Source organism: Silene latifolia, chromosome 2 (genome assembly GCF_048544455.1).
Source record: "Silene latifolia isolate original U9 population chromosome 2, ASM4854445v1, whole genome shotgun sequence".
Lineage (NCBI taxonomy): Eukaryota > Viridiplantae > Streptophyta > Magnoliopsida > Caryophyllales > Caryophyllaceae > Silene > Silene latifolia.
Genome location: NC_133527.1, coordinates 102968968 through 103041056, shown reverse-complemented (window position 1 = coordinate 103041056; position 72089 = coordinate 102968968). Strand labels below are relative to the sequence as shown.

At 38.6% G+C, this 72089-nt stretch overlaps 1 protein-coding gene and 2 non-coding genes across 3 annotated transcripts; 2 read left to right on the top strand and 1 right to left on the bottom strand.

Annotated features, from left to right (window-relative positions):
* Positions 1–28637: 28637 nt before the first annotated feature.
* Positions 28638–28744, top strand: LOC141645568 (small nucleolar RNA R71). Its single transcript, XR_012545048.1, has one exon. It is a non-coding gene; the product is annotated as a small nucleolar RNA R71 (small nucleolar RNA).
* Positions 28745–45847: 17103 nt separating this feature from the next.
* On the top strand, positions 45848–45954 carry LOC141645089 (small nucleolar RNA R71). The gene has a single exon (XR_012544682.1). It is a non-coding gene; the product is annotated as a small nucleolar RNA R71 (small nucleolar RNA).
* An 8976-nt stretch (positions 45955–54930) lies between these two features.
* LOC141641146 (uncharacterized) lies at positions 54931–66570 on the bottom strand. Its single transcript, XM_074449819.1, has 4 exons — positions 66547–66570; positions 66132–66435; positions 65930–66045; positions 54931–55314 (listed from the first exon to the last, which is right to left on the bottom strand). The coding sequence occupies exons 1-4, from the start codon at positions 66568–66570 to the stop codon at positions 54931–54933; spliced, it is 828 nt and encodes a 275-aa protein (XP_074305920.1).
* Between the last annotated feature and the right edge of the window lie 5519 nt (positions 66571–72089).

Here is a 72089-nt window from a genome sequence, read left to right as displayed (position 1 = left end):
TCCTACATTTAGCCTGCCCTTGTCAAGCTAGTAGTTTATGTTTTTGGGATTGTTACTACGTTTTTGGTGGCAAATGCTCTTTTGAGATGATGATTGGAAAATGAAAAGAAAAGGAAAAAAATAAAAAAATAAAAAGAAAAAGAAAAGAGAGTGTTGTACTGTATAGGCAGTCGATCGACTGGCATCATCGGTCAATCGACTGCAGCCCGAGAAAAGAAAGAGAAAAAAAAATCATTTCGCACGATTCAAGTCTTTATCAAATGGCGATTTTTGCTCTCATGTTTCACTTATATATTATGGGGAGTTGATTTATTACGGAGATTGTGAGTTTTGTGCTTGCTATAGCACCGGTCAATTGAAGTTTGAGCAAGAAGTGGATATTGTCATATGGTTTTGTTACGGTACTAGCTTGATCACCTGTACCCCCACATTCCATAAATGTTTTGCCTTTCCTGCCCATTACCTCACATATCCCATATATACCTCGGCATGTGTCATGGTCACTTGTTCGGTTGGAATGCACATGTACGGTTGTAGAGATTACTTTCATGTTATATTGCAGGCATGTTCTTATAGGTCGTAGTTAGGTGAGAGTCACTACAATATTACTTCTTTCCATCTTATACATTATTCACCTTGTGCTTATTTGAGTGATTTGAGCGACCCGTGAGAGTCCAATTTGATAAGTCTCTATAGTCAACGGTTCAGCAGTTTTTAACGACTCTATAACTCGTTTGCATGATTCACATCTCTAATTGATTGTTGGTTGTGCATTAAATCGGTTTAGGCTATTCAATTGCATTTCGCTCTGAGATTGAACTCGTTCCTTTAGATCAAGTCTAGTTCTTGCTTGGGGACAAGCAAGGATTTGGTTTGGGGAAGTTTGATGCGTGTCTTTTATATGATGTTTTACACCTCATTTTACACGCATTTCAGAGCTCATTTATGTGGTTTAAGGCTACTATTTTCCCCATTTCGTCTACTTTCGTATTTTTATGTAATATTGCAGATTTATGCGGAAATGAGTAGATATTGAGCTAAATCTGTCCCCGAGTATCCTGCATTGCAATTGACGTGAAGTGTTTACTCGAGAAATGAACCTGGTGCGCATTTCGAGGCCCGAAAGGCAAGTCCACGAGAAATTAGAAGCGGATTATCAGTTAAAGCAGTCGATCGACTGGTCCCCTCGGTCAATCGACCATGCCACGACATGCAGGAGCTACTGTACACAGCAGCTCAGTCGATCGACCGGTCATTGTAGTCGATCGACCAGACCGTACTTCAGACGTGAATTAAAAGATCGAGGAACTTGAAGCCCACGATACATTAGGTTTTGGAATAAGAACTACGTTGTATTCTATATAACGTAAGCCAGGTTTTCAGAATAAGGATCGAATTTTTATTAAAGTTTAGCATACAGTTTCTTAGGAAATAATTAGGGTTCGGAATATTGTTTCGTGTTGGATTTTCGTTCATGCTATTAATCTTTCCGTTACAATTCCTCTGCAATTTCGGTATTCCCCTACTCTTATTTCAGTTCATCTTTATTGTGTTGATAGTATAGGAATTGATAGTTAGTTTCCTGAAGCCATAATTATCGTTTTATGCTAATCTTTTATTCCGTTAATTCAAGCATGAAATCCGTAGTTTTAATCCTTAACATTATTGTTGTTTCCACTATAGTCATGAGTAGCTAAATTATTCATGCTAGGATGTAGGGGATCTGTAGGATTAGGCGGCATTAGAATAGTGGCCTGAAATCGCGTGTCAGTCGATCGACTGCCATACTTGGTCGATCGACTGACCACGCGAGGTGTTACCTTTGTTTTAATTGTTTCAATTAATATATTTGACGAATCGAGTGCACGCGACTAGTTGAATGTTTAAGATTTGACTGACCCATTAGATCGAAAGATAGGGAAGGTTGATTGACCATCAATTAAAATGACTAAGCTTTGCTGAGATCGAAAGATAGGTAAAGTTTAGGTTTTTAGTCACTTTTCAGGACGAAAGTCAGTATTAGTGATATTAAGGGCTTGTAGCGAGATCGAAATATGCTACTTGTTAAGAGTGGACCGAGAGGACCTCTTGTTTTCCCGCCTCATGTGTTTGATTTAGATCTACTTAGTGTGCTGCCGCCGAAACTATAGTGAACCGAATATCCTAGTACCCCTTCTTTTATCTGTTTTATCCGTCTATTTAGTTTATTGCCTTTTGCAATAGACCAATCCAACCCCCACATTCGTTACCTTAGACTAGAATTAGACAATTATTAATTATATTCGCCTCCTTGTGGTTCGACCCTGTTACCACTAGCCTAGGTTAGTTTTAATAGGAGATATAAATATTATTTTTGGTACTCACAACGACGGGTATCACCTAGCTTGACACAACTTGGAGGTGATTAATTGGTATCCTTCTAGGCTTAGTAGTTTGAAGAAATTGCATCTATGAAGGAGTGTGTACCCTTGAATTGCTTCCCTTGTAGATAATCTCCGCCACTTAGATGAGGAAAGTGGCTATTCTTTTGTAGATGCATCCATTACTTGATTTTGTGTGCTTTAATGATTGGATGTGTCGCCATTTTGGCAAGACCCACCTTGCCTTGCGAGAAGGCATCCTACCTCATGGTTGTCTTGTTGTGAGTTGAAGGGGCGGAGTGAGACCCGCTAATTGTCTCACATCGGTTATATTAGTTGGATAACTTAAAATAAAGGTATAGTTTTTGTCACCTCTTTACTCGGGACGAGTAAAGGTTCGGTTTGGGGATATTTGATGTGAACATTATTTGCGCACATTTAGTCCCCTACTTGAACCTATTTTTCAAATTATTATAGCATCTCATAGCCATTTTTCCCGTCAAATGCTTCCTATTTTGCTTTCCTATTGCTTTGTGTTTGATTTGTGGAAAAGGAGACAATTAGGCGGAAAATTTCCGTCTCTTGAGCCTATTCGTAAGGACATTGACGATCTTGGTTGAGCGGGTATTGAAGGAAGGGCAAGAACCAAAGACTAAAGAATCTGAGCGTCCAAGAAGCCAAGACGCCCGGCCAAGAAGCCTGAAATCCGAGCGTCCAAGCCTTTCAGCCGTCCGTCCCTCCATGCAGCAATCCGAGCGGATTTACCTCCTTGACGAGCGATCGTGGCGTCCTCATCAAAGATGCCCATCTCTTCGAAATACTAGCGATTCCCTGCTTAGAACTTAGAATTGTTAATTACTAGTTTAGCCTTAGTTAACCTAATGAAGTACAACTATAAATACCCCATTTTGATGATAATCAAAGGGGGGCTTCCACATTAGAAATTCTCCTTAGATTAGATTAGGAGTAGATTAGAATGGATTACTCTTTAATCTTTCCACAAATTACACATTAATCTTTCCTTTAATTATTGTTCAAGTTTATTACTTTTGGGTAATTGAAGATTATTGGGTTATTATTGGAGGATTGACAACCCTTCATCAATCAATCAAGTTTCTTCTATTATTCTTTGCTTTATTATTTGGATCATCTTAAGTTGGTATAATTCTTTTACCCTTTACTCTTTATTGTTTATTTCCTCACTCTCTTATCATGTTTACACTTGTTGTGATGATTGACACCATTAATGACATGTTTACCATGATAATAAGTGAGTAGTCTCTTAACTAGGATTAGTAGGTAATTAGGGGAAACCAACATGGGATTGATCATGCTTAATTTAATATGTTTTCATAATTAAATTGCTTGCTTGTTGTGATATCAACTCTATGCACATGTTATGTTTGATGAAATGCTAAGACTATGAATCCTTGCATTTACAACCATCTCTTATATATTCAATTAGATTTGTAAGATATAAACCAACTCGAGTCTTGTTAGACCATGCATAGAAGTTGAATAGGAGGAAATTAAGTCGACTTGTAGGTGTTGTGCAATCTAATCGATTCGGCTCCGGGACCCAACTCTTCTTATGAACCGTAAGACATAAACCAACTCGGCTCCTCCACAACATTAATTGTTGTAACTTTGTAAACATGTTTGTATGATCAACACCATGAATCCCCTATGACCCCATGATATCCTAGTACTTTTAATCATTTGTTTACATCCTCCCTTTTATTGCTTGTTTTACTTTATTGCTTGCATTAGTCTAGAACAAAACTACAAACCCAAAACAAATTGTGACACTAGCACAAATTGAGGTAGATGGACTTAGAACCCAAAGCACACCGTCCCATGGATCGACCTCGACTTACCACTAACTAGTTGTTTGTTGTGTATTATAAATGTGTTTGATTGGGTGTACAACGACACGCTCACGTCAACCACAAAATAATAATAACATAGGAAATTGATATGTACAACCGTTTAAGCCTAACGAATTTCCTTTGACAGCTCCGAAAATTATCCACAAAATAATTCTGCCCTCCAGCTACGGGCGGAATATAAAAGCTCAAATTAATCGTAGGTGGAAAATAAAGGAGCTCAGGAGCATTTAAAAACAATCTAAGGTACCGTTTTAGCTTAACAAATTTCTGATGAAAAATATGGTGAAAAATTATTAACTTATTCGTCCAACCGGGAGGGGGTCGAGCATCAAAATAAAAAGCAGGAGTCATATGAGATAGTGTACTATCAATACCAATAATAATGAAATTATCAATAACTACCTCTGGTCGGCTGCTCTTAACGTCGGAATCATTGACAAAAGAATACATTACCTCTTCCGTGCTAGAAACGTTCACTGACTCAGCTGTCTTCTTATTCCCCTCCTTGGGGGTTCTATACCGTAAATCGCAGCCTCTAAAGCATCCAACTCGGCTTTGAAAAGGGGAGATTCACCGTAACCATTGTCTACTTCAAAATCGTCATCCAAAATGGACCAAAGTGACATATCATTGCTCTCCGTGGCCATTATGGTTGATTGAGAAAAGATGGAACTCGATCGAAAGCTTTCCTCTTGAATATCACTCGATCGAACACAGAGATATGCTCGATCGAGGTCTTCCTCATAATAGCTGTTCGATCGAGATGTAGTTTCTGTTCGATCGAACACTTCCTCAGATAATCCACTCGATCGAACGTTGTGGCTAATTCGATCGAGTGTTTGTTGTTGTGAAGCGCAGAAATCTTCATAGCTTGATTCGTTTTCAGATAGACCTTCGTACTCGAAGTCATACAAACCTTCAGTATCGATAGGCAACTCGGGTCCTTCATGGGAAAGACCACTCTCTGCATGCCTAAAGTTCGTCCCAACGGCTAACTAAGCTATTTGAGACTCAAGCTCATTGATTTGAGCTTCATTAAATCTATCATGTTCTTGAAATTGAAGTACAAGTGCCTTCACCAAAGATTTCAGTTCATCAATCTCTTCTTTCTATTTGTCAAGAGGGGGAACTTGTTGTTGCGGTGGCAAAATAAATGGAGGCTTTTGATAGCCTCGTTGTTGAAACGGATGTGGCGGCATATATGCAAAGGGTTAACTAGCTTGTCTACGCTGTCTAAACGCGTAAACTTCGTCGTTCCCTGCCAAGCAAATAACAGTATTGTGCCCAGCAACACTGCATCTCTCACAATGCACCACCTGTTGCGCCAGAGGATGGAACATAGGTGGAAGATCAAAGGTACTCAAGCCTTCCCTTTATGATCTTTTACCTAGAACTGTCTAGGTAGGACCTGTAGGGCCTACAACAACACTAGAGAAAAAGATGAGAACTGCCTCAAGGAATAATCCCTTGAGGCTAAAGACAGACAAAAAGAAACAAGTAAATAAAATAGTTGCCTCCCCGGCAACGGCGCCAAAATTTGATACCGCCGTTGAGTACCAAAAATAAATACCTAAAACAACTAACAGAAGCTAGTGGAAGTAGGGTCGATCTCCACTGGGAGGCGGTCACTATCTACTCGTTATTCGGTCTGTCTAAAGTCACAAGATGGGGCTTTAAGTATTTGAACTAAACTAATAAAAGCAAAGGTCGAGAGAAAATAAAGAGAGAGAGAGATATATGCCAGGATGTCGGGTTATCATGATAAATGCACAAGTCAGCTAAAGGTCGGTTCGTCGATCTAATGTGAGAAGGGTAAAGGAAAGGTCCTTCCGGTCCGCTATCCGCCCTAAAATACAACTAACTTAGATTTCGCCCTCACTAGTATAGTCTATTCCCCATAATAGGTCTATTCATTCAAATCTTCCGATCTAGGTCTGAACTTAACCCAATTAACTAGTTCAGTTGCATGCATTCAACCAAATGATTATAATTAAATTGTTAATGCAACAATTCTCACAATAAATCTACTAACCAACTATCGCATCATCGCTACACTACCATGACTCCCATAATCCTAGCATTCAATAAATTAGCTATGCATAGTGAGAACAAGAGCGAAAGATAAAGTAGAAATAAACATAATAAAGAGATAAGCAAGAGAGAAAAAGGATCAAAGAGAAAGAGAGAGTTACAGAGAATGAGATCCGGAAAATTAGAGAGACAAAGTAACGTCTGAACAATGCTTAGTGAATGCTCTCCAAACCTAATCACGTCTCTCCTATTTATAGGAGAGACAATTATTAAACCTAACATATTAAAATCACGCGTCAAAACAACTAGACATTCGATCGAACAATTTCATATCACTCGATCGAACAAATCCAAGCTAAAACCTCTTGATCGAGGACTTTAGGTACTCGATCGAACATTATCAAAAAGGCACCATTCGATCGAGTAGAAAAAGGACTTGATCGAACAAGATAGTACTCGATCGAGTACTTTCCAGCGCACAATTCCTGCTTCGCGCACTGAACTTCAAACGGCCGCCATTTCTTCGTTACTTGGGCAAACAAAGCGTTTCCAATAGCATTGGAAAGTTAACAGGACAAGCTTTCATCTCCAGTTAGAATCACTTAATAATCAGTTGTATAAATCGAGATATGGCTCTCCAAAGTTAATACTAGTAATTTGAAGCTCTTCCTTTGCTCGCCTAGCTTCCTTACTTCTATGCGCATCACAATTAGTAGTTTCCAAGCTCCGACTCAACTCATCTGATAAGTGCATGAATAGGGACATGTTTTAGGCTTGATTATGCTCCTTTCCGGTTCATACCTGCAAATAATATAAGAGAAACCAAATTAGATAATTCGGGGGACATTTGTAGCTAAACACTACTAAATATGCATAGAGATGCGTGCAAATGAAGTACAAAATGCCTATATAAAGTGCACGCATCAACTGGACCCCTCGCAAAGACAGGAATTCATCAACCTCTTACCTGAGTAAAAGGACGTATTCGCATGGTCCTACAAAGACATGCCTGGGATCAACAGAGAGATTGTAGAGCACAGGATACCCATTAAACCCGGAGCTAAACCCGTGAAACAAAAGTTGCGCCGTATGCGCCCTGAATGGGCCTTGAAAATCAAGGAAGAGGTAGACAAACAATTCAAAGCCGGATTCATCAAAGTTTACGAATACTCTGACTGGGTGCCCAACATAGTCCCCGTACCCAAGAAAGATGGGAGAATTCGGATTTGCGTCGACTTCAGAGACCTGAACAAGGCAAGTCCAAAAGACGACTTCCCTCTACCACATGTTGACATCTTGATAGATAACACCGCCGAGCATGCCCTATTATCGTTCATGGACGGGTATGCTGAGTACAACCAAATTAAGATGGCTATGGAAAACATGCACAAAACTGCATTCACTACGCAGTGGCGAACATATTGCTACACTGTCATGCCCTTCGGTCTAATACACGCTGGAACAACTTACGAAAGAACCGCCACCATTATCCTATGTGACATGATGCACAAGGAAATGGAAGTATATGTCGATGAAATGATCGTGAAATCAAAAGAGTGAGACAGCCACATCATCGCCATTCGAAAATACAACATGAGACTAAATCCTCAGAAGTGTATGTTCAACGTCACTCCCTGATGAAGACATTCTTTGTGCCGACACTGACGCATGAAACCTATACTTCGACGTTGCATCAAACCTGAGAGGCTTCGGGGTAGGAGTCCTTCTAATATCACCAGAAGGAGAACATGTTCCGATCTCAGTCAAGCTAGACTTCGCCGTCACCAACAACGCCACCGAATACGAAGCATGCCCCATCGACCTATAAGCAGCCATAACACTTGGCATCGAAAGGGTCCATGGCGATTCCTCACTCATCATCAATCAGGTGTCCGGATCATGGAAAATCTGAAGCGACAGCTTAGCACCCTACCAAGCAAAAATCAATTAAGAGGCCGAATTCTTCGACCAAATCGACTACTTCCATTTGCCACGGGAGAAAAATCAATTTGTCGATGCCCTAGCAAAACTTGTCGGGCTCGTCAACATACCCGACAACATGACATCGTTGCCCTTATGTGTCTAGAAATGGAGTAAACTAACTCACATCTGCACCATCAACAACGATGACGAAAGCCATGTTGAACCTTGGTGCCAAGCCATCCTCAACTACAAAACCAAATACGAATTCCCTCCCAACTCTGATACAAGAGGACAAAGAGCCATCCGTTTACTTCCATCACAATTCGTGATAAACCAAGAACAACTATACAAAAGAACACCCCAGGGGATCCTTATCCTTTACATTAATCACCACAAAGCCAAAAAAGTTATGGGAGAGGTCCACGATGGAGAAAGCGGCCCTCACATGAGCACAATGATGCTAACTCAAAAAATCATGCGGTTAGGCTACTATTGGACCACCATGGAAGCCGATTGCAGAAACTACGTCGAACATTACCACAATTGCCAAATCTTCGGCAACATAAAACACATACCACCATCCCTCTTATACACCATGACATCACCCTGGCCTTTCTCGATCTGGGGCATCGACATCATCGGAAAAGTCAACCCGATAGGCACCAAAGGACATTGATTCGTCCTCGTCGCAATCGACTACTTCACCAAATGGGTGGAAGCACACTCCTATGCAGTCTTGACCGCCAAACAAATGGCCAAGTTCATTCAAGACAACATCATCTGCAGTAGGTACCCCATGAAATCATTAGAGACCTAGGCTCCCATTTCCGGGCGAAAACGCAAGCCTTGCTGGACAAGTACAAAATCAAACGGCATCGGTAATCCCTAAACCAATGGAGCGGTAGAGGCATCAAACAAAACTCTTGTCACCATCATCAAAAAGATGCAAGACAATTACCGCGATTGGCCGAGCAAACTCCCATTCTCACTCTGGTGATACAGAACCACAATTCGAACTCCAACGGGAGCAACACCCTTCTACCTAGCATACAAGATGGAGGCAGTACAACCAGTAGAGTTGGAGGTCCCATCTCTACGCATCCTACTAGAAAGCCAAGTCCCTGAGGCGGAATAGACTCGTTGAAGGTTCGAACAACTCACGCTTCTAGACAAACGACGACTCAACGCCTTGCCCAATGTCCAGCTATACCAACGACGTATACAGCGGGTATTCAACAAAAACGTTAAACCCAGAAACATCAAAGAAGGCGACTTGGTCCTCAAGTCAGTTCGAGCACCATTACCTGTTGATCCGAGGGGGAAATTCAAACCCAATTGGGTCAGGCCATACCTGGTTAAGAAAATACATTCGGAGGGGCAGTGAGACTGAGTGACCTAGACGGGGAGGATTTTACAAACCCGACCAACCTAGACCAACTCAAGAAATACTACCCTTGAACCTTAGCAACCAACAAACCCTTCCCTAGTTTCACAACTAGTGACCACAATCTCCCTTTCAAGTCAATTCCTAAAAGCGTTCTGATTTGAAATTGCATGTTTTATCGAGTCTAAGTTACGGCACCTTGCCATGTTTCAAACAGTCTTTGAACTATCAAAGGCAACATACATTTGCACTCAAACTAAACACCTAAACTACGAGCATGGTTTGATTTCACCTCTTCAGGTGGATACGTAGGCAATCCTTTCTTACACAAGAGGGATACAACCACAACACCCCAAACAAATTAACAAAATATGTGAACTACGAGCATGGTTTGATTTCACCTCTTCAGGTGAATACGTAGGCAATCCTTTCTTACACAAGAAGGATACAACCATCCTCACACAACAAAAACAATCACCTATACAAATTCTAAAAAAAGGAGGAAACATTCCCTTTTCCATAAAAAAGAATAAAAGAAAGAAGCCTTTCTCCCTTCCCAAAAAAATCCCCTTTCGCAGGTGCAATGTTTAGGATAATTCAAACCGATTTACCTTTACAAGATGGTTGGAAGAAACAACAAGCGTTCACAACTTCTTTTAACACAAGAAATCCTCTTATTTAATTAATAATGAGAAGGATTACAAACTTGACAACAAATAAAGCTAAGCAAGTCCATAACTTGCCGAAACTAGAGTGTCGACCAAGACATCTTACATAGTAATACTAGCAAAAAAAAAACACACAAGACATAGCTAATATAACATAATGAAAACACACAAACACTATTACAACATAATAGTAAAACGGGTAATGGAGGTCTTCACTCTTCCATTCTACCCTTATCTTTTCCCTCGGGGTACATGTTCCCCTTGTTCTTCTTGTTAGCCCGCCTAGCATGGGCTTCCTCTTCAGAACGGATTCTCAACGAATCCACAACGGCAATGGCATCCGGTCTCTTTCAAGTCCCCATGCTCGGCCCAAGCCGAGCCCACACATGGCCCACCATCTCTTTCGGGACCAAGGTCCTGTTCTTCGGTGGCCTCACCATATCCGGGCTAACGTCATCGGCAAAGTCGTCAAAGAAGGCGGGGTTTGCCTTGCCAACCTCCCTATACTTCAAGTCGACAACTTCGTCTTTGCGGAATTTGGACCTTTCTTCCGAGGTTTGAGCTCTCGGCCACTTGACATAAGCGGAAGTCACCCATGTCATCGAAGAGGGGTTTGGTACCTCCCAAGTTGGCCGGGTGGCCCACCACCTCTCCAAAATCTCCACAAGCTCGGAGTTTCAAAAAACACTCTCTTGGACGAGAGTATCTTGAGCGGGCACCTTTTGTTGGCGACCCATTTGCCTCATAAGCCTTTCGGGATAAATGAAGGAAGCAACCTTCAAGCCCATGACCATCAAAGAACAAGAAAAAGCGGCCGGAGCGAGCAACCCCGTGAAGAACCTCAAGTGCTACCACGGTACCACCCAACTGATATGAGGACCACCCTCCTCCACCAATTTCGAGATCCAATAGGCCTCGGTGGACGCAAAACTATCCGAATACAACTTCTTTCTCATAGTAAGGTGATGGAAGAGTAAGAAGAAATATCAACCGGAGACTCTACATACCTTAGCCTCTCCATGAGCCATACTTGGAGGATCCTTGGGGATTTAAACGAAGGAGCTTCTCCACAAGAACCCTTCTTGTCCAAAGCTTGGATTATCTTGCCAAGTAGCAACCACGATGGATCCCACCCATGCTTCATTTTCTCAACCACATGCACAAGGGTCATACTACCATACCATCTTGACCCCTCCTTCTTCAAGGCATCGACAAGGAGGTAAGCATGCACTAGGCAAAAGGCAAGAGCCCTTCTCTTAGCCACCTCCGAGTCATTAACATCCAACCGGTTTGAGAAGATGTTGATTAGAGCCAACATGTCAACACCATGAGGACCAAGGAGGAATTTCACTTGGCTCGTCGACAAGCCCAACATAGAACGAAACTTCTCCTTGTAACACAACCGAGTCAGAGGATGCACCAGAGTACAACCCGGCCACCCTCCAATGGCACCCACTTCCTCGACAAGAGGGCAAATTTCACCTTTCGGGAAAACGAAAACATGATGTTTCGAATCCCAAAAATGAGAGCATGCTTCAAGGAACTAGGATTACACCGTAACTTGACGAAGCACCAACAATTGACCAACTCCCATTACAATGAGTTGATACTTCTCGAGAGGTGAGAAATCCCGACACCAATGTCGCACCCTATTTTCGAAAGTATCCATGAATTATTTTGTGGAAGAAGAAGAAGAAAGGTTTTCGTAGAGATGTTTTTCGTACTTCGGATGATGAAACAATGAAGCACAAGCGTCCTTATTTATACAAAACAATCAGCGCCTTTTTTACGAAAAAAGGGGAAGCCACCTTGTATCACCCAGGGGTTCGCGCCTCTTTGGACTGATTCTAAGAATCTGCACCTTCACTTGTCCCTGTCAAGTTGTGCTTCTTTCTAACGCATTGATTTTCTCGCCTTAAGGCTCGCGCCTCTTCAGGCCTACCCGAAATTTTTTGTGTTTTCTCACACTCACATTTCCTTGAATTAACGTTTTACGAAATCCGACATGGTTTCCATGACGCAGCTTTAAACATACGGGTTTTCTCTTCTTTTTTTAGGGGGGAAGGGCTAGTCGCCTCAATCCTCGACGGATCGTTTCCATGTCAGTCAAAAATTCCGATATTATTTCGATTTTTTCCTCAAAAATCAAAATTGATAACATGACATCAATTTTTCTCAAAATACTCTTGTAAATCCGAGTTTCTATCTCGCAAAAAATCAAATTTAAGATACTTGCAAAATCTCTTTTGAAATTCATCCATGACGGCTTGAGTTTTAATTTTCGAGTTACAAATCAATTTTGGCAAAATTCGATGCAATTTAATTCAAACACGAATTAAGTTCTCGAAATTTCAAAACAATTTTATTTGAAAAATCCAAACGTGATGACTTGTAACGGAATTTTCAAAATTTCTTTTCAATCTCAATTTTAAACTTCGAGTCATCATGGTTATTTTTTTGTTTTCAACAAATACTTTTGCGTGTTTACGTGTATGCATATGTGCTACCCGTTGCCTGTTTTCTGCACTAACGATGCAGGAACAAAAGCCGAAGCAAATTAGACCTTGAATTAATAACAACTAAAGAAGGATTAACAAAGTACCTTAATTAAAGAGCAATAGATCCAAAGCAAAATTAATGTAAACTAATTTAAGAGTATTCTAAGAGAGTTTTTAGAGAACCTATGCGTAACTAGGTAAAATAAGACGTTCATAAACATAGGGTACGAATTGGGGATTTATAGTGAAACATAACCGACTTAAGGAAATTGCGGAAAAGTTGCCAGCTCGATAAGTACTCGATCGAGCCTATGTGCACTCGATCGAGTAAACTACTTCCTCGATCGAGCCTGTGTGGGATTGATCGAGTATCCTCTGTTTCAGCTCTTCGTGTTGTCTTCTTTATTTCTCTTCCATTATTCTTCTAGATTCCCATGCCATGCTTCATGTATTCCTTCATGCCCACTCTGCGGTGCTCATTTCATTCCTTTGCTCCTCAAATGCATTATTCCTACACTAAACATCGAATAGTGGAAGTAACAACATTCTAACATAAAAGGCTTGTATTTAATATAAATTAGCACGAAAACCGTATCAAAAGTAATTAAGGGGAGGCATAAATATGCATATAATTATGACTCATCAAACTCCCCCAAATCATCTCTTTGCTTGTCCTCAAGCAAAGCATCACACAATACATAGGGCAATCATATAAATGGCAAACAAATAACTCAGAGCTAATGTTGATGCATATACAAATCTCAAGCTATCCATATCTGTAACAACGTAATAACCAAGGTGTGCCAGTAAAATAAATTCAAAGGCACGGGTAATAGAAAACGCAGCTCAAGTCTCAAATTATCGTACTATAGACAATTGTCAAATACCTTTCAATCTTGCAAGACAAATTAGTCGGATTCTCGCGGATTCACTCATGCACTCATAAGTATGTAAGGGTGAGTTATATGTGAAGATAGAAAGATGTAGAAACACTAACTCAACTTATGAAACATGCGTGCAATCTAATGTGATAGAGATTTCCCCAACTAGTATGCATCCAAAATGTAGACAAAAGTACATGTATCAAGGATAATAAGGGTAGCAAATGAAGGGATAGAAATGGTTTGTGCCAAAGCACGTTATGGATATGTGGAGCTAAGACGGTAGTCGCAGCGCTAAACCAAAACCAATTCTAGACAAAAGTAAGCATGAATACAACACATGGGAGCGAATGAAGTACTCTCCAAATATGCATTAGACTCTAACGACCATCCTTTTGATCCTTGACAAAACCACATGAAGCAATTAATTTCTTTTTTTTCTCAATTATCTTTTTTTTCCATCTTTTTTCAATTTTTCTTTCTTTTTTTTTTTTTCTTTTCTTCATATTTTTTTCTTTTTCCAATACAAGGATACAACACAATTGCTAAAAAGTACTTTGCTATACCCACATGACAAAATAAGTCCCAACCCAACCATAATAGCAAAGTATACATGATAAACAAGCAACTGCGACTGTCCCGATAAGGTAGGCAAATTTTTGGATTGTAGCTCATAGGATGTAATTTAAAGTTGGCTACAAGGGTTCAAACGGGCTAGACAAAAGGTAATATAAGGCCTATTTGAACGGTAAGAACCACCTATCCACATGTACTTAGCCAATTGAAAGCAATAAAAGTATCAATAAATCAATGTCACACTTATGTAGTTTGATATTACACATTCCATAAGGAGAAACCACACTCAAGACTAAATAACAATGAGACCAGTTTATTGATGTTCCTAGCCTAGGAAGCTTTATAGACCACAGAATTTAAGTTGTTTACCAACATAATTGTGTCAAATCTAATTAGTATAAGCCAAGTCAATACGGTTAAGACATGAATTATGAGCTTTGTTTTCATGAATAACGGGTCAGAACGAAGTACTTGGACAACTTTTTGAGATTCAAATGCAAAAACAATGCAATTTAACATCATTGTTATTAAAAATTTTACGAAGACTCGACCTAAAATAAAGTAAAAACATGTTTTTGTATTTTGAAATTTTTTAAATTTTTATGGATTTTTGATATAAATGCACACAACATAAAATAAAGGCACACAACATAATTTGTAACACCCCAAGAGATTGAGTGGGAAGTTGTCCCATATCGGGAAATTGAGTGGCTTATGAGATATTTATAAGGGCTTCCACCCACCACTTAGTAACAAGTCCTTGAGCTTTTGGGCTTAAGTGAGGACAAATAATAGGCTCAAAGGTACACATCCCATCTTATTGGGGTTGTGTTACGATGGTGGCGGATCGGGTTGTTATAAATGGTATCAGAGCAACCCTGCGACCGTGTGGTGAACCTGTGGTCAGGAGTACCCGGGTCACCCACCTAGCGGGGGAGGATTCTGGGCTTGGCTGCAGTCAGCCTTCGGACACAACGGGGACGTTGTGTTATTTAAGTGGGGGAGTTTGTAACACCCCAAGAGATTGAGTGGGAAGTTGTCCCACATCGGGAAATTGAGTGGCTTATGAGATATTTATAAGGGCTTCCACCCACCACTTAGTAACAAGGCCTTGAGCTTTTGGGCTTAAGTGAGGGCAAATAATAGGCTCAAAGGTATAGATCCGATCTTATTGGGGTTGTGTTACGACGGTGGCGGATTGGGTTGTTATATAATTAAACTCCTCCCCTAAACATAAATGTCACAGTGTCCTCATTGTGACGCCTACAGCATAGCAATCACATAAAAATTACCAGCAACCTAAAGGACACATCTAACAAAAGGAATGGGAAATAACTAGAGATAATACAACAAAAGTAGGTACAAGGAAAGAGAATACTGTAGGAAATATTGGTATACTTTCCTTAAAATTAAGGATTATAACCAAATTATAATCTATGAAAACTAGTCATAAATGAATTGCATAAACAAAATAGAATAGGGATGAAGAATCAACCTTCGGTCCTAGAAATAATGGCCTAAGAACAATATCAAAATGATATTCGCCTATTAGTTGCACCCAAGATGCTCCGAGAAATGCCCTTCAAATTGCTAGAATGAGATTCCTAAATTTACTAATTAATTTAGAGTTTTGTGTTTTGTTTGATGAGAGAATGCTAGGTTAAAAAAATTAGGTTAGAAAATGATCTACCTCTCTCCCTTTAAACAGTGTATTAGGAGTGATTAGGGTAGATTTTTCTTTTCTAATTTTCGGCCCATCCAACCGAAAAATAAGAGGAATTATCTTCTTATTTTCGGTTTTTTCACCTACCAAAAATAATGAGATTAAATCTTCTTATTTTGGTAGTTTACAAAATGTATATAAAGTGTATAGTTTATAAATTGTCATTTATTTTATTCCGTATTAATAAGTCTACACACAACAGCTTGCAGTCGATTTATTAATGTCGGTCTGTAATAATTTATTATGACAATATCGTATAATATATACTGTAACTATAAATATCGCATATTTATAATTAGCTAATTAAATATAACCGATTACGTTTAATTACGAATTAACATCTTAATTCGTTCAAGCTAACATTATATACATTAATTAAATATAACTGTTTATATTCAATTTACGAATTTGATAGTTAATTCGTCTCAGCTAATATTATTTAATTGTATTAAATAATCGTCTCATCAACACATTGACTAACTGTTTAGTCAAATACATGGACTAACCTTTTAGTCATATAAGGCATCAATGTGATTACATTTCCATAATCACATCTCTCAAACACATCTTTTAGGCGTGACTTTTAGGGACCAGTTGATCACCGCCATCAGTATGATAATAACGTCAAACTTTCCAGCAACCCAACCGTTATTAGATAATCGTTAATCAACTGATAAAATACAAAGTATACCCTTGTGAACCTATAAGAGATTTATAAATGTTATCACACTAATTGTGGAGGACACAAGCTCCAACAAACTCCCACTTGTCCTCATAAGTGTATGTGCGATAACCGATTCTCATATCCTAAAATTTCTCCCACTCAATGTAAAACAATTTGCAAAATCCGTATTCACAAAAGTCGTATTTTACAAGTGATCAATATCAAGAGTGGTTTCCCCGACTAGAGAGTAACTTAACTGATAAACGAATAATCATTCGAGCATGGCCATGCATTTCAGTTACAACTCCTCGAGTGGCCCTGAGAAATAACTAAACCTGATAAAGGTTGGATATTTTCTTCAACTCGAATCCTGCAGATTTAAGCACAGTATGAAATGATCCAGAAAAAATCTGCTTAGCCTCCTGTTACGGCAGAACATGAGAAAGAAACCAAAGTCACCCAAAAACTGCCTTAATCTCAAGAGACAGTCGATAGTCAAAAGAATCAACTCTAGGAACACAATGGACGTCCAATCAACGACCTGGCACCGAATGTTTTTAAACATTTAGGACTCCATTACGTTGTCACAAATATTGTCCTACGAGATATCGTTATAACTCGTATCTGTGATCGATCAGCCAACTGTTTGACTTATGGCTTGTTGAACCCACCATCAATCAACTGCACAATATAATAGCCAGAGTTATCAGCTCATGTAGGCGATTACGGACCAAAACAAATATAATGTAATTCAGTTCACTTTGTGGCGTTCAATGTTGTCGGTACAATCCACATGAAAAACAAAATATGTAATAAAACGATGAAGTTATAAATAGTATATGAAAAAGATAATGTATCGAATCCATAATTAACTACTACAACTCAGGAACACGTTTAATTCCCATGGAAATAACGTGCCCTTCATGCTTATCATAATTCAACGGTTTAGTGAGAGGATCCGCGATGTTGTCATCCGAAGCTATCTTGTCAATCACTATCTCTTCTTGCTCCACATAATCACGGATCAGGTGAGCCTTCCGATGTACATGTCTAGACTTGTTGTTAGACTTAGGCTCCTTAGCCTGGAAGATGTCACCTCTATTGTCACAATAGATGGTGATCGGGTCATTCAAACTAGGAACTATCGTAAGTCCTTGTAAGAATTGACGCATCCATATAGCTTCCTTTGCTGCTTCCGAAGCGGCATAGTACTCGGATTCAGTGGTAGAATCTGCTACAACATCCTGTTTGGAACTCTTCCAGCTGACCGCAGCACCATTAAGAGTGAAGACGAAGCTGGACTGAGATTTTGAATCATCACGATCCGTTTGGAAGCTAGCATCTGCGTAACCGATTGCGCATAGCTTAGTATCTCCTCCATAAGTCAATACCTTATCCTTAGTCCTCCGTAGGTACTTGAGAATGTTTTTAACAGCTATCCAGTGTGTTTCACCTTGATTCTTTTGGTACCGACTCGTCATACTCAATGCATATGCCACGTCTAGACGTGTGCATATCATGGCATACATGATTGATCCTATTGCAGATGCATAAGGAACACGGCTCATGCGCTCAATCCCTTTACGCGTCGTGGGTGACTGAGACTTGCTCAACTGCATCCCAGATGTCATTGGAAGGTTCCCCTTCTTGGAGTTGGTCATGCTGAACCTTTCAAGAATCTTATCCAAATAAGACTCCTGACTCAGTGATAACGTTCGTCGTGATCTATCTCGATAGATAAGGATTCCCAATATGCGTTGTGCCTCACCCAGATCTTTCATCTGGAAATGGTTCTTCAACCATCCTTTAACCGAAGATAAGAGAGGAATGTCATTCCCAATCAAGAGTATATCATCGACATACAATATCAAGAAAACAATCTTGCTCCCACTCTACTTGATATATAAGCATGGTTCCTCGACCGATCGAGTGAAACCATACTCTTTTATCACCTGGTCGAAATGATGATTCCAACTCCGAGAAGCTTGCTTAAGTCCATAAATGGAACGCTTAAGCTTGCACACTTTCTTAGAATCTTCAGGATCTATGAAACCTTCGGGTTGCACCATGTAAAACTCCTCCTCCAAATAACCGTTTAAGAAGGCGGTTTTCACATCCATTTGCCAAATTTCATAGTCATGAAAAGCGACAATCGCTAAGATAATCCGAAAGGAACGCAGCATAACTACGGGTGCAAAAATTTCATCATAATGCAATCCGTGCACTTGAGTGAAACCTTTTGCCACTAGTCGTGCCTTATAGGTATCTGGTTGCCCGTCTACAGAACGCTTTATTTTGTAAAGCCATTTGCACTGTAGAGGTTTTACCTTATTAGGTAAATCAACTAGATCACATACGTCATTCTCATACATGGAGTCCATATCGGATTGCATGGCTTCAGGCCATAGCTTTGAGTCGGAACATGTCATGGCACCTTTATAGGTAGCGGGTTCATTAATCTCTAGGAGCAAAACGTCACTCTCCTCGACCATACCAATGTATCTGTCTTGAGGATTAGAGACTTTACCCGACCTCCTAGGTTCCTGAGGAATGTTAACCGTATCATCAGTTGGAGGAACAACTTCCTCCATCTGTTCCTCGGTTGTTGGTTCTTGAATATCCGACAGCTCAAAGGTTCTATTACCTGTCTTGTTCTCGATAAATTCTTTCTCTAAGAACTTTGCACTAGCCGCAACAAAAACTCGTTGTTCGGTAGGCGAATAGAAGTAATGACCAAACGTTCCTTTTGGATAACCAATAAAGTATGTCTTGACCGATCGCGGGCCGAGCTTATCCTCGTGTCTCCACTTGACATAATCCTCACAGCCCCAAACCCGAATAAAGGACAAGTTAGGGACCGCTCCCTTCCATATTTCATATGGAGTCTTGTCGACAGTTTTAGTCGGACTTCGGTTAAGTATAAGAGCAGCTGACAAAAGAGCAAAACCCCATAATGAATCAGGTACTACCATGTGACTCATCATGGATTGGACCATATCAAGTAATGTTCGATTTCTCCGTTCGGACACACCATTTAATTGAGGTGTTCCAGGTGGAGTTAACTGTAAAACGATTCCATAGTCTTTAAGGTGTTGATCAAACTCATTTGAAAGATATTCGCCACCCCGATCTGAACGGAGTGCTTTAACCTTTCTACCTAGTTGGTTCTCAACCTTATTCTGGTATTCCTTTAATTTCTCAAAGGACTCACTTTTATGCTTCATTAAGTAGACATATCCGTATCTACTCAAATCATCCGTGAAAGTGATAAAATATCTATAGCCATCTCTAGCGGTAATTGACATAGGTCCACATACGTCAGTATGTATGAGTCCTAATAGGTCACTAGCGCGTATTCCAACACCTTTGAAGGAAATTCGAGTCATTTTTCCGATAAGACATGATTCACACGTGCCAAATGTAGAAAAATCGAATGCGGGAATAGTCCCATTCTCGACGAGTTTCTTTACTGATCGGGACCGTTTCGTGTTCACAATTAAAGATGTGGTCGTTGGGTCATGGTCGATTCAAAACACAATTTATAGCTTCACAAACAACTCTACAATTAGTAAAGAGGTAAGTAAAGGTCGGATCCCAAGGGACGGGTATTGAAATGAGATTTTTATTGCAACTAGTGGTGTCTAAGGGGTGTCACAAATTGGGTTGATGTAGAAGGTCACTAAACTAAAATGACAATGAAAATAAACAAGCAAGATGAATTAAAGGGGTGTAAACAATTGATTAAAAGCACTAGGGTGTCATGGGATCATAGGGGAATCATGGGAATTGATCATACAAACATGTTCTCAAACTATAAGCAAGCAATTATTGTTGTGATGGATTGAGTTGGGTTATATCTTACAATCCTAGGAAATTTTGGGTCCCGGAGCCGAATCTATTAGATTGTACAACACCTACAAGTCGACTTAATCTTCCCTACTCAACAACATGCATGGTCTAATGAGACTCGAGTTGGGTTATGTCTTACAAGTCTCATTGAAAAGATAGAAGATGATAGTAAATGCAAGGATTCATAGGCTTAGCATTTCATCAAATATAACATGTGCATGAGTTGAGATCAAAACAAGCAAGCAAATAAAACATGAAAGCATATTAATTTAAGTATGAATCATTCCCCATGTTGGTTTCCCCTAATCACCCATTAACCCTAGCTAAGAGACTACTCACTCATTATCATGTTGATCATGCTAGCAAGGTTGTCAATCATACCAACAATATGAAACATGATGAATAAATGAAAGTAATTAACAATAATTAAAAAGGGATTAAGAGAATTATACCTACTAATGATTCCAATAATAAAGCAAAGATAAAAGAAGTACTTGAATGCTTGATTGAGAGGTTGTCAATCTCCCAATAAATAACCCAAATAATCTTCAATTACCCAAAATAAAGGATGAACAAAAGAGAGATTAAGGAAATAAAACTTGTATTAGAACTTGATTAATTGTTGATTACAATACTAAAGAGAGATTTGATTGATATTAACTACTCTAATTATTGATAAGAAGAACATGCTCCTCTAATTAGACTAATGGGGTATTTATAGTAGAAATTAGGGAGGATGCATTAGGGTTAACTAAGGGCTAAACTAGTAATTACACTTTTTAGATTGAGCAAGGAGGACCCGGTATTTTTCGAAGGAAGGGCTTCTTTCTTCGTAGCTTGGAGAAGAGGAAATCGTCTTTGTCTTTGGAATCAAGGCGGAATAAGGTCGGGACGGGCGGAATCTGGCGTTGGAATCCGAGCGGATTCAAGGGAATCCGGTCGGATTGTGGAGGTGGAATCCGAGCGGATTAGAGCAAAGCAGCACGGATTGTGCAGCTGTGGGACGGCCGGATTGGGGACAATCCGCACGGATTGTCACTCAGCAAGACATCTTCTTCTTTTCTTCCCTTTTCTTCATAAATTCCTTGGGGGTTTCCTTGGGGACTCAAGGATCCTTTCTCAACATTGCTCTTCTACTATAATATGTACAAAGGCCTTCTAATCTTGTCTCTCCTTGATGCTTGGTCATTGAATTCGATCAATTTAGTCTCGTTTTGCCATGAAAATGCAAGATTCTTACTCCTTTCCTACCAAGGGATCAAAATCTCAAAGAATATGCAAAACAAAGAACTAAAGATAAGAAATGACCCAAATATGCACTAAAAAGCATGGGAACAAGGCTAATTCGGGGGTTAAATATGCGCTAATTATGGTCACATCAAATATCCCCAAACCGAACCTTTGCTCGTCCCGAGTAAAGAGGTGACAAAGACTAGGACCAAAACTAACCTATCCTAATAATATAGCCGATATGAGACAATTAGCGGGTCTCACTCCGCCCCTTCAACTCACAACAAGATAACCATGAGGTAGGATGCCTTCTTGCAAGGCAAGGTGGGTCTTGCCAAAATGGCGACACATCCAAACATTAAGCACACAAAATCACATAATGGATGCATCTACAAAAGGAATATCCACTTCCTCATCAAGTGGAGGAGGCACTAAAGAGGAACAAATTTAAGAGCATGTAATCCTTCACAAATACTAGTTCAACAAATTACTAAGGCTAAGAGGATGGCACTAAATCACCTCCAAATGGTGTTAAACTAGACTACTTTCGTCCTCAATTTCCAAATGCTTTCGTCAAGAGCGATCGGATGGTGGTGGAATGATGATCCCTATGATGCTAGTAGCATATGACATGACAAGTCTCGAATTCTCTACAAAATTAAAGGTCATGGATCGTCCCAAGCTCGACCAAGTGGCTTGACAAAAAGGCTTTTTGGGAATGAAATGCTCAAATCTTTATTCACAACGGGTGGATATGACTAGTATTCAAAATTGTCCTCATTTCACTTTCACATTTCAAAAATTTAAGATGGAGTTTGTCCCTTCCGGGCTAGTGTCCTTTGCTTTCGCCAATCGCTTATTAGGCAACCGGTTAACCTCTAGACAATAGCTTTTCGGGGTGCTAGTCACTCTGTCTCTGGGCGGCCGAATTCACAACCGTATGGGGGCCCAATTCAATGGATCCCGCACCAAAGCACATCGAAGTGGTACGCCTCCATCAAAACAACTTAAATTTCTCAACTTTCAACAATTCATAACATTTGAGGTTTCCTTGGCATTACATTACTTCCACATGACAAAATTTCTTTGAAATGAGCACTTCAAGCTTATTGATAGAAAATATTTTTGGGTTGCCTTACCACAAGGTCAAACAAGGTCACTTAGACAAGTTAACCAAGTCCACATCGCATCACGGGGTTGGATAGGTGACTCACATGCAAACCCTTGACTAGGCCTTGGGTCATGGGTCAAAAGATACTAGTATGACACTATCTAGGGTGTTTTACAACCATTCTAGTAGGCAAAGTCTTAAGTTGAACAAGTATTTGTAATGGCTTAGTTGCTCTTGTCAAAGTTCCTAAATAGGCATTTTTCAAAATATTTCTATCATGCAACTACATGCCATGATGCAACTAATATAAACATCCTAATGCAAGTGATTCTATTAAATAATATGACATATAAACTAAATGCAAGTCCTAAGTTCACATTGTTATACCGCATCAATCAAAATAAAGCCACATAGTCATTAACATAAAGAGGAAAAAGGAGATTGGAAAGATCATACCATGCGGTTTTCATGATCCTCATGTCTCGGATGTGGCGTAGTCAATCAATGTGAACAAGGATAGAACAAACACAATATATACAAGACAATATATACAAGACTACAAAAGGAAATAAACATGTTTTTGGGTTTTCAATTTTTAAATTTTTATGATTTTTGAAATTTTTCAATTTTTTGGATTTTTGAATAAGAGTTAAATGTTAGAATCCCCATCCCCACACTAATATGGGCATTGTCCTCAATGACCAAAATGATGGAAATTATGCAAAGATGATGCATGATTTCTACACTAAATGCAATCTACACTAAGCTATACTACATGATGCATGGTTTTTGTTATGACGGAGAGGATAATTTAGATTACCTCCCGTTGTGTATGCATTAACTTCCCCAAACCGAGTGAGACACTATTGCTAATGTCCAAGGATGGGTGTAGTTCATGCACACACTATGCAATGCATGAAACTAATTTGTCATTTTGGATTTTGAAAATGGGAACAATAAAATGAGAACACCTCAATGGTACCGAGGTGTGAGTCCTCTATGGTGCTAGGACTACTCCAACAATGATCAAAATTATAATTAAAACAAAGAGAGAAATAGACAAACCATGAGAGGGTAGGAGTCTCCAAGGCTTGCTAATTGTCCATCATGCTATCACCATCACTTTCCTCAATAGAAGTGGTCACATTGCCACTTCCCTTGTCATTTGCTTCTTCACTTTCTTCCTCATCTTGCTCATCATCATCTTCACCATCCTTTTCTCCTTCTTCACTTGCTTCTTCATCAATGTTATCATCAACTTCTTTATCATTACCAACAACCTCATTGTCACCCAAAACGGCCCTAGATGCTCCCGGAAATAGGACTTCTCTATCCGCCCAACTAGGCAAAGGACAAGATGGATGAAGTAGTCCTTGCCTAGCTAAGTGTAGGAGGGGTGGATATTGAGCCAAGTAAGCATTTTTCCGGTCCTTAAAGGCTTGCTTGTGCATTGCTTGCATGAGAAGAGTCACATAATCATTTCTAGCTTCAACTCCTTCCGGCTTGAACTCTTCATACTCAAAAGGGTAAGGTGGTATGACAATGGAAGAGGAGGGAGTTTCAAGATCACCCTTTTGTTGTTGGATAATATATTCGGCCTCTTTAGAAAGGGGAAGTAGATAATTGGTCCGGTGGACGCTTAGACGACAAATCTTTGAAGGTAAGGTGAACGATCTAGCTTCACTAGTGAGCCATCCATACTTAGTGTCAAGGGGGTTATGGGCAGCCCACTTGTACTTGTGTATCATAGTATGCAAATCAACAAGATGGCCACCCTCCTTTGCTTTGTACTTGTTATCCTTATTGAAGTTAGGATCAAAGTGCTTAGCTAGGATAGTGACTAGGCCGCCATTGACAATAACGGTAGTGCCCTTCTTCCCACAATCAATGTTGAGCCATCTATCTACCAAGAGCCTCAAAGAATTGTAAGGCTTGGTGTGTACTCTTCCAATGTTCAAAGCCGATTCAAGGAGAATAAAATCAAGTTTGGTGAAATGGTTGGTATCTTTCCTTGCAATTATGGTGTTTCCCACGACCTTGTGCCATACTCTTATGCCCGGATGGTGGACCAAAAGAGCACGACTCGCATGAAAGTCCTCAAATTTCCTCCCGGAGATTGCCTCCCAAAGAGGTTCGGGGTCATACTTTCCATAATTCTTAAAATAACGCGGTTCATCACTAAGACCCAAAATTTCACTCAATTCCCTAAAGGTAATGCGTCTACTAACATTAGCTAGACGAAACTCGAGATTCTCCCTATTCTCAACTTTGGTGACTTTCAAAGAACTCAAAAATTCCAAGGTAAGGGAGGGGTATGTCAATTCCTTTGTTTCAAACAATTTCTTCAACCCCATGGCTTTGAAAAAGGCTCTAGTTTGCTCAAGAACACCCAATTTTTCTAAGGTATCTTCACATATAAATTTGGTGGATTGTAATGACTTTCTAGCAAACTTGACAAAGGTATTTCTATGGGTTTTGGAAATAAAAGTTACCTCCGGATAATGCAAAAGTTGATCAATTTCCGGAGTAGAAGGTGTTGTTGCTCCCATAGAAGGTTGTTGTTGTTGTTGCACTTCCAAGTTTGGTGTTGCTACCACCATAGCCAATGCTTTCTTTGTTTGAATAGCCTTTTGCCTTTGTGAGAGTGCCTTAGCCTTTGGTGCCTTTGTTGCTCCCTTAGTCCTTGCCATTGATGAACTAACCAAGAAAAGAACGAAAAATCTTCAATTTGTAGTATACCCAAATCGATTTGAAGGTGAAAGGCTTTGCCTTTATGAAATCAAAAATCGACTCAAAGGTTGAAGATTTTGTGCTTGGTTTTGATTTTTATTGAAGAAGGAGTGATTGATTTGTTGTTAGAAGGATGATTTGATTTGATTTTGGTGAATGTTGTTGAGGGATTTTGTTTTTGTGATCGAGAGGATGAGGGTTTTGATGTTGTGGGTAGTGTTTATGAATGAATGAATGAATGAAGGAAGGTGGTAGGGATTTTATAAAGACCGAAATTTTCGAACTGCAGGGGCAATCCGTGCGGATTCTGCTCAATCCGTGCGGATTCTGCTCCATCCGTGCGGATTCTGCTCTCTCTGGGTTTTACAAAACTCGCCTAAAGACGGGCGGATTCCGTGGAATACGCTCGGATTTGCTTGACACGGGACGGGCGGATTTGCTTGAAGACGGACGGATTTCAGTCCAGGAAATTTTGCTTGTTTTCCTCAGCTGCAAAGACGGACGTCTTTCTTTCAAGACGGGCGGATTGCTGCTCAGGACGCCCGGATTCAGTCACAGTCAAGAAATTTTCAAAATTCAGCTCAGTTCAGGACGGGCGTCTTTTCTGCAGTACGCTCGGATTACTGAAGACGGGCGGATTCTGTGGAATCCGCTCGGATTCTTCCTCTTTGTACCCGAATTCATTCCATCCGTGCACAATGCACTTCCCTTACCATTCTTCCATTCTTCTTCAAATCTTGTGTTCTTCATTGTTGGGGCACTACTAAGGCATGGATAGCCTAGGCAATTGTCATCCCCACACTAAGGTAGAGCACTACACATCAATTGAAATTGTTAGTCCCTCCCTCACTTCTCACAAACATGACAATTATCTTGATCAAAGTAAATAAAAATCCAAAGATGACAAAAATGCAATACAAGAATTGAAATGTAAGTTAGGGAGTTAGAAATATTTACAAGTGGTGGTTTAGGGAGGACTCCACCAAACTCTCATTCTTGATGAGATGTCAAGGGGGCATGTCCAAGGTGTTGTTGATGTTGCTCAACACCTTGAAAAAGTAATCAAAGGCTTGTTCATTATCATGGTAGAGGTTTTCAATAGACCTTGGCCCTTGTTGTCGGTCTTGATCGATGGTATTACTAATGTAGGGATTAAAAATCCCTTCAAATTCGTTGTCCCAAAGACCACAAACTTCATTAAGTTGATCATTGAAAATCTCTTGCTTAGATGGAGACAACTCTCCCAATTTCTTCTCTTGGCCAATGAGGCCATTCTCTTCTTCCTTGGTTGATTTTGATGAGCTTTGCAAGCTCTCCTTGTCATAATTCACTTGCTCTTTGAATGGAGCATCTTCAATTTTTTTCTTCCATTGGAGTTCCGATTTCTCCCTTTCGGCTATAATGATCAATCATGAAACATGGTTCATGCAAACGAGGAGCTCTCATAGTCTTGTCAAGATTAAAAGTTATGCTTTCATCTCCCACTTCTAGAGTGAGCTCACCATGTTTCACATCAATCACAAAGACACCGCGGTGTGTAGGAAAGGTCTTCCTAGAATGATTGGAATGTTGGAATCTTCCTCCATATCAACAATGACAAAGTCCACCGGGATGAAAAACTTCCCAATTCGCACGGGGACATCTTCCCATATCCCTAATGGTGTCTTCGTCGATATATCAGACATTTGGAGTGTGATGTTGGTGCATTTAAGCTCTCCCATCCCCAACCTTTTACTCACCGAGTACGGCATGACACTCACACTAGCCCCTAGATCACATAAGGCTTTGTTGATCGTTGTGTCGCCAATAGTACACGATATTGAGAAGCTTCCCGGATCCTTTAACTTTGAAGGTGAACTCCCTTGAAGTATTGCACTACTCACCTTAGTGAAGGCGATAGTCTCAAGCTTCCGGATCGACTTCTTCTTTGTGAGGATATCTTTCATGTATTTCGCATAGGCCGGCACGTGATTGATTAATTCCGTGAAAGGAATTGAGACTTCCAAATTCTTCACAATTTCCATGAACTTTCCAAGTTGATCATCAAATTTATGCTTGGCTTGACGACTTGGAAAAGGAAGTCTAATCACGATGGGCTCCTTCTCCTTGGCCTTGTCTTCATTTTTCTTTGAACTTTCTTCTTTTGATGATTCTCCATCTTTGGAGCTTTGCACAATTTCTTCCTTTTCACTAGCTTCCACAACTTCATCCTCAACTTGCTTCCTTGGTGCTTCATACCTTGCACCACTTCTCAAGTGAATGGCACTAACCGTTTCATGTCTAGGGGGATTACTTTGAGGTGGTAATTGCCCCTTTTGTCTTTGTGAGCTTGAAGATGCTAGTTGAGTCAATTGTGTTTCCAACATCTTGATGTGAGCTAGAATGTTGTTGATGGTGGTTTCCTTTGCTTGGCTATCTTTTTGCATTTGAGTGAAAAATTCTTGTTGATTCTTTTGCATTTGGAGGACCGCTTTTTGGACATCAAAACCTTGGTCATTTTGGTGATTGTATGGATTTTGATTTTGGTAACCTTGGTTTTGATTGTAAAAGGGTCTTTGATTTTGGTTTCTCATGGGTGGTGGAGTGTATGTTGTTTGAGGGTTTTGAACATTTTGGCTTTTGTATGAGAGATTTGGATGAAATTTGGTGTTTTCATTGTAAAAGTTGGAATAAGGGGTACCACTCTTATATGCTTGGAAAGCCTTCACTTGTTCATTTGTTCCCCTACATTCACCTTGGTCATGTCCCAAAGTTCCACAATTCTAACATATCCCACTTGGGATTGATGAGGATGCCGTCATGGCATTAACATGATGCTTTGATGATTTTGAGTTTTCTTCAAGTCTAGCCATAGCTTGTTCAAACTTCAAGTTGATTGTGTCAATGTGAGCACTAAGTTGAGCACCCAATTGAGTAACGGAGTCCACTTCATGCTTTCCTCCTCTAGTAGCCTTGCGAGCTCTACTATATTGTGAGTTATGGACCGCCATTTCCTCAATCTTGTTCCATGTTTGATTGTCATCAACTTCGGTGAACATTCCATTTGATCCCATATTGAGAATGTTCCTAGAATCTTCATATAAACCGTTCCAAAATTGTTGTACCAAAAACCATTCGCTAAGTCCATGGTGAGGACATGAGCGACAAATTCCCTTGAACCGCTCCCAAGCTTCATACAAAGATTCTTCATCCCTTTGCTTAAAACCCGTAATTTGAGCTCTTAGCATGTTAGTCTTTTCCGGTGGGTAGAATTTTTTGTAGAAGGCTAGAGCTAACTTCTTCCAAGAATCTATTCCGAGGGTGGCCTTATCAAGGCCCTTCAACCATTGCTTCGCGGTGCTGATTAGAGAAAAAGGAAATAAGACCTATCTAATTTGGTCTTGAGTCACGCCCTTTTGAGAGATTGCATCACAATAGTCGTAAAAGGTTTCCATATGAGAATGAGGGTCCTCACTAGGCATCCCCCCAAATTGGCTCCTCTCAACTAATTGGATGAAGGCGGACTTGGCAATAAAATTTCCGGTTAGATGTTGCGGTGTAGAAGTACCATTTGGTAGATTCTCCTCGGTGGGTACGGAGTGTGACGAGAATTTAGGCATTGTAGGTGGATTTTGTGGGGTATTGTGTAATGGGTTCTCTTCTCCTTCTATTGCGAAAGGATTGACGAACTCACTAGTGGGTTGAACAACATCACTAATACCTCTTAAAATCCTCCTAACAAGTCTCTTATTGTTCGTCAAGGTTCTTTCGATTTCACGGTCAAAAGGTAACAAATCACCTTGTAACCTTCTAGACATGCAAAATATCAAACAACTCGAAAACAATTAGAATAAACCTTGAGGAGTTTTACTTCCCCAAGGCGAAGAAAGACCCAACTAATAACAATAAAAAGAAATCTAAATCAAGTAAACACCGTCCCCGGCAACGGCGCCATTCTTGATCGGGTCCGTTTCGTGTTCACAATTAAAGATGTGGTCGTTGGGTCACGGTCGATTCAAAACACAATTTATAGCTTCACAAACAACTCTACAATTAGTAAAGAGGCAAATAAAGGTCGGATCCCAAGGGACGGGTATTGAAATGAGATTTCTATTGCAACTAGTGGTGTCTAAGGGGTGTCACAAATTGGGTTGATGTAGAAGGTCACTAAACTAAAATGGCAATGAAAATAAACAAGCAAGATGAATTAAAGGGGTGTAAACAATTGATTAAAAGCACTAGGGTGTCATGGGATCATAGGGGAATCATGGGAATTGATCATACAAACATGTTCTCAAACTATAAGCAAGCAATTATTGTTGTGATGGATTGAGTTGGGTTATATCTTACAATCCTAGGAAAGTTTGGGTCCCGGAGCCGAATCTATTAGATTGTACAACACCTACAAGTCGACTTAATCTTCCCTACTCAACAACATGCATGGTCTAATGAGACTCGAGTTGGGTTATGTCTTACAAGTCTCATTGAAAAGATAGAAGATGATAGTAAATGCAAGGATTCATAGGCTTAGCATTTCATCAAATATAACATGTGCATGAGTTGAGATCAAAACAAGCAAGCAAATAAAACATGAAAGCATATTAATTTAAGTATGAATCATTCCCCATGTTGGTTTCCCCTAATCACCCATTAACCCTAGCTAAGAGACTACTCACTCATTATCATGTTGATCATGATAGCAAGGTTGTCAATCATACCAACAATATGAAACATGATGAATAAATGAAAGTAATTAACAATAACTAAAAAGGGATTAAGAGAATTATACCTACTAATGATTCCAATAATAAAGCAAAGATAAAAGAAGTACTTGAATGCTTGATTGAGAGGTTGTCAATCTCCTAATAAATAACCCAAATAATCTTCAATTACCCAAAATAAAGGATGAACAAAAGAGAGATTAAGGAAATAAAACTTGTATTAGAACTTGATTAATTGTTGATTACAATACTAAAGAGAGATTTGATTGATATTAACTACTCTAATTATTGATAAGAAGAACATGCTCCTCTAATTAGACTAATGGGGTATTTATAGTGGAAATTAGGGAGGATGCATTAGGGTTAACTAAGGGCTAAACTAGTAATTACACTTTTTAGATTGATCATGGAGGACCCGGTATTTTTCGAAGGAAGAGCTTCTTTCTTCGTAGCTTGGAGAAGTGGAAATCGTGCTGTGCTGGAATCCGGGCGGAATAAGGTCGGGACGGGCGGAATCTGGCGTTGGAATCCGAGCGGATTCAAGGGAATCCGGTCGGATTGTGGAGGTGGAATCCGAGCGGATTAGAGCAAAGCCGAACGGATTGTGCAGCTGTGGGACGGCCGGATTGGGGACAATCCGCACGGATTGTCACTCAGCAAGACATCTTCTTCTTTTCTTCCCTTTTCTTCATAAATTCCTTGAGGATTTCCTTAGGGACTCAAGGATCCTTTCTCAACATTGCTCTTCTACTATAATATGTACAAAGGCCTTCTAATCTTGTCTCTCCTTGATACTTGGTCATTGAATTTGTAATACTCCGTATTTATAAGTCTTGGGGTACTCTATCGAGTAGGCCTTACTCTGTCGAGTAAGGGTAAGTTGTGTTTTAGAAAAGTTTCTGACCTGTAGGGTACTCTATCAAGTAGCCTTAGGTACTCGATAGAGTAAGGGGGTACTCTATCAAGTAGCCTTAGGTACTCGATAGAGTAAGGGGGTACTCTATCAAGTAGCCTTAGGTACTCGATAGAGTAATGGGGTACTCTATCAAGTAGCCTTAGGCACTCGATCGAGTAAGGGGGTACTCGATCGAGTACCTTGGGTACTCGATCGAGTGTCCGGTTTTACGGGGAGTTTTCTCGGGTTTTGTTAATTATGCGATTAAGGTATTTAAGCTTCGTCGTCATTATTCTAAATCACTTTTACAAAACCTAAATTCCTGTTTAAGAGAGAAAGCAAACAAGTTCATCTTCTTAATCGCATTCTTAGCAATTCCCGGAGTTCAGACGGTCAGTTCTTGTCGTTGTTCGTACCGTTGATTTCCTTGCGTCGAGGGTAAGATCTATGTACCCTTTTATTTGTATTTCCTTTGATTTGGTTAAACCCTAATTTAGAGATTGGGGGTTTTATGTGTAGTATGTGATGTGGTAGCCTCTATGTGTTGTATGATAGGAGGAGGGTTCATAGAAGAGGCTTTTTGACTCAAAGAGAGAGACCGTCTCGATTGTGTGCATACCGGGTAGGATTTCTACTCAGTATTAGTCCCATAATGGGATATTGGTTGATGTGTTGTGTTTGATTGTTTGATATAGTAATTGAATTGTGATTGTGGTTGTGATCGTTGTCTATGGTTCGCGAGGCGTGGCCTCGGCTGAGTGGGGTCACTTGCGGGAGTGGCTTCACGCCCTAGTTTCGCCTTCTGTGGAACCCGCCACAGAAGGGATGTGCACATTAATGGACAGGGTTATCGCTCACTATGTGGAGCGGGGATTTGGTGGGTACGGCTGCGGTCCCCCACTGGCAGGGCTGGTCCAGTGGACAGTCAGTGATTGAGAGGATTGGAATTGGTGTGGTTGTGTGTGTGCGTGACAGCTAAGCTGTCTGTATGTCTTATTGTTGATATATATACATTGGAATTGTGTGATTAGTACTGACCCCGTTTAAATGTTTTAAAAACTGTGGTGATCCATTCGGGGGTGGTGAGCAGTTGCTTGACAGGTATATCTTGGATACGCGTGGGATCTAGCTGGGGATGGAGTCATCACATATCAGAGTCTTTAGTCTTCCATTTGTGTTTGTTAAGGCAGTTCCATTCAGTTGGTTTATAGTTTGAGAACAGTTGTATTTTGCTTACAGTTGGTTTGTTATGTAATCACTTAAAGTTATTTAATAAAGTATGTTTCTTTATTGTCTTATGATTATAATTGCCTTGGGTAACCGAGATGGTAGTATTCTTATACCTGAGTGGTCCTGGTAAGGCACTTGGAGTATGGGGGTGTTACAAATGGTATCAGAGCGACGATCCTGAAACTTGTAACCAATGAATCTAATGAACCTAGGGAGTCTAATTAAAATGAACCCGGGGTAGAAGTTGTAGGAGCTAATGCAAAGACTTGGGAGACGTCCTAAAGTCGCGAACTCGCCCTACAATTTTGAACCGGTCACCATGGGATATAAGTCGGGATCGCTATGTGTTTACTAATGCTCTATGGTGTGTGTTGGATGGATGAGTGTTATATAGTTGAATGGATGTGTGGTGGAAAGGATGAAGGTAATATTTTTTTTTATGATAACATGAATTGTGATGGGAATTGCTACGGGTTACTATTGTGTATATGCATATGATTGCGTGCATATGATTGGATGAATAAGTTGTATGAATACGGGTATGAACGTGATCTATGATTTGGTTGAAAAGATGAGTTAAGGAATTGCATGAGAATATGAAATTCATGTGGAGAACATGTTTATGTGATGGAAGTGGATTTTCTACTTTTGCTATGTTAGTAACATGTGACTAGGGAGATTTTATGCCGTATATTATGTTATTGTTGTACGTAAAGGTATAGAATAAAAGATGTGGGTAAATCATGATTGACAAGTTAAATAATCTATGTGCATGATGTATGTTGTTGCTTGGCTTTTGGGAGATAGTAACATGTGATTAGGAATACTGGTTTTGTGAGTGTTGAGTTGTTTTTGGTTACCATTGTTGTCGTTTAAGTTGTTTGAAACAGAAAATCGAATAGTTATGTCGTTTGATTACAGCAAAGTTGTCTTTAAACTGTTGTAACTTGAGATTCATAAATGATTTTAATGTGATTCCAATTGGAGGTGATAGCTTGTTCTTTTAAGATTCTAACGATAGGTCACACGCCCAAAACGACCAAGAAATGAGTGAGTTATGACTGTTTTTCTGAAAACTGGACAGGTGAGAATTGGGGTACTCGATCGAGTATCCGTGGTACTCGATCGAGTAAGGGGCACTCGATCGAGTACGTTAGTTACTCGATCGAGTAGCCCTGGTGATTTGTTTTACGTGCTTCGGATCTTCACCTACTCGATCGAGTAAGTCCCTTACTCGATCGAGTGGCCTGTACTCGATCTAGTGACCCCTATTTTGGGTCATATGCTTATCTTTTGAATTCGTTGCATATTTTGTTTAATTCAAAGTTGTTATATTGCTTCTTTATGCATTGTTTTACATATATGTTGGTCTTGATACGTAAGTTACCCAATCTTATGTTGAAGTGAGTGACGCCTGTGGTGAGTAGGAATTTGGTGGGAGGACATGGGTTATATGTGTTGTAATAGATAGTGGAAAAAGAAAAGGAAGATTGTTATGGCTTAATTGAGACATAGAGCATGTTTTCTGAGATGAAATGAGATGAGTGATATGAGTGTGTGTTGGGTAACGTAAAAGTAAGTGAATGTGGGCAGGGGATGATGTGAGTTTATGGAACGTGAGAATGAAAAGATTGAAAGAAAGGATGTGGATAGTAACAATCTGAGATGTATAACGAATTATGGAGGGAGATGGTTAGGAATAGTGTTGAGTAAGAATATAGGTAATGAAAGGTCATTTTAGAGGAATTGAGAAGAGTGGTATATAGTGAACTTAATGGAGACATGTCGCGAAGTGGATTTGCAGATAGTGACTGAGATTGGAAATTTGTGTTATCGAGAGACGAAACTAATGTGTGATTTCATTGGACGATTAACGATATAAAAAGAATTTTGATTTCTAGAGATGTAAAAGGGAGATGTAATTGTTTGAACATTAAACGTTGATTTTTATGGACAAATTAGTGACAAGTGTGAGTGAGTGGAGTGATGAGAAAGGATCCAAGGTAAGAAAGAATAAGATGATATAGACATGAAATAGTGAGATTTGAGTTTTGGAGCGATGAGAAGGTAATTGGAGCACTAAAGGGGTTAGGTGGAAGTAATAGGAGTTAAGATATTAAATGGAATTGTTGAGTATGAAGAGAAAAGAAGGATAAAAGTAAGCTGAGAAAAATATTCACCGGAGTTATGTGATATAAAAGTAAGGAATCGTCGAGATGTATGATACTATCAAGAGTAAGTAAGTTAGTGATTATACAGAAATTTCAGGACAACATGATTAATCATGAGTTTCGAGGAATTAAGGGGGTAAGAAGTTGGTGGAGAATTTGCACGATAATCGATAATTGGTGGAGGGTTAGATGAAAATACGAGTAAGATAGTATTGGGAATGATGTTGATGTAATTTTGATTGGTGAATTTGAGGATAGTTATTTGGAATGTTAACCAAAGATAGGAAAGAAATCGTGATGTTTAGAGATGAGTGAAAGAGGTTTGATGTCCGAACAATGGTGGTGTTATGGTCTGTGACTAATGGTTAAGAGTGATGGTATATTAGAAAGGTAGCAATTCAAAAGAGGTTGATTTGGTAGGGACCTGATTGTTGTGTATAATTGTGAGAGGGTATAAGATGTGGTTAGATGAGGCGGATCCTAATAGTTGAATAGTAATGGTATGGTTATACTTGGCAGGAAGTGATGGTTGTGCGAATAGGGGAAAATGTTGTGAGGGGCATATGAGTTGAGCTCGGGCGGCAGGTAACCTATGTTGAGTGGTAACTTACGTGATCAGGACTGACCTGTTGGATGTGATTACGGGTCTAGGATGTGTATAAATGTTTGTGTGAGGTTTTGACCTCACAAGAAGTGGTATAGTGTGATTATTACAAAGTCATATTTGAATGTTCTGTAATGCATGTTGGGTACGCTAATCTAATTGAATGGTATTCAAAAAGGTAATAATTTGAGTGATCTGGCGTGACTGGTTATGCTTGTATGTATTCATGATACATGTTAATCTGTAATATGGTGAGGGGATGATATTCATGAGGTTATCTGTTTAATTCATATAATATCTTGCGATGTGATTTAGTAAAGTGGATTTGAATAAGTTTTTCTTGTCTGAGAAGTTATTTTGAGTCAGTGTTTGTGGGAATTGTATGTAGCTGTGATGTCTATCGATGTGGTTGTGGTGCCTCCGGTGGTGATCCGGGCACGTTATTTAGTATTGTGATGCGGGTATTTTCGCATTGTGGTGTGGCTGTTGGTGGCGGTGTCGTGATGACGTCACCGGTTGTGCTCGAGTAGGCGGGATGATTATGATACGAGTTTTCAAAAGTACATACCAGCCATATATAGATTGTTATTTTGTTTGATGTTGCTTCCTGTGAGTTTCAGTTTGTACAGATAGACAGTTGTTTTGTTTATTGATGTTTCTTAGCAGTTAAGTTTTGGTATGAGGGTAGAGTATGATATGAAAGAGAGTTGTCTATGTTTTCGTTGTTGTCATGGTATAGTGACATTCTGTTGATGGGACACGGTTGTCGAAGTTGTTCTGAGATTTTTTGATCTTGTTTTAAGATGAGGCTTTAGACATAGTCATGGTAAGTGATTGGTGGAATATATGTTGTATTGATCTGGACGTTGCAGGTGGTTCATAATCAGATTTTGGGACAGTGAGTGTAGGGTGTTGGGAATTAGTGTCATGTTAAGTTTTGTATGAGTTTTGCGGTAATAAAGAAAAGAACTTGAGGATCTAGGGTGAGTGTACGTAACGAGTGTAGATCGTGAGTTATGCTTTTGGGAGATAGGTGCTTTATATGGAGAGGTATGTTGTCTTGCAGTAAGAATGGAGAGATAGTATGGTGATTTTGCTACAAGTTTTATGGTATAGGTTAGGTGGTGTGCCGTATGAGTTGAGGTATGAGAAATGTTTAAGTAAGAGAGCCTTGGATATATGCATGGCGATGTTTAGAGTATAGGTGGTTATTTATGACATGCGGTGGTGATGAGGATAATGAGAAGATATAGCTAGGATTTAGTATTAGTGAGTTACGAGGACGTAACATTTGTCTTAAGAGGAGTAGGAAGCGATCAAAGAGATTTTGATGGTTGTGCATATGGTAATATATTTGGAAGTTTGAGTCTGTTGTAGAATAAAAGATTGATTCGTATTGTGGGTGATTTTATTAAAGGTCATGACCGTGCTTGTAGTAGCGTGATGTTTAGGAGTGTGAGAATATTTCACTAGTGTTGACAGTTGGATGATGAGGTTATGTGTATGAGTAAACTTCGAGGACGAAGTTCCTTTTAAGGATGGTAGAATGTAACATTCCGTTTGATGTCTAGGAATGTCTTGATTTTGGATTTGATAGTGGATGATATTATGGAGCTAGCAGTGTTAGTGGATGGTGGTTGGTGGTTGGTTATGTATGAAGTTGGTGTCGTGAGAGATATATATGTGGTGGATGCGATATCGTGAGTCATGTTAAGGAAGTAAACATAGTTGGTGGAGTGGGTGTTAAGAGTTCATGTTTTATGTTTGGTCGAGTTTTTGAGTTCTTAGTTATGTTGTTGTGTCTTGGTCGAGTTAGTATGGTTGTTTTTAGAGTATGGGTTGAACATCGGGGACGAAGTTCTTTTTAAGGAGGGAAGACAAAGAATAATACTCCGTATTTATAAGTCTTGGGGTACTCTATCGAGTAGGCCTTACTCGGTCGAGTAAGGGTAAGTTGCGTTTTAGAAAGGTTTCGACTGAGGGTACTCTATCAAGTAGCCTTAGGTACTCGATAGAGTAAGGGGGTACTCTATCAAGTAGCCTTAGGTACTCGATAGAGTAAGGGGGTACTCTATCAAGTAGCCTTAGGTACTCGATAGAGTAAGGGGGTACTCTATCAAGTAGCCTTAGGCACTCGATCGAGTAAGGGGGTACTCGATCGAGTACCTTGGGTACTCGATCGAGTGTCCGGTTTTACGGGGAGTTTTCTCGGGTTTTGTTAATTATGCGATTAAGGTATTTAAGCTTCGTCGTCATTATTCTAAATCACTTTTACAAAACCTAAATTCCTGTTTAAGAGAGAAAGCAAACAAGTTCATCTTCTTAATCGCATTCTTAGCAATTCCAGGAGTTCAGACGGTCAGTTCTTGTCGTTGTTCGTACCGTTGATTTCCTTGCGTCGAGGGTAAGATCTATGTACCCTTTTATTTGTATTTCCTTTGATTTGGTTAAACCCTAATTTAGAGATTGGGGGTTTTATGTGTAGTATGTGATGTGGTAGCCTCTATGTGTTGTATGATAGGAGGAGGGTTCATAGAAGAGGCTTTTTGACTCAGCAGTAGAGACCGTCTGATTGTGTGCATACCAGGTAGGATTTTCTACTCAGTATTAGTCCCATAATGGGATATTGGTTGATGTGTTGTGTTTGATTGTTTGATATAGTAATTGAATTGTGATTGTGGTTGTGATCGTTGTCTATGGTTCGCGAGGCGTGGCCTCGGCTGAGTGGGGTCACTTGCGGGAGTGGCTTCACGCCCTAGTTTCGCTTTTCGTGGAACCCGCCACGGAAGGGATGTGCACATTAATGGACAGGGTTATCGCTCACTATGTGAAGCGGGGATTTGGTGGGTACGGTGCGGTCCCCCATCGGCGTGGTCTGGTCCAGTGGACGATCGGTGATTGAGAGGATTGGAATTGGTGTGGTTGTGTGTGTGCGTGACAGCTAAGCTGTCTGTATGTCTTATTGTTGATATATATACATTGGAATTGTGTGATTAGTACTGGCCCCGTTTAAATGTTTTAAAAACTGTGGTGATCCATTCGGGGGTGGTGAGCAGTTGCTTGACAGGTATATCTTGGATACGCGTGGGATCTAGCTGGGGATGGAGTCATCACATATCAGAGTCTTTAGTCTTCATTTGTGTTTGTTAAGGCGGTTCCATTCAGTTGGTTTATAGTTTGAGAACAGTTGTATTTTGCTTACAGTTGGTTTGTTATGTAATCACTTAAAGTTATTTAATAAAGTATGTTTCTTTATTGTCTTATGATTATCATTGCCTCGGGTAACCGAGATGGTAGTATTCTTATACCTGAGTGGTCCTGGTAAGGCACTTGGAGTATGGGGGTGTTACAGAATTCAATCAATTTAGTCTCGTTTTGCCATGAAAATGCAAGATTCTTACTCCTTTGCTACCAAGGGATCAAAATCTCAAAGAATATGCAAAACAAAGAACTAAAGATAAGAAATGACCCAAATATGCACTAAAAAGCATGGGAACAAGGCTAATTCGGGGGCTAAATATGCGCTAATTATGGTCACATCATTTACACGTTTTTCATTTATGTGTCCCATTCGACAATGCCATAGATAGGTTTGATCTTTGTCACCAACCTTTAATTTCTTATTATTCACGTGTAATATATCTGTAGTTTGATCTAAGATGTAAATTCCATTCATGGAAACTGCTTTGCCATAAATCATTTCATTGAAAGAAAAAATACAACTATTATCCTTTGTTGAAAATGAAAAACCGTCCTTATCAAGTACGGAAACAGAAATAATGTTCTTAGACAAACTGGGTACATAGTAACAGTTATATAAATATAACTCAAAACCACTAGGGAGTTGGATTACGTATGTTCCCTTTGAGACTGCAGCAACTCTAGCTCCATTCCCGACTCGCAGGTCCACATCACCCTTTCCGAGAGGTGTGATGTGTTTTAGGCCCTGCAAATGATTACACATATGAGAACCACAACCAGTATCAAGTACCCAAGTTCCGAAACTTGCATGGTTAATCTCAATCATATGAATATAAGATGACATACCAACAGGAGTGACGCGGCCTGCTTTTATGTCCTCACGGTACACGGGACAGTTCCTCCTCCAATGTCCAGTCTTGTGACAATGGTGGCACTCAATGTCACCGCCCTTGCTCTTTGCCTTGCCTAGTGAGCCACTAGTCTCACCAGGCCCACTCTTACCGTTTCCTAGCTTCTTGAACTTTAGCTTACCTACAGTTAGGTCGCCTGGAGCTTTGCCCTTACCTTTATTCTTGTTGGAAATCATGAGAACATCCTGCTTCATGCTCCCACTCAATTTCATATCCTTCTCGGTCTGTATGAGAAGTGAGTGTAGCTCATGAGGACTTTTCTTCAAGTCATTCATGTAGTAATTTGCCCTGAAAAGGGCAAAACCATCATGAAGTGAATGAAGCATACGGTCAATGACTATGCTCTCACTGATTTTGCAATATAGTGCCTCCAATTTCTCGACATTCTCAATCATGTTAAGAATGTGTGGGCTAACTGGTTGGCCCTTCTAGAGTTTCGCATCAAAGAAGCGACAGGTATGCTCATAAGTAACGATTCTCGGTGCTTTTGAGAACTCGTTAGTGAGCGTGGTGAAAATCTTGTTTGCACCTTGGGCAATGAAGCGTCTCTGCAAATTGGTTTCCATTGCAAAGATGAGTACGTTCTTTATCGCACCCGCTTCCATGACGAAGTCACTATAAGCAAGTGACTCGTTAACTCCCGCATTGGGGGTGGGTTTACCGGTATTGGCTCGATTAAGTACTTGAGCTTACCGTCAGCAATGGCAACATTCCGTAGTCTTTGCCTCATGATCCGCAAAGTTGGACCCATCATTCTTCAGTCGTGTGAACTGATTCATGTTGTCCATGAAAACTTTAAGCCAGGACTCGCGTCCAAGTGTGGCACTCGGCATTGGGATTTCGTTATTTCCAGCCATTTGTTGTAACAGTATTATCAATATAAACGAATTCTACACTGCAAAAAGAAGAATAAAATATAATAAGCATACTCATCGTTATGATTTTATGTCTTAATGCAAAACTGTTATAAGCGAAGACTCAAGCATTTATACAATTGACCTCCCTCAAGAATTATATAAATGATCCCAAGACTCAATTATCTGTAAATTGATAAGCCAACCTTTTGGCTAATTCTCTTTGTTAGAATTCTTGGTCGATAAATTTTCAGTAAATTCTATCTTTAGTCCATCATAATCACGAGAAACTCTTCGGATCATAATGTTGAGGTAAACTAAGTCAACACAAACTACTTACCCAACGTAGAAGGGGTCATATGGAGAGTAAGGTCCTATATGCCTACCGACGAAGAAGGGATTCATAGTTGTTTGCCCTTATAAAGACTAGTCTCAATTTCCGTTTTAGAGGAAGATCTCATCAACTTTATTTTAATTCATTTTAAGTGAACTAATATCTAGCATGCGTAAATGAATAAACTAAGGTGATGGCTTAATAAATATGTGACATCTGTATGTCCATGAAAACTAACATTTAACCTATATGAGTCAATTTTCATGCATTTTAGTAGGTAATTTGGTTTAGGCGGAATATGATGCATTAACTATCATGTGAAAGAAAACAAACGACAATGAAAAACGTAAAAACAAAATAAAGTCCTAGTGTGGCCTATCTACCAAAATGAACATAAATACAACTTTGGAATCCATCCTTGGACCCGAGAAGCTTGTCTTGATGTTCCATCTTGGTCCATGTAGCGGGAGTGAGCAATCCAATCTCCATCTTTAGTCTTCTCAAAATTACAATTTAAAAATTACATAATAAACCTATTTACATTTTAATTTCAAAACCATAATATAAAAGAAAACCAAAACGGAGATACGAGATCTCAAATTACATTAAAAATTATGTTTCCCTCATTACGAAAACATAATTTAACTAAGGCCACACTAGGTATTACAAATTACAACCGATTGCAAAAATACGTAAATAAAACCATTCAACGATTCATTCAACTAAATAAAAATGCATCAACTATATAAATTAAACATTCAAGACATAATTCTTTAATTATGTAGAGTAATTTATCCAAACCACCTATTTAATTGATCAAATTATGTGACAATTCCTCAATCACTCACAATAATTTTAATCTTAATACATATTAAACTTGTAATATGAATTAATCCAACATTATTTTAAACCTCTTTAAATAATTAGGTATCTAAAATTTGTGAACTTTTTCACAACAATTAATCATACATTATTAATTTAATGTATAATAATATTGGCCAAAACAAAACAAAAAAAATCCCCTTTTTTATAGTCTCGGCAAAAGCAAAAAAAAACAAAAACAGGAAATTTTTTTTTTCTCTCGGTAATTCCTCAAAAACCGAAACAAAAAAAAAACAAATTTTTTTTTTATTTTTCCAGCTCTCGGCATTTTGCCAAATTAAACCCTAAAACTGTTTTTTTTTCTTTCTTGCGGCATAATGCCCTAAAAACAAAAAAAACTGAATTTTTTTTTTCTTGTAAAGCTCTCGGCTAAAAAACAGCAGCCCCTTTTCATCGAAAAAAAATAAGATGAACAAATTGTTTAATGTTGCTAATATAACATGATTAACATAAACATCATCTATTAATTTAAACATGGATTCAAACTTCATAGTTCAATTTAACCTCTTAAAATGAATATCCAAATTATGACAAAATCGATTATCCGTATATATGATTCATCACAATTGATTTGAATATGATTAAATTAATTTCTATGCCAAAACTATATAGCAAAAACAATTTATCAACAATGAAAAATTTCCATTTATATTTTAATTTAATCCTCATTAAATCAAACATCTACAAATTCATCATATAATCATTTTAACTTATTAAAACAACAAAATGAATGAATCAAAATGGAAATAATCATCAAAAAAACAAAAAAACAATCGGCAAAAAAAAAAATTTACACGGCAAAAAAAATTTTTTACACGGCCGATTTTTTTTTCTTTTCTCGAAATTTTGTTTAATTCAATTATGAAAATCATCAAAAATAATTTCGTGGCCTTGGCTCTGATACCACTTGTAGGAAATATCGTATACTTCCCTTAAAATTAAGGATTATAACGAAATTATAATCTATGAAAACTAGTCATAAATGAATTGCATAAACAAAATAGAATAGAGATGAAGAATCAACCTTCGGTCCTAGCAATAATGGCCTAAGAACAATATCAAAATGATATTCGCCTATTAGTTGCACCCAAGATGCTCCGAGAAATGCCCCTCAAATTGCTAGAATGAGATCCCTAAATTTACTAATTACTTTAGGGTTTTGTGTTTTGTTTGATGAGAGAATTCTAGGTTAAAAAAATTAGGTTAGAAAATGATCTACCTCTCTCCCTTTAAACCGTGTATTAGGAGTGATTAGGGTAGATTTTTCTTTTCTAATTTTCGGCCCATCCAACCGAAAAATAAGAGTAATTATCTACTTATTTTCGGTTTTTCCACCTACCAAAAATAATGAGATTAAATCTTCTTATTTTGGTAGTTTACAAAATGTATATAAAGTGTATAGTTTATAAATTGTCATTTATTTTATTCCGTATTAATAAGTCTACACACAACAGCTTGCACTCGATTTATTAATGCCGGTCTGTAATAATTTATTATGACAATATCGTATAATATATATACTTTAACTATAAATATCGCATATTTATAATTAGCTAATTAAATATAACCGATTACATTTAATTACGAATTAACATCTTAATTCGTTCAAGCTAACATTATATACATTAATTAAATATAACTGTTTATATTCAATTTACGAATTTGACAGTTAATTCGTCTCAGCTAATATTATTTAATTGTATTAAATAATCGTCTCATCAACACATTGACTAACTGTTTAGTCAAATACATGGACTAACCTTTTAGTCATATAAGGCATCAATGTGATTACATTTCCATAATCACATCTCTCAAACACATCCTTTAGGTGTGACTTTTAGGGACCAGTTGATCACCGCCATCGGTATGATAATAACGTCAAACTTTCCAGCAAGCCAACCGTTATTAGGTAATCGTTAATCAACTAATAAAATACAAAGTATACCCTTGTGAACGTATAAGAGATTTATAAATGTTATCACACTAATTGTGGAGGACACAAGCTCCAACAAATACCAGGTAAGAGCGTAGGAGTTCCCCCAAACCAACTGCAAAAATAGGGCAGAAAATAACCAACCGCGCAATTCCTATACAAGCCAGTTACGTTTTATACCCAAAGAGCAAGGGTACTCGATCGAGCCTATGTGCACTCGATCGAGTACTCATCCTGGCGAGTAAATTTCCTACATTTAAAACAAATGCCCATACAAATCACAATTATTACAACTTAAAGCACGTAATAGTAAATCAAAAAGTAGCGCATGTGCTACACACAAACATAAGTAGCACCAATAAAAAGTCCAAGCAAAAAACGTAAGCAATAAATAAAGTTTTGGCTCATCAAACTCAAAGTCTAATGCAAAATACGAGCAAGGTTGCTCATCGCTCTTCAAGTAATCATCATGAAGAAGGAGATAGGGCACTTCATCCGTCATAGGTGCTTCATCAAAGACTTGGACGGGCTCCTCTTTGAAAATCTCGGCCTCCAAGGCATCCAATTCAGCTTCTATATCAACATTGTCATCAAAGCTATAAACTGGCTCAAGATAAGACTCATCTCCGTAAATCAACTTCTCTATCTCATCCACCTCCTTGCTCTATGGTCCTGACGCAACAGCAGGGGCATCAGACGGATTCCTGTCCAAACAATAAGCAAGGGAATCATCAATAGCTGGATCAAAGCATATAACATGGAGCTACTGAGTGGGAACGCTTTAAAGCATTATCAAGAACAAATTTAATTATGTCATCCCCAACTCTTAGTGTCAAACTACCATCCCTAACATCTATGAGTGCTCCTGCAGTGTGAAGGAATGGTCTACCTAGAATAATAGGGACTTGGGAGTCCTCGGCTATATCTATAACGATAAAGTCAACTAGAATGAAATACTTCCCTACTCTAACTGGCACATCCTCTAAGACACCCATAGGCTTCTTTAAAGATGTATCAACCATTTTCAACGTCATATTAGTGACATGTAGTTGACCCATATTTAACTTTTTGCATATAGAATACGGCATGAGACTAACACTAGCCCCTAAATCGCAAAAGGCTTTATCAATAGCTACACTACCAATATGACAAGGAATAGAAAAACTCCCTGGATCCTTTAGCTTTAGTGGTGAGTTCGCTTACAATGCGGCCGTGCACTCTTGAGTGAATGCTACCATCTTGACTTCATCAAAAGACCGCTTCTTTGACAAGATCTCTTTCAAAAATTAAGCATACGCCGGCACTTGAGTGACCAATTCAGTAAATGGAACACTCACTTGAAGATTCTTCACTACCTCCATGAACCTCCCAAACTGTTGTTCAAGCTTAGACTTTTACAACTGCTGTGAAAAAGGTAGTTGAATTTTAATTGGCTCAGCTTCTTTAGCTTTAGAAGTCGTTTTAGAAGCACCGTCGTCAGTTATAGGGTGTATTCGATAGAGTCCAGTGGTCACTCGATCGAGGATCCTATTTTTTTCCAATGTCGTTGCTGAAACGCGCGAAAAATCATGCTCTGGGGGGGGGGGGGGTGCCTCGATCAAGCCTGTGTTGTACTCTATCGATTACGGTGGTTCCTCGATCAATCCTGCTGGGGCTCGATCGAGTACTCACGATATTCCTCTTGTTTTTGTCTTTTTGCTTATCCCGTGTTTGATCTTTGGTTAATTCTTTCTCATCATCACTCAACTCAAGATTACCCAATCCCTTAGGATGCATATAAGGAACCTCATCTTCAATAATAGGCACATCCGGACTTTGATAAGTAGTACCGCTCCTCAAAGAAATAGCATTAACTTGTTCATGTGCTTGCTTACCTTGAGGAGGAAGATTGTCGGACTGTTTTGAAGGATTTTGAGCCGCTATTTGAGCAACTTGAGTATCCAACATCTTGTTATGAGCTATTAGTTCGGAAATCTGAGCCGTTTGCTTTTGTTGAATCATCAAACTTTGTTGCAATAGAGCTTTCATCTCTGTCATCTTATTACTTGGAGCTTGAGGAGGAGGTTGCCTCTGTTGAAAACCTCCTTGATTTTGCCGAACAAAGTTTCCTTGTGGTTGATTACCACGATTTGGAGGAATGATATAGGCATTCTGCTGTGGGGCTTGAACAAATACATTCTAACTCCTTTCAGGGAAGAAGTTAGAATAGGGAGTACCTTTCTTAAAAGACTGAAATGCATGTACCTGTTCAATGGTACTCATACACTTGGCCTTAGTGTGGACATCTATCCCCACATCTCTCGCAGGACACTTCTTAATTAATCATATGAACCGTTTCTTGCTTATTACCCAAAGACTGAGATGTCTTTAATTCAGCTATTTGAGTCGTTAAGGCCTCTAGCTGTGCCGCAATAACATTGTCTGAACCACTTCCTCTCTTACTATCTCTGGGGTTACCATACTCAGCAGTGTGAGTAGCTATCTGATCAATCAACTTCCAAGCATTACCGTCATTAGTATTATCCTAGAATCTCCGATTTGCAGCGGAATCAAGCAAAACTCTGTGATCGTCATACAACCCGTTGTAAAACTGGTTGCAAAGGAGTCAAATCTGGAAACCATGATGAGGGACGGATCGAACTAGCCTTTTGAAACGAACCCAGGCTTCATTAAGATCTTCTGTAGGACCTTGTTTAAAACTCGTGATCTGGCTTCTAAGAGCATTAGTCTTCTGCGGTGGAAAATACCTCTTGTAGAATGCAAGAGCTAGGGAAGTCCAGTTAGTGATTGCGTCGGTCTCCATATCCAAGTTACGTAGCCATTCTGCTGCATCATCTCTCAGAGAGAGGAAAAAGAGTCTGTTTGACTTGATCTTGAGTCACCCCAGCAGTCAAAGGAATAAAACAACAATATGTGTCAAATTTCTCCATGTGCTTGGCGGGATCCTCTCCGGCTTTTCCTCCAAATAGATTTCGCTCTACCAGGCTTATATAAGACGGTTTGATCTCAAAGGTCCCTTTATCAGTGGTAGGGAGCTTAAAGCCTTTAGGAATGGAATCAACGGTGGGTTCGGAATGAATTGCCAAGGTCGGCATCTTCAATGTTATAGGACTAACGGGTGCAGAAATAAGTATGTCCTCTTCAAAGGACGAATCTTCTGCGAAAGTAAATTGCTCGTAGTCAAGTGTACTTAAGTCTTCCACCTGACTTATTTCTCTTTGAAATTTTCGTCTAAAGCGAAAAGTCTTCTCTGGCTCGGGATCAAAAGGTACAATCTTCGACCTGTGAGACCTGGGCATACACGAAAACAACAAGAAAATATCAAACTGTCTCAAGGAACTGATGCTCCCTGAGAAAAAAGGACAAAAATAAACAAAAACAAACAAAAAAATTGTTGCCTCTCCGGCAACGGCGCCAAATTTGATAAGGTTATTTTCAATCGTTGGTCTATCAAAATAAATCCTAAATTACTACTAACTGGTAGTTAGTGGCAAGAAAGGATCGAATCCGCAGGGAGGCGAGTTAATTAATCTAGTTTGTTTATATTTAAGTTCGTTTTAAAGGTAACAGTTTTATGGGGTTGATTGTTTGATTTCTAATAACTAATTGCGATATAAATAAAGACAAATTCAATAATAATAATAAAGAATCTAGGGATTGGGTTCATTAAGTAGTCATCCAAGGGTAAGGTTTAATTCATTGATTGAGCAATTTATATTGTTGAAAGTCATAAGATCGGTCGATTCTAATATGTCATTTTAGATTTAAACTTAACATGCAATCGCTATTATTAAGTCGGTCTAATTCAATTATCGTGGCCTATTCTAGTCTTAACCCAGTCGGTGAAAATCCTAGTTTGCAAGACTAATTAACCAATTCTGATCAGTAATTAATTAATTAGATGTAAGACAACAATTAAACAACAATCAAAAGCAATTTAACAATCAATTCATTAATTAACCCTTTTCTAACAACCTATATCCCCTTTCACCCTTGATTATGAAATTAGCTTAATACTAACAGTAATAGCAACAATAATAACTATAGAAGACATAATTGAAAGCATGTAAAGATGAATAACGAATAATGAACGAAATAGAACTTGAATTAATAACTAAAGAAGGATTAACAAAGTACCTTAATTAAAGAGTAATAGATCCGAAGCAAAATTAATGTAACCTAATCTAAGGCTATTCTAAGAGAGTTTTTAGAGAAGCTATGCGTAACTAGGTAAAATAAAATGTTCATAAACATAGGGTACGAATTGGGTATTTATAGTGAAACATAACCGACTTAAGGAAATTGCGAAAAAGTTGCCAGCTCGATAAGTACTCGATCAAGCCTATGTGCATTCGATCGAGTACACTACTTCCTCGATCAAGCCTGTGTGAGATTGGTCGAGTATCCTCTGTTTTAGCTCTTTGTGTTGTCTTCTTTATTTCTCTTCCTTTATTCTTCTAGATTCCCGTGCCATGCTTTGTGTAGTCCTTCATGCCCACTCCGCGGTGCTCATTTCATTCCTTTGATCCTCAAATGAATTATTCCAGCATTAAACATCAAATAGCAGAAGTAACAACATTCTAACATAAAAGGCATGTATTTAATATAAATTAGCACGAAAACCGTATCAAAAGTAATTAAGGGGAGGCATAAATATGCATATAATTATGACTCATCAGACACGAACCCGACACGAAGTTAGTCGGTTAGCGTCAAGACGTTGTGATACATTTAAGTAATTGGGTTGACACGACACGGAGTACTTAAATGGTTCGGGTTAGGGTTGATGTCTTTTGACACAAACCCGACACGAATAACCCATTTATTTAAAATTGTAATAGTATAATTGGCTTGAGTCAATAATTCAACAAAACAACTTAAAAATTAGCATAATTTTTCATCATTTTGGTATAATAGGGTTATAAAGCGTAGTTTATTGCTTTAGTTTATTGGGTTAAACGGGTTAAGTGGGTTAAAAATGACCTGCTTAAAGATAAATGGGTTAAACAGGTCGGGTTGGATTGTAGAAAAATTAAATGGATCGGGTTAGGGTTGAGACAAATGACCCATTTATATAATTCGGTTGGGTTAGGGTTGGGCTAGTAGTGACCCGTTTAATATTGATATGAACACGACATGACCTGATCTGTTTGCAAGGTCTAGGTGCAAGCATTGTTTACTCATATTCGTGGATTCCAAAATAGACTTCCATGTGATGAGTACGTGCTACATAGAATAAAAGCAATCTGAATGTGAACATACAATTTTTTGGCAAATGAAAAATATGATTGTTATTGTAGTACTCGATAAACACATGAAAACCCATGACTTATTACCGCAAGAAACTGAGACATTTCCGAGAAGAGATTCACATAGAGACTACTGCTATCCGGGAATCTCTTTTTATGTAGGCCAGCAACTGAGCGTGTATTTTTGATAAAATGACAGCTTCTTAAAAATGAAATTAGAACTACTTGTTCCTCATACATCATATAGGTGTAGACATAACATCTTAAGCTCAGCTAAATTACTATGACGGTGGGCTTCAGTATACATAGAGAGTATACACTAATAATTATCTCACTATTTTAAAAGGGTCAGTCAGTAGTCTCGGCAATTGTTACAACAGTGTAGTAGCAAGAACATCACTCATTAACTCAACATTCTAAAGGCATCAAACCTGAAATTTAAATACAAACCTATTAAGAACAAAAGTAAGACAATATAATACGACTTGGTTTCTTATTAATCAATACGGAAGTTTATATAGTAGTACAGACAACTTGTAGGGCAAGGCAAGGCAACCTAAGCCCATATACTAACGACATACTTCTTATTAATACAGACGAGCCTCGTTACCACCCCCCCCCCAAAGTTGGAGCAAACGGATTGTAAATGCCCAACTTGGAGGTTAACGAGACAAAGTAGGACACACCTAATGCCTTTTTTTTTTGGTAAAAGGTAAGCTTCTCATTAAGAATGAAACAAACGATTACAAACAACCACAACGGTTCTATTTTGGGAGACAAGGAAATTCAACCATTGTTGATCAAATTAAGCCAAGTCTCCTCATTCAAACTAAGTTTACATTGTTGCCAAGAATAAGATCTAAATTTCAACAAGGCACTAATTTTATCCAAGACATAATTAGGAGGCATCAGACTTCCTTCAATTCGCACCCTATTCCTTTGGATCCAAACTTCATAGAAAAGAGCTTGCACCCAAGCAAGGGCTACCTTCTTCTTTACACTTGACCATGGCTTCCTGGAAATCCAAACAAGCAGGTTGACATTAGGCATGGCTAAGTTAAGTTTAGTCTTCACCAGCTGCAATAGACGGCAAGTATACTGACATTGCTGAAATAAGTGACCATGGGTTTCAGCAGCAGTTCCACATAACAAGCACAAATCATCTTGAATAATACCCAAATGGTAAAGTTTATCCTTAAGATGTAATGCTTCCCTAGCTATCAACCAGCTATCAACCTGCAGGAGAAGCAGACCACTGACCAGACATATAACCAGAGGCCAGTTTATCTTTAACTTTCCAAATAGTTTTCCAACTCCAAGAAACATCAGCTTTAGGAGAATAAGAATGCCAACTGGTACCTTTCATATAAATATGGTGTACCCACCTGACCCAAAGGCTATCGGTTTAGTATACGACCACCAAACCAGTTTGCCTATAGCAGCATAGTTCCAAATGAAACTATCTCTGATCCCTAATCCACCCTCAGCTCTAGGGGTGCAAATTTTCTCCCAACTGACCATAGGAGATCTTATATACTCAGTAGTTCCATCCCAAAGGTAGTTCCTACACAATGCATCAATTCTTCTCGTAACTCCTTTGGGCAAAGACAAAAATAGTAGCCCAAAGTAACCATAAAGAGAGGAAAGCACAGAATTGACAAGGGTTAATCTGCCAGAATAGGATAACTTCTTGGCACCAAAACCCCTAATTCTAGCAGTGACAGCATCAATGAGAACTGAGCAATGCTTGACTGAGAGCATGCCAGAGGTAATTGGGACTCCCAAATATTTAAAAGGGAGAGTACCCTCCATGAAACCAGAAACCTGCAAAACATCAGCTCTAACTGAAGGATGAACTCCATTAAAATAGATATTTGACTTCATTGAGTTCATTTGCAATCCAGTGGCTGCAGAGAAAGTGGCAAAGGCCCTAAGCAAGATCATAATGGACTTAGTATCACCTTTAGAAAACATAAGAAGGTCGTCTGCAAACATCAAATGAGATAGCTTGAGATGACCACAGAGAGGGTGAAATCTAAAGGGTAAAATGCTGGTTACATGAGAAAGAACCCTGGTAAGATACTCCATGGTGATGGTGAAGAGGAGGGGGGAAATGGGGTCCCCTTGTCTCAACCCTTTAGCTCCTTTGAAGAAACCAAAGTTAACACCATTAAGAACCAGAGAGTAAGATGCAGTTCTTACACAAACCATAACCAGGTTAGTAAACTTAGGAGGGAAATTCAAGGCATTCATCATTTGTTCAATAAACTCCCAATTCACAGAATCATAAGCCTTTTTTAAATCAATCTTCATTAAACAACGAGGGGACACAGTCTTCCTATTGTATAATCTTACAATGTCTTGACAGATGAGAATGTTTTCAATGATATTTCTTTTTTGAATAAAACCACCTTGATTGATACTAACAATCTCAGGTAAGATGGCAGCCAATCTGGTACATAGAATCTTGGAAATAGCTTTATAAATCACATTGCAGCACGAGATAGGTCTAAACTGTGTCACATTCAAAGGTAGTTCACATTTGGGGAGCAAGGAAATAAAGGTATGGTTAACCTGTTGTAACAATTTCCCAGTGTGGAAGAAATCCAATACAGCATTGCAGACCTCATCCCCTACAATAACCCAGGCATCTTTATAAAAGGAACTGGAGAATCCATCAGGCCCTGGAGCTTTGTGCCCAGGGATAGAAAAAATTGCATCCTTGACTTCTTTTGGAGTGACAGGCTGCAGCAAGGTGTCCCAGTGAGCCAGGGTACAAATTTTACCCTGCTGCACCACTGAAGCACAGACAGGAGTAGTGGCAGTGGAAGACCCAAGCAGTTGAGTATAGTAATTGAGAAAGGCATTCTGAATTTGATCACCCTCAGTGTGAATGTTCCCATTCACATCTGCAATTCTAAAAATTTTATTCTTAGTGCACCTTCCCCTAATCACACTGTGAAAATATTTAGTATTGTCATCTCCATTGTTGACCCAAGTAACTTTAGATTTTTGCATTAGAAAACTATCACAAGCAGCTTGCAAATCTCTATAAGTTTTAGTAGCTGCTCTATCTTGTTCAATAAGAGTAGCATCCAGAGGGTTAAGCTTTAAATCAGACTGAATATTATCCATAATTTTCCAGGCATGAGCAGCACTATTCTCAATATCAGCAAACAATTGACTATTCAATTGTTTTAGAGGCTGCTTAAGACTCTTCAATTTCTTCACAAGAACATACATTTTGGTACCTTGCAGAAGATTAGTCCAATGTTGTTGCACACAAGGAATGAAATCATCTACCTGACTCCACATGCTGAAATATTTGAAACTTTTCCTACCCACGAAGGCATGTTGAGAATCTTGAATAATACAGGGTGAGTGATCAAAATAACCTTCATTATGAAAGTGAGCATAAGAATCCACCCTCTCAACCAGCCATTTCTGGTTAACCAGAACTCTATCCAGTCTTGAATAAACTCTAGTGGCAAGATCTTGCTTGTTGTTCCATGTGTAAAAGGAACCAGTGGCAGGACTATCCATAAGATGACAGTAATCAACACAAGACTGGAAATCATCCATTTCTTCCGAGTAGTTATCCCCCTAATCTTTCGGTGGGGCTTAGGACACTATTAAAATCACCACACAAAACCCAGGGAGTATTAATGCTATCAGAGAGGTTACAAGGAGTAGACCAGAGTGCTTTTCTCGTCACAAGTATCATTAAAAGCATAAATCATTGAGCAATGGAAAACAAATTGAGAACGACTTCAAAGAATTTGCATATGAACTAGTTGTGCTGAGTAATGAAGAAAAGTGACATGAAAAATAAGAGGATTCCACAAAACCCAGACTCTTCCTCCAGGGTGACAAGAAGTATTAGTATAAATTGACCAACCATCACACATATTTGATCTAACAAACATTTAGAGACAAAGGTTTTACCTTTGTCTCAAGGAGACCAAACAGTCCAACCCGATTATGGTGCGAGAAACCATTTCACTTGCTTTTGTTTGGTCAAACTGTTAAGCCCCTAACATTCCGAAGCCAAAACTATGCATTACTCCCAGATGGGAGTAACACACTACCTTTTGTACCAATTCCAACCTTAGGTGTAGCATTATTCAATGCATCCACAAAAGTATCTTTGACTGAAATTGGCAGCACTCTTGCCTGCTCTTATAATTTCTTGCCTACTCAGGGTAACACCAGGTCTAGCAGGGGTATTCACCTGTCTGTACGAGCCATTCTTATTCCAAGTGACTTGAAGACGATGTTGCACTTCCTCTGGGGTTTTGTTAGGTTCAGCAGAGGCAGGAGTAGTCACTGGAGTCACACGGGCTTAACAGGGGAGGCACCACCACCACCGGAGGAGTGTTAGGGGCAACGGTATAAGCACAAAGCAGGTTTCTTGGCAACCCATTGTTTTGAAGGAGGTGGAGGCTTGGATTTTTTGGTCCAGCTTCTGCACCGAGCACTTTCATGCCCAGTGCCCCGCAAACAGAGCAAGCTACGGGTTTCCATTCACATTCAACTACTACCTTCACTATATGACCATCTTCATCAAGGAATTTAACAGACCCAGGCAAAGATTTACCAAAGGGAACTTCAAGCAAGACCCTAGCAAACCCTAATCTGGTCTTATCCTCAGTAGCCGTGTCACAGCGAAGGAATTTTCCCAATAATCCAGCAATTTTAGGCAAACTTTTACCCCAGAATTTCAAGGGTAATCCAACAATTTAACCCATACTGGAACATTCATCACATTCTCCTTAGTAAGAACAACATTTTAATGCCAACTTCGCACAATTAACGGCTTATTATCAAACAAAAAATGTCCTTGCTTAAGGATAATCTCTTTATCAGCAGTGTTCTTAAAGCGCACGAGAAAAATCCCATCAGGTAAGAATGATACCTTATCGATAGGATAATTTGCCCAGATGCGTCGAATGAAGCCTTCCACTACATCCCAAGGAGGGTTAGCCCCAAGAATGAAACAGTAGACAGAGGATTTCCAGTAAGCCAGCTCCTCCTGAACATCCTCTGGCAAAATCTGCATCAAATCCCCTGGTTCCTCCTCAATTGGTTCCAAAGTTGCTTTCTTTTTCCCTTGAATACGCCATCCTTCATCATTGTCATCTATTTCCAGCGTTTCCAGGTCATAAGGAGCAATATCAGTAATATCATTAACATTCCTCTCTTTCGTAGCATCAGCAGAAGAAGGAATTTTCTTATTATTTTGTTTAAATGTTGAAGATGAGCCAGCAACATGAGTATTTTTAGATTTTTGTGAATTTTTCGAAGCAGATTGATGAATTACTGCCATGGCTGCGCTCAAAATTCAATGACGATACCCTAGATTTCAGAGCTTTCTCTCTCCTGATTCTCTCTCATATTTTTCTAATCCTTCCGTGTTAGATTTAAGTCTCACACCTAATGCCTTAGTAAGGACATTATCGAATTGGAAAACAGACCGAACATAAGATGGGGCGATAAGATCATCAGTGATAACAACTCGTACAAAATGACAGTCAATTTCAATGTGTTTAGTACGCTCATGTAATACCGGATTTTTAGCAATATGTAAGGCAGGCTGACTCTCACAAAAAAATAGGCACGACAGCGGAACGTGCACCTCTCAGATTGCGCAATAATCCAGTTAACCATTTTATCTCGCATGTGATGGCGGCCAACGGCCGATACTCGGCTTCAGTAGACGAGAGAGATATGGTGGGTTGTTTCTTAGTTTTCCATGACACAATAGAAAATCCTAAGAACACAACCCAGCCTGTGAGAGAACCACGAGAGACGGGACACGTAGCCCAGTCAGAGTCACATCAGCCTTCTAGGTGTAAAGCAGCATTGGAACGAAGGAAAATTCCTTGTCCCGGAGTACATTTAAGATAACGAACGACACGAAGTGCAGCTTCCCAGTGAGCTTGTCGTGGGTTATGCATATATTGTGACAACACATGAACGACATACGTAAGATCGGGCCGAGTAACAGATAAATACACCAAACGTCTTACCAAACGGCGGTAAGACTCAGGATTATCCAGCAATGGGCTCGTAGTGACAGACAAACGATGATTTTGTTCAATTTGAGTAGAAGTCGGCTTACTGTTGAGGTACCCAACTTCAGAAATGACGTCGACAGCGTACTTACGCTGACAGAGAAAAATACCATCGGGGTTCCATGCTACTTCTATACCCAATAAATACTTGACGTCACCTAAATATTTCATATGAAAACATGAATTAAGATACTCTTTGAAAGCGGTTACAACAGCTAAATCATTTCCCGACACAATAAGGTCATCCACATAAATCAAAGCATTCATTTGCACACTCCCCTTAACCATTGTGAACAATGAATAATCATAATAACTCTGCTTGAAGCCGTATTCTTTTAAAGCTACGCCCAGCTTAGCAAACCAACATCATCGCGCTTACTTAAGCCCATACAAAGACTTATGTAGACGACACACTATACCGGGGACAAGAGATTGAAAACATGGTGGTAACCGCATATATAACTCTTCATTAAGGTCCCCATGAAGAAAAGCATTATGTACATCCATCTGATGGAGGATCCAATTGCGAGAGGCTGCAACATCAAGAAATGTACGAACTGTACTCATTTTCACCATAGGAGCGAATGTTTCCTCATAATCTACACCCTCCGTATGATGGTTACCAAATACAACGAGGCGAGCCTTCGGCCTTTCAATCGTAGAATTTGATTTGTACTTTATTTTATATAACCACTTGCTACCAAGTGCTTTCTTTCCAATGGGCAACGGCTCCAAGGTCCATGTTGGGGCTGGTGTCCTCTACAGTTAGTGCAAATAACATTTAAATCTCTAAAAGGATCAAAGGGTATACTTTTGTATTTTTATCAGTTGGTCCACGTTTATCAATAACGGTTGGCTTGCTAGATAAGTTTGACGTTATTGTCATACAGATGGCGGTGATCAACTGGTCCCTAAAAGTCACACCTATAGGATACGTTTGAGAGATGTGACGGTATGAAAATACAGTCATGTTGATGCCCAATGTGACTAAGCAGTTAGTCGGAGTCTTTGACTAATAATTAGTCAAACGCGATGTTGAGATAATTATTTAATACGGATTAAATAATAATGGCTAAGACGAATTAAGCGGTTGATTCGTAAATTGGATATAAACGATTATATTTAATTGATGTATATTGAATTAATTATACAATATTGTCTTTGTCGGACATGTATTAATATGTCGACTAATCCTTGTTACTAGTCGATGTTTTAATAACCGATAACCGATGACGATTTATAATAAAACCCGTCATATACATTTTAGCATTTTTGAGTCGGATCACGAGTTAAAAAATAAGGAGGAAGTGAAAGCCCACTCCCTCCCCTTTGGCTCACGGTTTGGACGATCAAAACAAAAGGAGAGGCTCTCTCACCTTTTGCCCTAACTCATTCATTTGAAAGAAAATTAGGTTTTTGAGAGCATTCTTCTCTGAAAAACCTAGATCTCACATCTAGCAAAATTCACACAAAACTCTCTCAATATTGCAAGTCAATTGGAGAGTATTTCTAGCACAAGGGGCATAGTCTCAGACGGTCTTGGGTGCAACGATTAGGAGGAAATCTACTTTGATTTCTGTTCTTAGGCCGCATTTCAAAGGACCCGAGGTTGATTCTTGTTCTTTATCGTTTCTCTATTGTTTTTCGTTTATGACCATAAATCGCATGTTAAATTTACGTTATAGTCCTAAATTTTAAGGGTTTTATACGGATATTACCCCACAAGTGGTATCAGAGCGAGACCACGTAAATTTTTCTTTGTGATTTTCATCAAACGAATTTGAATCGATAAATTTGTTTGCATAAAATTCCGTGCGGCAGAATTTTTGTCTCGGCTGTTTTGTTTTTTTTTTGGAAACCGTGCCACACGGCTTATGTCTGATCAGACGATCTTTTGTTTTTCGATTTGTTCTTTGCATATTGTTATTTTAAACGATAATTATAACAATATGTTAAGATCCTGTCAATTGTAATTTTTGTTTTAATACGGATTATGTTCAAATTGCAATTGGGTTTTGTCAAATCGATTTTGTGTTGAATGTTGTTGCTCACGGTTTTGAGCAGCTGAAATTTATTTTTTTTTGCCCTCTTTGCTCACGGTTTTGAGCAGCTAAAACAAAAAAAAAATTATGGTTTGTCACGGTTCAGCCGTGAAAAGAAAAAAAAAATAATTTCGGTTTTTGTTTTTTTTTTCGGCCATAACATGTGCACAATACGGATTTTGTACATTCGCTTGATAGTGAAACGGTTCACTCACGTACCATTTAGTTATTTTAAAGCGATTTAAAGTAACGGATTATCATAGATTAAAATTAAGTTGATTAAAGCGGTTTTGTCACATAATTTTAATCATTAAAGGTGGTTTGGATAAATTTAACATAATTACGGAATTATGTCACGAATAAATTTTGTTTTAGTTGATGCATTTTTATTTATCGTTATTTTGAATGCCTTGAATGTTTTATTACGTATTTAATTTTACAAACGGTTGTAACTTAGTGTGGCCTTAGTAGAACGTGTTACCGTAATGATGGAACACGGTCTTGGTTGTATTTTGAGATCTCGCATCTCCGTTTTTTTTTTTTTTGTAATTACAGTTTTAATTTAGAATGTAAATAGGTTTATATTTTGTAAATTTTAAATTGTAATTTTGAGAAGACCAAAGATGGAGATCGGATGCTCACTCCCGCTGCATGGACAAAGATGGAACATCAAGACAAGCTTCTCGGGTCCAACGGTGGATTCCAAAGTTGTATTATGTTCTTTTTACTAGGATAGGCCACACTAGCAATTTTTATTTACGTTTTGCATTCTTTTATTTATTTTATCGTAACGATAGATTGCATCATATTCCGCCTAAAACCAAACCACCTAATAATTGCATGAAAACTGACTCATATAGAGGTCACGCGTTAGTTTTCTTTGATATACAGATATCACACGTTTTTATAAGCCATCACCTAAATTAATTCATTCACGCAATGCTAGTTTTTTCGTTCACTTAAAATGAATTAAAACTAAGTTGATGGGATCTTCCTCGTATAACCAAAAATTGAGAATAGTCTTTATAGGTCAAACTCCAATGAATCCCTTCTTCGTCGGTAGGCATAATATGACCCCTTCTACGTCGGGTAAGTTGGAACTGATTGACCTATTTTATCTCAACACTATGGTCACTCGTACGATCCTGTGATTATGGTGGACTATAGATAGGATTTACGGAAATCTATCGACCAAGAGTTCTAACGATAGAACTAGCTAAACAGTTGGCTTATCAATTTACGGAAATTGAGTCTTGGGATCACTTGTATTATTCTTGAGGGAGATCAATTATGCAAGTGTAATGAGTCTACACGATTAAAATGAATTTTAAATAGACTTAAATCACCTCGATGAGTTGCTTATTTCGTTTTGTTTTTTCTTTCTTTTTCAGTGTAGATCACGATCACTTAAACGCTAATAACAAAATGGTTGGCCGTGACGCCCAATGCCAAGTGCCATATTGGACCGTGAGTCCGGCTTCGGATCTTCATGAATCGGATGAATCGGTCTACTCGGATCGAAGAATGATGGATCAAACTTCGCGGACCGGGAGGCAAAGATTACGGAATCGCCGCTGGCGACGGAAGCTCAAATATCCGACGAGCCCATCCCGTCAAACCCAGGCCCCACTACGGTGGAGCTAACGAGATCGCCAAGTATAACGATTTCGTCATGGAAGCATGTGCGATTAAAAACGTACTCATTTTTGCAATGGAATCCAATTTGCAGAAACGCTTCATAGCCCAAGGTGCAAACAAGATTTTCACCACGCTCACTAAGGAATTCTCGAAAGCACCGAGAATCGTGACCTATGAGCATACCACTCGCTTCTTTGATGCGAGACTCTAGAAGGGCCAACCGGTTAGCCCACACATTCTCAGCATGATTGAGAATGTCGAGAGACTGGAGGCGCTTAATTGTAAAATCAGCGAGAACATCGTGATTGACCGCATGCTTCATTCACTCCACGATGGTGTTGCGCTCTTTAGAGCAAATTACTATATGAATGATTTGAAGAAAAGTCCTCATGAACTACACTCCCTTCTCGTACAGACCGAGAAGGATATGAAGTTTAGTGGGAGCTTGAAACAGGATGTTCTCGTTGTGTCAAACAAGGGCAAGGGTAAGGGCAAAGCTCAGGCAGACCTAGCGGTAGGTAAACCGAAGTTTAAGAAGTCGGGATCAGGTAAGAGTGGGCCTGGTGAGTCGAGCAACTCATCAGGCGCGACAAAGAGCAAGACCGATAACATGGAATGCCATCACCGCCACAAGATGGGCATTGGAGGCGTACATGTCTGTTTACCATGAGGACATAAAAGCGGTCGCGTTAAACCCGTTGGTATGTCTTCTTCCTCTTCTACTTTTATTCATATGATTGAGATTAACCACGCAAGTTACGGAACTTGGGTACTAGATACTGGTTGTGGTTCTCATCTGTGTAATCATGTGCAGGGGCTCCGAAACATCGAACCCCTCGTAAAGGGTGAGGTGGACCTGCGTGTCGGGAATGGAGCACGAGTGGCTGCCGTCTCGAGGGGAACATACGTGATCCAGCTTCCTAGCGGATTTGAGTTATTTTTATATAACTGCTATTATGTACCCAGTCTTTCTAAAAACATTATTTCAGTTTCTGCACTTGACAAACTTGGTTTTTCATTTGTAATAGAGAATAATACTTGCATTTTCTCATTACACGATATGATTTATGGCAAGGCAGTCTCCATGAATGGAATTTATGTTTTAGATCGGACCACTGAAATATTGCACGTAATGAATAAAAAGTTAAAGGTTGGTGACAAAGATCAAACGTATCTATGGTAATCGCCGTATGGGGCACATTAATGAGAAACGCAGAAAAAAACAGCTCATAAAGAATGGAGATATCTCGGCCTTTGATTTTCAATCATTTGGCACGTGTGAATCATGTCTCATTGGCAAGATGACTCGAATTTCCTTCAAAGTTGTTGGAATGCGCTGCGACCTATTAGGACTCATACATACGGATGTGTGTGGACCTATGTCAATCACCGCACGAGAAGGCTATAGGTATTTCATCACTTTCACGGATGATTTAAGTAGATATGGCTATGTCTACTTAATGAAGCACAAAAGTGAATCCTTTGAGAAATTCAAGGAATACCAGAATCGGGTACAGAACCTACTAGGTAGAAATATTAAAAACACGCGCTCGCACCGTGGTGGCGAGTATCTTTCTCACGAGTTTGATCAACACCTCAAAGACGTGGGATTGCCTTGCGATTAACTCCACCTGGAACACCTCGGTTGAATGGTGTGTCCGAACGGAGAAATCGAACACTACTTGATATGGTTCGATCCATGATGAGTCACACCGTGTTGCCCGACTCATTGTGGGGTTATGCTCTTCGTCAATTTGCTCTAATACTTAACCGAAGTCCGTCTAAAGCTGTTGACAAGACTTCATATGAACTATGGAAGGGAACGGTCCCTAACTTGTCCTTTATACGGGTTTGGGGCTGTGAGGCTTTTGTCAAGTGGAGACACGAGGATAAGCTCGGCCCGCGATCGGTCAAGACATACTTTATAGGTTATCCTAAAGGAACGCTTGGTCATTACTTTTATTCGCCAACCGAACAACGTGTATTTGTTGCGGCAAGTGCGACATTCTTAGAGAAGGAATTTCTCGAGAATGCAAAGAGTAATAGAACCTTCGAACTGTCGGAGATTCCAGAACCAAATACCGAGCAACCATTGGAGGAACCAATTCCTTCAATCCCGGCCATGTTAATATTCTGAGGAACCTAGGAGGTCGGGAAGAGTCTCTATTCCTCCGGACAGATACATTGGTATGGTCGAGAAACATGACATAGATGACATTCTACTCTTAACAAGTAGTGAACCCGCAACCTATAAAGGTGCCATGACTAGTTATGACTCAAAGCTATGGCTTGAGGCCATGCAATCCGAGATGGACTTCATGTATGAGAACAACGTATGGGATCTTGTTGACTTACCTGCTAAGGTTCGTCCCCTTCAATGCAAATGGCTTTACAAGATAAAGCATTCTGTGGAAGGTCAACAAGATATCTATAAAGCACGACTAGTTGCTAAAGGTTTCACCCAAGTGCCAGGTTTGCACTACGATGAAATATTTGCACCCGTAGTCATGTTGCGTTCCATTCGGATTATCTTAGCGATTGCCGCTTTTCATGACTATGAAATTTGGCAGATGGATGTGAAAACCGCCTTCTTAAATGGTTTTTTGGAGGAAGAGTTGTACATGGTACAACCCGAAGGTTTCATCGATCCTGAACATCCTAAGAAAGTATGCAAGCTTAAGCGTTCCATTTATGGACTTAAGCAAGCTTATAGGAGTTGGAATCATCGTTTCGACCAAGTGATAAAAGAAAATGGATTTACTCGATCGGTCGAGGAACCATGTCTATATATCAAGTCGAGTGGGAGCAAGATTGTCTTCCTCATATTGTATGTCGATGACATACTCCTGATTGGGAATGACATACCTCTCTTAACTTCGGTAAAAGTATGGTTAAAGAACCATTTCCAGATGAAAGATCTGGGTGAGGCACAAAGAATTTTGGGCATCCGTATCTATCAAGATAGATCACGTCGGATGTTATCTCTCAGTTAGGAGTCTTATATAGACAAGATACTAGAGAGATTCAGCATGACTAACTCCAAAAAGGGGTTTCTTCCTATGGCTCCAGGGGTGCATTTGAGCAAGTCTCAGGCACCAGAGACACCGGAAGAGAAAGAGCGCATGACACGGATTCCTTATGCCTCGGCTATAGGATCAATCATGTATGCCATGATATGCACACGTCCGGACGTGGCATATGCATTGAGTATGACAAGTCGATTCCAATAGCATCCAGGTGAATCACATTGGATGGCTGTCAAGAACATTCTTAAGTACCTACGGAGGACTAAAGATTGGGCATTGACTTATGGAGGCGAACAAAAGCTATGCGCAACCGGTTACGCAGATGTTAGCTTCCAAACGGATCGAGATGACTCGAAATCTCAGTCTGGATTCGTTTTTACTCTTAATGGCGCTGCAGTTAGCTGAAAGAGTTCCAAACAAAGTGTTACAGTAGATTCTACGACTGAGTCCGAGTACTATGCCGCGTCTGAAGCTGCAAAGGAAGCGATATGGATGCGTCAATTCTTACAAGGACTATCTCAGATCGCCTAGTTCGAATGACCCGATCACCATCTATTGCGACAATAGAGGTGCCATCTTCCAAGCTAAGGAGCCTAAGTCTAGCAACAAGTCTAGACATGTACAACGGAAAGCTCATCTAATCCGAGATTACGTGGAGCAAAAGGAGGTAGTGATAGAAAAGATTGCTACAGATGATAACATAGCAGATCCTCTCACTAAACCATTACGACAAGATAAGCATGAAGGGCATGTTAATTCCATGGGAATTAAACGTGTTCCTGAGTTGTAGTACTCTTTTATGGATTAGATTCATTCTCTTTTGTACTCTATACGACATCATCGTTTTGATATTTATATATTTTGTTTTTCATGTGGATTTGTACGACAATTTTGAACACCACAAAGTGAACTGAACAAACATTATATTTTTGGTCCTTAATTGCCCACGTGAGCTGATAACTCTGGCAATTATTTCTGACGTTGGTTGATGGTGGGTTCAACGAGCCATAAGTCAAAAGGTTGACTGACCAATCACAGAGGCGAGTTATATGGATATCTCGTAGGACACAATTGTTACATCGACATGGAGTCCTAAATGTTTTATAACATTCGGTGCCAGGTCGTGGATAGGACCTCCATGGTGATCCTAAGAGTCGATTCTTTTGACTATCGACTGTCTCTTGAGACTAAGGCAGATTTTGGGTGACTTTGGTTTCTTTCTCACGGTCATCCGTAACAGGGGGCCAAGTAGATTTTTTCTGGGTCATTTCATGTTGTGCTTAGATCGGCAAGAGTCGAGTTGAAGGAAATATTCAGCCTTTATCATGTACTCGATATTTCTCGGGGCCACTCGAGGAGTCAGAATCGAAATGCATGGCCATGCTCGAATACGAATTCGTTTTATCAGTTAAGATACTCTCTAGTCGGGGAAACCACTCTTGATACAGATCGATTGTAAAATACGACCTTTGCGGATCCGGATCTGCAAATTGTTTTACATTGAGTGGGAGAAATTTTAAATGAATATGAGAATCGGTTATCGCACATACACTTGTACAGACAAGTGGGAGTTTGTTGGAGTCGTGTCCTCCAGTTAGTGCGGATAACATTATTGCACATACACTTGTACGGACAAGTGGGAGCTTGTTGGGGCTGGTGTCCTCTACAGTTAGTGCAAATAACATTTAAATCTCTAAAAGAATCAAAGAGTATACTTTTGTATTTTTATCAGTTGGTCCACGTTTATCAATAACGGTTGGCTTGCTAGATAAGTTTGACGTTATTGTCATACAAATGGCGGTGATCAACTGGTCCCTAAAAGTCACACCTATAGGATACGTTTGAGAGATGTGACGGTATGAAAATACAGTCATGTTGATGCCCAATGTGACTAAGCAGTTAGTCGGAGTCTTTGACTAATAATTAGTCAAACGCGATGTTGAGATAATTATTTAATACGGATTAAATAATAATGGCTAAGACGAATTAAGCGGTTGATTCGTAAATTGGATATAAACGATTATATTTAATTGATGTATATTGAATTAATTATACAATATTGTCTTTGTCGGACATGTATTAATATGTCGACTAATCCTTGTTACTAGTCGATGTTTTAATAACCGATAACCGATGACGATTTATAATAAAACCCGTCATATACATTTTAGCATTTTTGAGTCGGATCACGAGTTAAAAAATAAGGAGGAAGTGAAAGCCCACTCCCTCCCCTTTGGCTCTGATTTGACGATCAAAACAAAAGGAGAGGCTCTCTCTCCTTTTGCCCTAACTCATTCATTTGAAAGAAAATTAGGTTTTTGAGAGCATTCTTCTCTGAAAAACCTAGATCTCACATCTAGCAAAATTCACACAAAACTCTCTCAATATTTCAAGTCGATTGGAGAGTATTTCTAGCACAAGGGGCATAGTCTCAGACGGTCTTGGGTGCAACGATTAGGAGGAAATCTACTTTGATTTCTGTTCTTAGGCCGCATTTCAAAGGACCCGAGGTTGATTCTTGTTCTTTATCGTTTCTCTATTGTTTTTCGTTTATGACCATAAATCGCATGTTAAATTTACGTTATAGTCCTAAATTTTAAGGGTTTTATACGGATATTACCCCACAGTCCATGTACCATTTTTTTATTCGGGCATTAATTTCTGTTTCCATTGCCTTACACCATCCTTCATCTTTCACCGCTTCTTTAAACGAACGCGGTTCTTTATTCGAGGTAGTAGCTGCCAAGTAAGCACGATGCTCCACAGAGAATTTATTACTAACAACATAATTAACTAAGGGATACGTCATACCTAAGAGAGGCAATGTAGCGGTGACTTGCAAAGCATCGGACGAACTGTTAGCACGGGTACTCTCAAGAACATAATCACAATCTTCGTATGAAGCCCACGTCCCAATACAGGTTCACGAGCTGGGCCGTCATTTTGATTAACGAAATTTTCAGCCACACCTGTGACTTCATCTACCCCTTCACCTGTCTCGACATTGTCCATTGGAGCATATGTTTCGTTCCCCATAGGCGCCTGGTGGGGTGATGTCGTCGGGTCACATCCAATCAAACACATTTATAATACTCAACAAACAACTAGTTAGCGGTAAGTCGAGGTCGATCCATGGGACGGTATGCTTTGGGTTCTAAGTCTATCTATCTCAATTTATGCTAGTGTCACAATTTGTTTGGTTTGTAGTTGTGTTCTAGACTAATGCAAACAATAAGGTAAAACAAGCAATAAAAGGAGGGATGTAAACAAAGGATTAAAAATGCTAGGATATCATGGGGTCATAGAGGATTCATGGTTTTGATCATACAAACATGTTTACAATTATATGCAAGCAATTAGTGTTGTGGGGGAACCGAGTTGGTTTATGTCTTACGGTTCATAGGAAGAGTTGGGTCCCGGAGCCGAATCGATTAGATTGTACAACACCTACAAGTCGACTTACTTTCCTTCTATTCAACTTCTATGCATGGTCTAACAAGACTCGAGTTGGTTTATATCTTACGAGTCAAGTTGAGTAGATAAGAGATGGTAAAAATGCAAGGATTCATAGGCTTAGCATTTCATCAAACATAACATGTGCATAAAGTTGACATCATAACAAGCAAGCAATTTGATTATGAAAACATATTAGATTAAGCATGAATCAATCCCATGTTGGTTTCCCCTAATTACCCATTAATCCTAGCTAAAGAACTACTCACTCATTATCATGGGAAACATGTCATTAATGGTGTCAATCATCACAACAAGTATAAACATGACAATGGAATGAAGAAATGAAAAATGAACAATAAAGAGTAAAGAGTAAAGGAATTATACCAACTTAAGCTGATCCAAACAATAAAGCAAAGAATAATAGAAGAACTTGATGATTGATGGAAGGTTGTCAATCTCCCAATAATAACCCAATAATCTTCAATTACCCAATAATAAACTTGAACAATGATTATGGAAAGATTAATGTGTAATTTGTAGAAAGATTAAAGAGCAATCTATGCTAATCTACTCCTAATCTAATCTAAGAAAGCTTCCTCCGAGATCCCGCTTTTGATCATTTACAAGTGGGGTATTTATAGTAGAAATTAGGTGGATGCATTAGGGTTAACTAAGGGCTAAACTAGTAATTACACTTTTTAGATAGAGCAGGGAGAAGCCGGTATTTCTTGAAGGAAGGGCTTCTTTCTTTGAAGCTTGAAGAAGACGAAAATGTGCTGGGCCGGAATCCGGGCGGATTGATGTCGGGACAGGCAGATTGGTGAAGGGGAAGACGGGCGGATTGGGGTGAAGACGCACGGATTCTGTACATTGGGGACGGCCGGATTCCAGAGAATCCGCACGGGTTGGACTGCAGATCTCGTTTTCTCTTCTATTCTTCCCTTCCCTTCACTTCCATTTTATTCTTGTAGGCTTGGTCTTTAGTTCTTGTTTCCTCCTCATACTAGTCCATCAAATATCGTCAAATAGCTTCCGAATACGCACGAAAGACGGGAATTTCCGCCTTATTATCTCCTTTCCTACAAAACATATGAAATGCGATAGAAAAGCAAATAGGAAGGTTTTGACGGATAAAATGGCCATGGAATGTTATAATAGTATGCAAAATAGACTCAATTAGGGGACTAAATGTGCGCAAATAATGTTCATAACAGCGCCCCCTGGACTCGTGACCATGGCAGCTGCATCATCGGGCTGGACAGCGTCATTGTCCCAATCCACAACATAGTCAGGAGAGGAAACAATATTATCTGGTGACAGGGCTGTGGCTAAACGAAACAAAAATTGGTCTTCAAAAAATTCACATCACGAGACACAAAGAAGACTTTAGCATCAAGATTATACAAGTACCAACCTTTCTTTCCCGAAAGGTACCCCATAAATGCACATTTACGACTGGCAAATTTGTCACTTTTTGCTTTTTGGTTATGGGCAAAACACAACGAACCAAATACTTTGAGACGATCAAAAGGTGGTGGCCAACCAAATAAGACCTCATACGGAGTTATACCTCCAAGTAATATAAACGGAGTACGGTTTATTAAATGCGCAGCAGCCAAGGCACATTCACCCCAAAATTCCAATGGAAGGTAAGCCTGAAACCGGAGTGCACGGGCTACATTAAGGATATATTGGTTCTTCCATTCCACCCTCCCATTCTGTTAGGGAGTACCAACACAAGAAGAATGAAACAGAATACCCTGTTTACTAAAGTATGATTGAAGACAATTAAATTTCGTAACATTGCCACTACGAACAATTTTAATAACCGAAGCAAACTGGCGCAATACCATTGCCGAAAAATCCATAAATTTATCAAAGACCTCTGTTTTGTTGCATAATAAATATATCCATATCCCACGCAAAAAATTCGTCAACCAGAGTTAAGAAATAACGCGCAACACACGAAGACGGTAAGTCATACGGCCCCCACAAATCACAATGAATAAAATCAAAAACTCTACTATTTTTACTATTGTTCAACGGGAAACTGTTACGAACATGCTTAGCATGATGACACACCTCACACAGTTGTGTCAAATTATTCGTATTATTACACAAAAAAGTAAGTAATTTTACTACTCTTTCATACGGATGTCCCAACCTACTATGCCACAAATTAACTGATTCTCCAATAGCTACTGATCCCGTGATTATTTGTTCTTGTCTGAGATAGTACAGTCCGTCCAATCTGCCAGCTGTTCCAATCACCGCTCTCGTATGACGGTCTTGTATAGTACAAATATTTGCATTAGTAACAATTTCACAATTAGGGCTGTCACTTAATTGTGATACGGAAATCAAATTACAACGTAAACTTGGTACATATAAAATGGGATATAGAGAGATGTTGGGTGTGAGCACAACACGGCCTACTTGTGAAGCATGAATTTGCGTGCCATCCGAAAAGCCTACCACACGAATTGGAACCTTTTGTATGTCCGTCAAAACATCGAAATTACCCATAACATGATGCAAGCAACCCGTGTCAATGTAATATCCGAAATATTTTGAATATTTCTTATTTAAATTTAAACTATTTTGAACTCAATTTGTTATTTGTTTTCCTTGTAAAGTTCGTATCCATTGGACCTATTGTCTACTTTCCTTATAACTTATTCAGCCGTGTTACAAGTTTCCTAAAGCATCGGGTTATGGGACCCTAATAAACCATCTAGTGTTGCTCCGTATAATTCACTTCATTCATCTCTTTGATGCCCTTGATCTTTGATAAATCAATTCTCCAACCTCAGCTTTCTTTACGTCAATTACCATTTACCAATATGGATTTCAATAATTCTATCATCAACTTCCAAGCAAACAATTTATGTTGTCTTAATCCAAGAGCATCATCCAAAGTTGATCAATTATACCTCTGTTGATTCCTTCCCATCCACTTGCGTGTTGATTATTTTTCTAAGCACCAGTTTTGATTAATCTTTTTTTTTTTGGTAAAATGTGAGTATTTCCATTAATAATAAAGGTGGCATTTACAAATACAAGCATTTCCAGACCAACATTCAACAAATTCAGAATTAACAACTTAACATTTAATATCTAGGCTAATTAACCATTGAGCATCAGTGGAATTGACCCTAGGCGGCAGTAAGTTTTGTATCCTTCCACGAATAACCTGTATCAAATGCTTCAATACTAAGGCAGTTCTCTTCACTTGTAACTCAATCCTACTGTTGTTCCTCTCAGTCCAAATATTATTAATCTTTCAACTTTAAGGTAACACGATTTTACCGATCCTAATATTATTAATATTGTTCGAGGTTTTATGCTTTATGTTCTAATTGTTGTCGAATTTATGTGATGTGCTTACAATAATATAGGGTGATTGACTTGTTATACTTGTTATCATATGATATTAGTCCTAATAATATTCTTTATTATTAACTTGATTTTATTTGGTGAGATGGGTTGACATGATAATCTGAGAGACTAATGGCGTAGTTAGCGAGTTAGCGATAGTTGCGAGGACTCGTGAGTTATGCGAGCATGAGGGTTGATGGGTAAGTGTAATATCTTGTAGTACGAAGACTATGATTTGGATTTAGTGGATATGTACATGTGAAATTAACTGTTAATGTGACAATATTGATTGGTTGATTAGTCAATGGAAAAATTGTGTTATGGGTTTCATACGAGAAAGCTAGGTTCATAATTTTGAGATTTTGGATTTTTATTATTGTATTGTTAATTGTCGTCCCTTTGATCTTGGCTAGCGGGTGAGTAGCTTAAAGTTTTACTTTAAGTGTCGAGCACGGTTCTTTGAACCTTTGACAATATCGATATTGAAATTGAGATTGGTTACTGGTATCGGGTTATGGGACCTTTGAGCCGAGTTATCTTTACGGTCTAGAGTGACCATGGTTATTGAGTTATTGAGTTATTTGAGTTTGAAATCGATATTGAGATGGAAGTATTGTTTCGCGGTTTTGTCCGCCGGTTCACTCACCCCTTGTCCTTGTCTTAGGTTCGACGATGAGAATACGATAGCTGGTTACTATGGAGAATTATATTGTGAGACGGAGTAATGAGTGGGATGGAATAATGAGTAGGACGGAGTAATTAGCTGAGACATGGTTAGTTATGGAGAATGGAAATAATAGATGTATTGGAGGAGTAAGATAATATTAGTTTGAGGTTCCGATTAGTTTATGGGGAGTGTTTTTATTATTCTCTCTGTTAATTTTTATTTTTACATGTCTGTGTTTCCACGCCATGACCAAAATTAAGCTGCTTATAAGAGAAGATTTTATTTAAAGATTTGTAAAAGTTTTGGTTCTATTTGTATATTATATTTTAAGAGACATTTGTAAGAAAAACTTTGTATATTAATTATAATATCTCTGTATTTCGGCAATTTTTGTATGTAAAAGTTAGTTTTAATTTAGCCGAAAATCAGGGGTGTTAAAATTGGTATCAGAGCGGGTTCCTTCTTGGTCAGGTGTTGAGATCGTCACATCTTAGCACCGCTCTTTTAACTTTTTAAACTCTTTTTAAATTTTGGGTTGACATTTTATTCATTTTAGAAAATTTTACGTTCGAGGACGAACTTTTTTTTTAAGGAAGATGGAGTGTAATGCCACTCAAATTTTATAGTGTCTTTATTTTCTAAACCCGACCTTCGAGGACGAAGTTCTTTTTAAGAGGGGAAGATTGTAATATCCGAAATATTTTGAATATTTCTTATTTAAATTTAAACTATTTTGAACTCAATTTGTTATTTGTTTTCCTTGTAAAGTTCGTATCCATTGGACCTACTAATATGGGTTTGCCGAGTTAATGGAGGGTTTAGGGATTAGTTGTGTTTTGATTATTTAATTAAATGGAAACATAATCATAACCTACTAATGATAGGCTTGCATGCCTAGATCTTGAGAAGAACAAGCATGAAAAGGTATTGGGCCTTCTACCCTAGACCAACCGGCCACCCTAAAGAAAATAAGAGAGTTTTCTCTTCTATTTTTAATTATTCATTCTTATAAGATTATTCACTTGATGAATAACTCATCTCTCTAGTTTTAAGTTTTGAACAACACTAGAAAAACTCATAAAAATCTCAAATATTATTTCTATATTACTAGAAGTAGTAATCTCATAATATTAATATTTTAAGGTAACAAATATTAATTTCTAGTAAACAAATTAATATTTGTATTAAGAAAGATTTCCTTGGTACAAATCCTTAAGGAGTAGATCTTGCTATTAGATCTAAGGTTTTTGGGGCATTTGTATTATTCTTAAGAAGACTAACTTGGTAGGAGACCAAATTAGTATAAACTCAATCTCGGCCCTCATTGTAAGAATAATCGATTTTCTTTTCTTACTTTGTAATTTTGTTATGCATGCATAAGTTCCTTTTAGTTTATGACTAAACTAATAAACACTTAGTTATTAGAAGGGTCTAATAAGAGATATATGAATCCTACAATTGGTATCAGAGCAAGAGTTGTTGCATGCATAATCGGTTTTGTTTTTTCGAGTTAATATGTTAACATATAAAACTTAAAATTTGTGATTTATGAAGATAAATGCCATGAAAATTTTGCATGTTAAAAATTCTGGTCCTAAATTGATTTTAGGTCATTTTGATGATTTATGGTAATTTATTGCTCTTTAAAATGATTATTTGTATTTTTATTACATTTTATTGAGTAAAATGACAATTAAAATGCTAAAAATAGTTAGACTATGATTCTAACCTTGACATTTTTACATGATCTCACATGCATGTTTTAGAAATTGTATGTAAAATTTCATATAAAATGGTTTTATATAGCATGATCTATGACTTTTAATGATCTATGACTTTTACATGTTAAAAGTCGATTAAATAGAGGTATTTATGTTAAAAATGGTTAGACTTTGTTCCTGCCCATAAAAATTTAGTATGTTGTCACATGTAATATTTACACACTGTATGTAATTATTTAGATCAAAGGATTTAATTTTGCATGATTTATGATTTTTAGATGTAAAAATCGAATAAATAGTGACTATTTTGACATAAATAGCTAAATTGACTTTTATGGCATGAAAATTTTTTCCAATGTTTTATATATGATATGAACATCAGATATAAAGTTTCATTTTAATTTTTGTATAATTTTAATGGTTATTAATTTTTATGGGATATAAATTGATAAAAAGCAACTTTAATAGTCATTAAAATAAAAATTCAACTTTTAGGCTTAAATTTGTCATTTCCAGGTTCTGGAAACTTATTTAGAATATTCAAAATTTTGATTTTGATTTATTGCATAATTTTATATTTAATTTGGAATTAAAGGGATAAAATCATGTTTTATACAATTTATTTTTGAAATAAATTAAAATTACGTAAAGGGCAAATTTTATTAAAATTTTGGAATGTTGGGAATTTTCCAGAATATATAAAATTGTGATTTTGAATTTTTCCGAATTTTGTTTTGGCTTTTTGAGAATTATTTCCTTATTATTATGAATGATAGTGATTAAAGAGCAATTATATAATATCAAGTTGAATTATTGTTAAATGTTTAGTGAAGACTAAATTTTTGAGTCCTAAGATTGTTGGGGTAATTAACTTGGACATAGATATGATTTATGTAATATTTTGTGATTGTAATAGGTTAATTGTCACAATAATCCATAAAAACGGACCATATATACGATATTAGCTTAAATAGGGCGATTTGGCACATAACATGGCATGTTTTATACATATATTAATGCTGCATTTTTAGTATGATTCTCATATTTTAATTTATATAATTTATGAATTATGTAATTTGTACTTAGTATGGCCTTAGTTTTAATCGGTATTTCCCGAAATGAATGGGGATATCGATTCGGTTGTAATTATTGTGATCTCGTATCACTTTTATTTTATTTAGTTTTATTTTATTTTATATTGTATAAAGTAGAATAGCTATGTAATTTATTTATTCTGAAGTTCCTTGAAGAGGGTGCCATTCGAGAAGGTGGTCCGACAAAGACGGTGTTACCTTGAAGTGCGTGCCAAATAAAGTTCAAGGGCCCAAAGGAGTTGGTTTTCGAATTTGTAAATAGTTTATTTGATTTACTATTTTAGGAAGGTCATACTAGGATTTTATCGTTTTTGCTTTGCATTTGTTTTATATGTTTGCATGCATAGCCAAATCGCCATAACTACACATGCATATCATTTTATCGAGTCATCAACCGTGTCAATTATAATTATCGTAGTTCACCGGTTTAGTTCAATTAAAACGAGATAGATAATAAATTGACATGACCTCTCACAAAATAATAATTGAGAATTAGCCTTACCAAATAGTAG

Excerpts from the sequence above, each read along its gene's own strand:
- LOC141641146 (XM_074449819.1), bottom strand. The coding sequence starts at position 66,570 with ATGGTATTGCGCCAGTTTGCTTCG. Across the intron at positions 66,436-66,546 it reads TATTGCGCCAGTTTGCTTCG|AATGGGAGGGTGGAATGGAA; the intron begins GTTATTAAAATT and ends ACTCCCTAACAG. Across the intron at positions 55,315-65,929 it reads TCACGAGTCCAGGGGGCGCT|AGGACACCAGCCCCAACATG; the intron begins GTTATGAACATT and ends CACTAACTGTAG.